This window comes from Ambystoma mexicanum, chromosome 9 (assembly GCF_040938575.1).
Source record: "Ambystoma mexicanum isolate Mex_15411 chromosome 9, UKY_AmexF1_1, whole genome shotgun sequence".
Classification (NCBI taxonomy): domain Eukaryota; kingdom Metazoa; phylum Chordata; class Amphibia; order Caudata; family Ambystomatidae; genus Ambystoma; species Ambystoma mexicanum.
In genome coordinates this window covers 1,535,262,558-1,535,334,646 of record NC_090931.1, presented here as the reverse complement: position 1 = coordinate 1,535,334,646, position 72,089 = coordinate 1,535,262,558, and the positions used below count along the sequence as shown (strand labels likewise).

Genomic DNA, 72,089 nt, shown 5'->3' with positions numbered 1-72,089 from the left:
AAACATGGAATCACAGCACCATGTTTTCCCATGCTGGACGGTGTCGTACTATGTGCGATCCAGGCATTCTCCTGCTGAACGTCAGGCTTACAAATTACAAACACTTGGCAATAACTGGTAATCAAGAAAATATATATTAAGTATGCAGTAAGAGAGCAGTGGGCATGGTACAGCTACACGGGAGGAGCCACGTCACAGAGTATGATAGCTGGCATGGAGGGGTTATAGGGTCTGGGTCATGCAAGAACAAGGGAGGGTGACAGACAAGACCTGTCAAAAGGCGTCTGGGCACCGTGATCACAAACCAGGTAGAAATGGGTTACGGGGGGTAGAGGCCAGGGAAATGCGAGAAAGAAACAAGCATAGAACCTACCAAGCAGCCAAATGAGTATCCGGGCATACCCACACAAGTGCAGTGACAAACCCGGATAATCCAAAAGCACGCCATCACTACGCCGTATTGCAATGTTACACAACGTAATGACATATCCCATTTCAGGTCTCTTACTCTAACACGCCTCGTACACCGTGACTAGAAGAAAACAACTCGCGCGCAATAGCTGTTCAACTACAACAAATTGAATTTTCAAGCAACAACAAGTAATATTGAGAAATACTAATAGAGATTAACAAATATTAATGAAAACGAAGTAACAGTGACCCAAACATATCAATAATAATAATAACGTTAAAATAGACAATAAAAACATAGTACTACAGTACTGGTGAAAATCGTGTTTTTGTTGCTTGTGAAGTCAGGCAAGGGTAATTTCTAAGCCAGGCACATGCCTGTTCAGGAGCCTCTGTAAGTTTCACTTCTTCCGGCAGAAAAAGTTTTAAAACAGCTGGCTTCAGCAATGAAGTTTTAAGTCTGCGTTCCTTAGCCATGCATTTTGCCTCCCAAAATGCTTTTCTTTTAAGGACCACTTCCCTCGGAAAATCAGGATAAATGCTAAATGAGACTCCATCCCAAAATAGAGAAACCTATGTCCTTGCAATACGCAGAATGTCTTCCTTCATGCTGGTCTTCACGAATTTCACAATAATTTGCCTTGGTTTTCCAGTTTCTAGGTTTCCAGCTCCGAAGACCATATCCAAATCCTTCAGCTGCACATCACTTCCCGGTAAACACTTTTTGAAGATATTGGTAACCAAAGTGAATAAATTAGGCTCTGGTTGCTCCTTAATGCCAATCAAGCGCAAGTTGTTATTTCTAGTTTGAATTTCCAAGTTCATGTTTGTCAGTTGGAGCCCTGCCATCCCTTTCTGCAATTCTTGGTAGGCTCTGTAGCTACCCGAGGCTTCCCTTTCCAAACCAGCAGTTCTCACTTCAACATCTTTCATGCATGTTTCCAGACCATTGACTACCCCAGACAAGTCACTTAAAGTTGTTTTCACCTCAATCATATTGTTGGCTACCTGCTTAAGCAAATTAAAAATGTCAGCGCTGCTTGGAGTGTCTTCCTCAAGATCCTCAGCAACCTGTTTAGGCTTCTTCGAAAGGGGATTGTCCACAGGTTCATTTTTCTTCTTTCCAGACATTTTCAGCTAATACCAACAAGTTACAAATAGTTGCTAGGGTGGGGATCAGCTGCTACTCCCTCGGAGGCCATTCTATGTTTGAAAGCTTAACTATCCTGGACCCTAATGAAACATTAATCCATGACAAATTACGGTCTCAATTATCATTACACATCTCCAAACAATGTTCTTTTGACTCTAATGTAAGGCTTCAAGTTTACAATATATTGAGGGGGGCCCATGGTAGAGACCCTCATCCCGAGAATCGATCATTTGAACAATAGGTAGGAATAACATTAAGTCCCTTGAAACTACCCACTCAATGCAGAGAGTTATAATACATTCATTATAGGCAACATATTTAAGAACAATTACCTAATTGCTCTCAATAGGTCTGCCATGTTGGCCATCTTTTCTGAACTTCCAAATGTATCCATCAAAAGCTCCAAGGACAATGACCGTGTTGAATTCCACAAGTTACCTCGCACTAGTGCTGCAACTATATACGTTGGATCCAACTTGGTAGCAGATGTGATCAGATGTATTCACCTAATCTGTGCAGACGTGGTTTTTCCGTTATTGCCCAGGAACCGTTGGAATCAAGTATAGCAAAAATTACCAACTGGGGGAAAGAAATTAAGGTCAGATTTCAGAACAGGTAGTTCTCTACTAACTCAGCAAATAATTCTCATTCACGTGTTACTGGTGGTGGATCTTTGTATTGGGACTTGTCCTGGCTCGCTGGGGCCCTTTCAACAACTGAGTCTTGTATTAAACCCTCAAAAAGGCTTAAGCCACCCCTCTCCTTTTAAAGTATGGTCATGGATTTTGAGAGGACATAGTACAGTACTTTTTTTTATTAACTTGGAACTGAATGAGTTTGTACGTTCCCATGACATTGTTTGCATTCAAGAACACTGGCTCACCACCCCTCCTAGTTTAGATGGTTTCCAAGTTTTTTAACTGCTAAAAAGGGTAACCGGGTCGACCGTCTGGTGGTGTGATGCGTTTAAACAAGGGTGTGGCATTCAAAATGTTAAAATCACTGAAACTTCTAACAGCTTTCTGGCCACTGAGTTTAATATGGTTATAGGGGGGAAAGAAAGGTCCCCTTTATTGGTCAATATTTATTGGCATGTGGGGCATAGTTCTATTGACTCCATAATACACACGATCACGTCTTGCGTGGAGTGATGCAAGGTAATATAAATTGGGTGACATAAATTCTCAATGTCCAAATACAGAGCAAGGGAAATTGGATGAATTGATGAAATTTGCAAATCAGCAGTTGAAGAATAAAAATGGGGTGAGGTGGATGGGAAGTAAGGGGTGATATCTCAGGTAATCCCACATGGGCTAGAGGCAATTGTAGGTCCACACTAGACTACATATTTGTAGATTCATATCTCTTTGAGAAAAGTTGTAATCTGTTTGTTAGTCCAACCTCTCTAAGTGATCACTGCTTTTGTCAGGAATCGGGCTGGCAACGGCGTGGTGTGCTCAAATATGCCTCGTAAGGTGATATAGACTTCCTGGGACTTTCTGATAGTTCTGCACATGCGCGGCCTGCCAGCTGTCTTTAATTAAGTACAGCTTTTAAGCAGGCAACGGCAGGGTGCAGGTGTACCTTATTTTGGATGGTGTTTGGAGGCAGGCGGGTCATGTGTGAAGAGGAGCAATGTCAGCACGAACTCTGAAACTGGACAAGGACGCTGTCTGAAGCCGCAAGGCTCGAGGCTGCTGACAGTCTTATCGTATTCCGCGCATCGTCTGGGAAGTCTCATGGGGCTCCCCAGACCAAAGCCAAGTAATTTGCAATGCATGTTGATTTATGTCTGATGAAGGGTAGCGGGAGTGATTACTGCTGGTCATTTACTATCTGGGAGTTCCGAGGGCTCCCAGACCTAAGTTAAGTGTGGCACAGTCACTGAAGCTTGTGTGTGGGTGTCAAGTTACCCTTACATCCTGCATATTGTTACCTTGTAATTTGGGATAATTCTAGTACTCTGTTGTGCAATCGAAGATCCACGGACAAAACGTAAACATGATATGTCACATTGAGATGTTTGTGAATCTAGTGCAGTTAACTAGTGGGAAAGTATCATTTATGTTGTGTGAGGCTTTCGCCACCCGTAGGGCCATGTGTATTGTCTAAATCATCCAGTGTGTCCTCATCATATTGCTTGCTTATATGTTTTCTGGTAACTTGCAGGGGGTACACGTATTAAGGTGTGCTGCTAGGAGGGGGGTACACGAGTTGTGGCAAAACCAATAGCGCCAAGAGCATTGCTAAGTGCTTACATGTTAGATAGGATAGGGCTATTTCCTGGTGTTTCCCTGTTCCCATCCAATTTAGGAGTTCCATACCCTTTTTCAGTTGTTCATAAAATCCTCTTCCCTGTCCACAAACTCTCCCTAACTCCTCTTCCCCCCATTATCTGCCATGTGGCGTCCTGTTTTCTGTATCAGGCGCCTGTGCCAACCACTTTATATCCTGAAGTTCTGTCAAATAACCTGAAAGGAAATAGACTGACTTGGAACAGAGAGATTAACAGGTAAAATGACAAACCTCTTTCCTACTTACATGAAACATCTTTAGAGCACAAAATGCTAAGTTTTAGAGGTGACAATATTGAATCCACCTTAGATATAAACATTGCTAACCCTCTTAAGGAGGGCCGACCAGTTAGTTTGAAGAACTCTGGTGGCAATAAAAACCATGAATTTGATTCAGCACTAGCAGAAAAACGAAGGAAGTCAGATCTAGCATTAGGGCTATTAAAAAACAAGCCATTCCAAAAATCCAAGAAATGGCGATGGTAGCCTTGATTCGAACAAAGCATACACATTGGACTAGTTGCCAGGGTGCCAGACTTAGACAACAGGACTCAGAGATCATGTTGTCTTTTTTGGAAATTTAAAAAAATTGCTAACTTCTGGAACCTCGTGAACCTGACTAATATCAACCAGGGTTTCTCAAACAAATGCTGTGTCTGAATTTCAGTGGATTACGCACTTTGAACAACTTTATGCAGAGGAACCAGTATCCCACTTTGTTTTTTCGGACGTAAAGCACCTGGAAATTACACAAAATCACCCAATAGAATTTCCACCCCAATCTGTGTATGGCACAACTGCGAAAGCAAGTGATTCTAAAGCCCTGGGACCCAATAACCTCTCTAATAGACTTTTCAAAGGCAACTAGCATGGGCGGGAGGCCACCCTTTCATAAATGATTGGTCACTTTACTTCCACATGGCATTTAACTACATAATCCCGATTTACAAACGATATGTATACAGCGACACTAAGAATTATCACCCAATGTCAATAATAGACGCAGACAGTAAAATCTTTGCTACAATTTAGCTAAAACATCTTGAGTCAAGGACATTTTTTTTTTTTTAAATGGCAAGTGAATTTTAGGAGGAGCCACGCAACATCTTTGAATGGTTTCCTTCTTAGATGCCTCCAGGTCTGTGTGCTGGAAGGCAGCTAAAAAGAAATCTATGCAGCCCCTAAAGTGCCGCTTTTGATCTTGCAAGCTGTCATCGACTGTCATGGAAATGATACAATTGGGCTGTTCCCTCGGGACTCTTAAAACGAATCATCCAACTCCACCAATCTACTCAGGTACAGGTTAGACTGAACAACCCAGGTGCCCTGACGAAAAAGATACCAGGCAAAAAGGCCTAAGGCAGGGCTGTATTTTGGCCCTTGGCCTTTTTGCCCTTTACATCTCAGACATAGGAGAAGAGATTGAAAGTGCAGTGTTGGCTTCTCCGAAGCTTGGGCACTTGAGGCCCTCATGGGCTGCGTACGCTGACGACTTTCTCTTGTTTGACACAACAGTCATGGGCTTACAAAGACTGCTTTCTGCTTTTGAGGGGTAAGCAAGAAAAAATTACTGGACAATCAATGACCAAAAAAGCAACCTATTGACCTTTCGGCAAACAATTTGTGTAGTCAAGGAAAATTGGCAAATACCGGGTGGTGACCAATTAGGGAAAGTTGGAGAGTTAGTTTACCTAAGGTTTTACATCTTATGTGTTTCGAAACAAAAAAAGTATAACTAATTCCCTCAACCGTCGATCTGAACCAGATGAAATTCATTAAATATAAATATTGCAAATATTCATTGATACCACTCTTGAAATATTATATGACTACTGCAATTCCAAAATTAACATACAGCGTTGAGGTCTTCCCAGGATGGGTTTTGCCAATTTTACAGCAAATTGAAAGTAAGATATGGAGAAGGGTACTGGAAATTCCAAATACTGTCCCTATGACCGCAATTGTATTCGATCTTGGATCCATGGTCAGGTGGAAGTGGTTGGCCTTTTTCTATCAATTGTTTCTTTGCTGTGCTAATTCTCTTTATGAGGATCATGAACAAAATTTTGATGACCAAGAAGGTGAATTCAGTCAGGAACTTTGACCTTAAATGTGAGGGTTTTTGGTGAAATTGGCTATACAACGGAAGATTTGAAGTGTACCCTGGGAAAAGTTATGAGCAACCTGTTAAGGTTCGACTGGTGCATTCTGACCAACAGTTTTCATGGTCAGAAGAGCATTAGCCACCTTCGTCATGACACAAGGCTCTAGGGATGTTGCCGCCTACTCGAGGTTATTTTCCTGTCCCAAAGCTAGAAAAGACATAGCGCCTCATTACAAGTGAGGCGGTAAGGGGTTAACAGCGCCGGTAAAGGTGCCGGCACCGTTAACCCCGTACGCCTCATTACGAGGTCCCCTCACGGGACCCGCTCCTCCCTTGAGGGGACCAGCATGCTAACAATGGGCCCATCATTAACAGGCCCATTGTTAGCATGCTCCCCATTTCTATTGAGCCCTACGGGGGCTCAAATGGGAATGGGGATGGTCCGGGTTCCCTGAATGGGGAAATAACGGGCCCTCCAAAGTCGGAATGGCCGGGTATTTCCCCATTCAGGGCCCACGGACCCGAACCAGAGTTTGGAGGCAGCCATCCCCTTATTAAGGGGATGGCTGCCTCCAAACTAGTAATGAGGCCCATAGTAAGATTTAGGTGGAATATCTATAGGACACGTGACATACAGAAGCGTTTCACCCTTGATGATGCCGATTGCATTTCCTGTTTTTGTGGGGAAACCGATTCGATTGAATCATTGGAGCATTTAATTGTCTATTGTGGAAACCTGGATATGGAGCGTCAAAAGTTCTTTTCAAAACATCTAGATAAAATGGAATTTCTGAATTTGGTACAAATTTGGAAGCTTTGCTTGAAAGAGGAGAATAGGTCATTAGGTTTTTTTTTTGAGTAATTAGGTAGCAAAATCGATGTATTGTTCAGTTATTTTTTAAATCTTTTTCTTGTATCATTTTTATTATCTTCTTAGATTACTTTAATGTTAAGGTTGAATAGCTTTTTTTTATAGCATTTTTTAAAAATTATGCTTAGCCAATAAACAATAAAAAAAGAAAGGAAATACCAATTGGGAAGGAGTATAAAAGCCAGGGGAACTCCTGCTCAGTGAAGCAACCCCTCTCCGCACACCAGCCTAATATGGAGGGAAAATTCCGTAGGCTTGGCAGAATCTCTCAGAATACTCCGATCTGTCATCCTTTCGTGCAGACTTGTGTCTCTCCTTCTTCCTCCCCTTGATCTTATCCCAGAGACGGTCCATGAAGAAAAAGGGCCTAGCCTCTCCAGCCGCTCAGCGACCTCCTGAGTTAACAAAAGAAAGGTTGCTGTGGCGTTTGGGGGCGGAAGTGTCCTGGATAGAGGGAAAAGGACAGTGGCACAAAAACCCTCTCTGCATGGAGTTTTCCAGATGAAGAGAGACCAGGTAAGGTGAACAGCAGAGTGGAGAAGCGGTGTAATGGCCAGCAAGATGTCCCTGGGAGGAATCCAGTTAAGAGGAAGTACAAGGCTGTTGACGTGGAGGATCCAGTGGTCCGAAGCGGAGAGAAGCACAGCCAGAGGTTAAGAAGGGAAGATAAGGGGTGAAATAAAGAAAAAAGAAGATAAGCGTTGAAGCGTAGGCCCGAAGAAAGACTGCGCCGGATAAATGAATAGCTAAATAAGCTGCCAGAGGAGCTGGGAGCAGGCCGGCAATGAAATTGATTTTGATTTGATTTTGAGGAATTTGTAGCGCGCTCAAAACAGACGGAACCGTATAAAGGCGCAGGTGATATCCACAGAGACATATTATGAGGATTATAAAGATACCCTATATCCTGTCCTAAAAATTGCTGGGAGGGGGCCGTGGCCTGACAAAAGAGATATGCAGCGTGATGCAGGAGGAGCCCCCAAAGAGGTGCACAAGCACCCTAGAGCTGCGCTGCGGACCCGGTAGACAGAAAATGCCAGGCAAAGAAGGAGGAGAGTGGCGGGAAGAGAAACAACCCGCCGGTGGAAAACAAGAAAAGGGAAAAGAAAAGAATAACAATGCGGTGAGAGCGCCGATCCGAGGCAAAGAAAGCTGCCAAGCGGCCGAGAGCAGAACACTACCTGGAAACGAAGAGTGGCTTAGCGCGAAACCCGTGGGCAAGCAGTAGCAGAGGGCTGCAACACACCTGATGTCAGGACCCTGTTGGCTATAAGCATCCCCTTCTTTCCATTGGCGGTCATCTTAGAAACAACTAGACCGCAGCTGATAGTAACGTGGTGGCACGTTCTAGCATAGCTTGTGAGCACACGAGAAGCTCAGCGCCAGCGGTGCTACACAAACCACTGAATGCGTTGTGACAGATTCATATTGCAGAATGAGAATAATCACTGTTGTGACAGCTGAACATGAACAACAGAGGTAGGCAAACACTGAAAGGTAGGCATTTTAATAAATGAGCAATCTGGCAGTTCGTGAGCCAGCTGGTGTGGCAATTTTCACTTAGAACATACAGCAGAGTTGAGAAGCAGCTCACGAACACCCCATTCTGCAAATCATAAACTTCTGTCAGCCAGGGAGGAGATGGGAAGCGCCAGAGCAGTGATCCACATGCGCATTTGGGCACAGAGGAGTCGGGGCAACAGAAAAAAATGAAAACTGTCCTGTGGAGTCGATTGGGAATGGGTTGAGGCTAGGAATCTTCTGCCCGACAGCAGAATGGTGGCAAACCCTTTTTTAAGCCCACTGGTGAGAATTTCTGGGTCAAATAGGTTGTCAAATTATGGGAATAAGGAGAAGACGCAGCACATAACACAAATGATTAAGAAGAACAAGTTACTCTTACCTGGTAAAGTTCTTTCGATGGGATGGTCCAACGACGTCTTCCGTATCTATGACAGTAATCACCACAGCTATGCTGCTTTGGAAAATCTTCGGTGTCTGGGTCCTGCGTCGATGACGTCGATACGCCGCCCTCGAGGACCTCCTCCGACGGCCAACGCCACTGGATGTTATAAGTAGGACGCACGACGCCCGTAGCCCCAGTTGTAGTTTTTTCCCAGAACGCGTGCCACCAGTCTTCTGCCAGTCTGACACACAAAGACTTGCGGAAAAGTAAGCTGCAATCGCATAAGAAATTCTGTAGCGGGGAAGGTAGGAAGGGAGCGATATGGAATCCTTTGTCGGACCATCCCATCGAAAGAACGTTACCAGGTAAGAGAGTAACTTGTTCTTCGAGGGGATTGGGTCCTCCAACGTATTCCATATCTATGACAGACTCCCAAAGCAGTACCAATGCAAGGAGGTGGGAAAAAGAATTTAGAAAACAGAAATTTAGCATGCCCAATCAAATTGCGGAGTAAAAGACCGCCTTGCCAAAGGCCAGACCCTGCCCCCGGATGGAATCGAGCGAATAGTGACATACAAAAGTATGTACCGAAGCCCAGGTGGCTGCATCACAGATGTTGCGAATAGGAACACCCCTCTGCAGGGCAGTAGAGGCAGCCATACCCCTGGTAGAATGGGCCCATAAGCCGACCGGTGGGTCCTTACCCACCAAGCGGTAACACTCAGAGATAGCCAAAATAATCCAGCGAGACAAAGTCTGTTTCGTCACAGCCTGTCCCAAACACTTTCCAGCGTAACCAATAAAGAGCTGATCTTCCACTCTGACCCGGGACATGCGTGAAACATAAAAGCTTAACGCTCTCCTAGGATCAAGCCTATGGAGCCTCTCCTCTTCCTTACCAGGATGTGGAGGAGGATAAAATGCCGGAAGAACAACCTTCTGGCCCAAATGAAATTCCGACACCACCTTCGGAAGAAAAGAAGGATGAACTCTAAGGACAACCCTGTCCTTATGAAACACAGTGAAGGGTGGTTTAACTTAAAGTGCCTGTAACTCACTCACTCTGCGAGCGGAAGTGACCGCAACTAAAAATACAGTTTTCAGAGTTAACAGTCACAAAGGGCACGAATGCAATGGCTCAAACAGAGCACCTATCAGAAACTTGAGAACAAGGTTCAAATCCCAACCGGGCACCTGGAAAGGTGACGGAGGGAACACATTGGTGAGCCCTTTCAAAAACTGAGAAATTAAAGGAATTTTAAAATAGGAACACTCTTCAGACGAGCGCTTAAATATGGACAGCGCCGGCAGGTAACCTTTAATGGTACCCACTTGAAGGCCCCTGTGGGCCAAAGAAAGCAAAAAAGACAAAACCATGGGAATATCTCATGCAAAAGGATCCACATTCTTAACTCTGCACCAGTCGCAGAACTTACTCCAACGGCAACGGTACAGGAACTTTGTTGCGGGACTACTGGCCGAAAGCAACATCTCCATCACGTCTTCAGGGAGGTCCCGATCCTTATATCTCAACCTTTCAGAAACCAAGCGTGAAGGTTAAGGGACCTGACCTCTGGATGGAGAACTTGACCCCCCTCCCGTAAGAGCAGATCGTCTCAGTAGAGAAGACGACGTGGAGGGCAGATGGACAAGTCGAGAAGGTCCGGGTACCAGGTCCTCCGGGCCCACGCCGGAGCAATGAGGATCATCCGGGAACCGAACCTCCGTAACCTCCGCAGTACTTGAGGGATGACGGGGACTGGAGGAAACGCATACAGCAGTGGGAATGACCACTCCACCACGAACGCGTCTCCTAAGGCTCCGTTTGGAGGAAATTCCCGCGAGCAGAACCTCTCGCACTTCCGGTTGACACTGGAGCAAAGAGATCCACTTGAGGGGTGCCCCAAAGGGCGAAGATCTCCAGGAGAATCTCCTGAGCCAACTGCCACTCGCGAGAGATCGCGCTCTGCCTGCTCAGAGCGTCCGCCATCTCGTTTTCACCTCCTGCCAGATGAAGTGCCGAGATCGAAACTTCCTGCTGGATTGCCCAGAACCAGAGCTGCATCGCCTCCCTGCACAGGGGAAGTGATCTTGCCCCCCCCCCCTTTTTGTTGAGGTAGTGCATGACCACCGTGTTGTCCGTCAGGATCAGGACATTTTTTCCTCGCACAGTCGGCAGAAAAGCCTTCAGGGCTAACCGGACGGCCCTCAGCTCCAACAGATTGATATGGAGTCTGGACTCCGACGGAGACCAACGACCGCTGACTGTCAACTCGTTGGCATGAGCTCCCCATCCCGTGAGGGAGGCATCCGTCACGATCGCCACCTCCGGCCAGGGCAGCCAAAATGGAGCCCCCCTCATCAGATTGCCTTCGTCGGCCCACCACCGAAGGTCCTGGGCGACCGAAGACGGCACCTGAACAGGGTCCGACATCCTGCCGGAGGACTGAGACCACTGGAGCTTGAGTGCCCATTGCAAAGATCCCATCCGCAACCTGGCCTCTGGCACCAGAAGAATGCAGGATGCCATGAGACCGAGCAATCTCAAGAACTCGAACGCTGGGAAAGTCTGGGCAAGTTGAAACTTGTGCACCAACTGCTGAATGTGATGAGCCCTCACCTGGGGAGGAAAACACTGCCCCAGGGACGTGTCTAGCACTGTTCCGATGTATTGGAGCCTCTGAGTAGGTGTCAAATGGGACTTCAAGTTGGGGGAGAAGCCCAGCTTGTGGAGGGAGTGGCAGGTGACCGACAGATGATCCAGGACTTGCTCAGGAGAGCGCGCCCTGATCAATCGTCCAGGTAGGGGTAGACATAAATCCCCCCTTTCCGGAGGTGCGCTGCCACCACTACGATGAGCTTGGTGAAGACCCTCGGGGCGGAGGTCAGTCCGAATGGCAGGACCCGAAACTGAAAGAGCGAGTCGCCAACCGCAAACCTCAGGTACTTCTTGTGCTTCGGATGGATCGGCACATGAAAATAAGCGTCCTTGAGGTCGAGAGACACCAACCAGTCCTGAAGTTGAAGGGCCTGGAGGACTTGAGAAAGAGCAACCATCTTGAACTTGTCCTTCCTGAGGAGTTTGTTCAAACCGTGCAAGTCCATGATGGGTCTCAATCCCCCGTCTTTCTTGGAAATCAAAAAATAAGGGGAATACCATCCCTTGCTCCTCTCCGTTGCAGGCACCAGTTGTATGGCACCTTTCTCCAGCAGGGATTGAATTTCCTGCGCAAGGAGCGGATCCGGACTCCTCAAAGAGAGATTCCCCGCTGGATTGTCTTGAGGCCTCTGCCGGAAAGGAAGACAGTAGCCGTGGGTTATGATTTCCAGAACCCACACATCTGAAGTAATGGCGTGCGTGAAGTAAAAGGCAGAGGTTGTCGAACTGCAGCGCCCAACGACTTTGCTGCAGCTTTTGAGGTCTGCAACCTCTCAAGGCTCTAGTCAGCCTTGCTGCCAAAAAGATGTTCCCCGTCAAAGGGCATGTTGAGGAGCCGGGCCTGCACATCAGGAGCCAACCCCGACTTCCGCAACCACGCAAACCTGTGTATCACGGTGCTCGCCGCCATGGACTGGCTGACGCAATCTGCCATGTCCAAACCCGACTGAGCAGCCTCACACATCGCATCCTTGCCATCCTGAACCATGGCAAGGAAAACATCCCGTTCATCCCCTTCGGGAATATGTTCAGCCGCCAAGGAAACACAGTTCCACAGAGTGTGCGTGAAATGAGACAAGGCACAAATGGAGTTGGCCCACTGAAGCGCCATACCCCCTGCAGAAAAAACTTTCTTCACCGAGCCGTCAAAACGCTTGTCGTCCCTATCAGGAGGGATGGTAGGATACGATGCCTGCTTTGCCGGGGCCGTAGCCGCCTGCACCACCAAACTCTCCAGAGTAGGGTGCTTGGACAAGTAGCAGGGGTTACTACTGGCTGGGTGGTATTTTCGCGGCAAAGACTTGCTCACTGCCGGGAGACTCTCCGGAGCAGTCCAAGCCGCCACCACCATCCTCTGTAGAGCCATATGAAACAGGAGTACCGGGTCAGTTAGTGGACCAATGTCGAGGATATCCATAAGGTCATCCTGAACAAAGTCCCCTGGGGGAGCAGACCATCCTAAGTACTCGGTGAACAGTGACATAAGACGCCGGTACGAAGAATCGGCATGAGTGCCAGGCTCAGGCCTACAAAACTCCACCTCCGGAGAGGTGTCCAGCCCACTAGCATCATGCAGGGACTACCTCAGGTCCTCAAACTGGCTATGGCCCGAGAGAATCTCGTCAGGCACCGTGTCTGACATCATGCCATCATCAGAGCCCTCATCCATCTCTGAAATGAACTCCGGATGGCGGTAAGAAGGCACAGAACTGGAACCAAAGCCATGCTTGACCTTGGCCAGAGCCTTTCTAGGTGGTTCCCCCGAGCCAAGGGGTACCCCCGTCGACACAGCCCAGAAAGGCGTTGAGTGAATCGGCTTTGACAGACGCGGTGCCGACAGCATCGACGGCGTCGACACAGGCCTTGAAGGCGGAGCCCCGAGCATGTTCCTCAACATCCTGGACGCCAAAGGCGTCGACGACATCCTCGGAGGCGGGGCCTTGAGCGAGTCCGTCGACGACCTCGGCACCACAGGTGTCGACTTCTTCCTTGAAGACTTCACAGGTTCACACAGTCTCGAGCGAGTTGAGGACCGGGACCTGGTCCGGGCATGCTGAGAACGATTCCCCTTGTCCGAGCGGGACCTTTCCCGCGAATCGTGACGACCACCCAAGCCCGAAGGCATGCGAGCGGCGTCCCTCGGCTGATCACAACCGACCCCACTCGGAGGCGCGGACGGACCAGTGCCCTGCGATTCAAGAATCGCCAACATTTCTTCCCGAAGGAAGCCCATTCCTCCGGTGTCGCATGCTTGGTGGGGTAAGCGACCCGCCAACGGGCGGAGTCCTCGGATGAGGACAGTGAAGGCGACCGATGACAGCGCTTCCGGGAGTGCCTCGAAGAGGCAGAGGAGTGGCAAGACTGACTCCGGGACTGAGACCCACTGGACTTCCGACGACGACGTGTAGAGTCGCCCCTCGAGTCGTCCGTCGAAAGCCCCGCAGACCTCGACTTCCGGGGCTTGGACACCTTACCTACCGATAACTTCTTGCACTCCCGCAAGGCTTTCGACGTGAGCGATTGGCAGTCGACACAGTCATCCGTGGGATGGGCCTCCCCGAGGCACCAGAGGCAGGCGTTGTGCGAGTCTGTGACCGACATCTTGGACCCACAGTCCCCGCACTTCTTAAAGCCAGGACGCGGTGTGGAAGACGAGGTAGACATCTTCACAAAGAATATTTCACAAACAGGTTCGAAGAACCGAGAAAACAACAGAAACTCCAAAGAGTCGAGGCACGCTGAGATTCCCGAAGCGAACACGTTCGTGGAAAAAACGGAACTGAGGCTACGGGCGTCGTGCGTCCTACTTATAACACCCAGTGATGTTGGCCGTTGCAGTGATGTCGGCCGTCGGAGGAGGTCCTTGAGGGCGGCGTATCGACGTCATCGACGCAGACGATTTTCCGAAGCAGCACAGCTGTGGTGATCACCGTCATAGATATGGAATACGTCAGAGGACCCAATTCCCTCGAAACATGATACACATGGACAGGAGGCATTATTACATGCATGACATAGTCTGTAGCCCAAGGCTATTAGAGGAATGGTACAACCAAACCAAACCTGGAGAGAGAGAGAGAGAGAGAAAGAGAAAGATAGAGAGAGAGAAGGATAATGGCAAAAGGGTGCTAGGAGAGGAGAAGAGGCATTGACTCAATTCTGTGACTCAGTCATTAATGGGAAGACCTTGCCCAAAGCCTTCTATAGCTATGCCCAGATCATGGCCCAAGCCTCCTGGAGAGTCGCATACCTAAACCCTGGAGAAAACACAGAACCAGAAAAAAGGCAAGTACCTGACAACTCAGAGAAGGGAACTGCAAAATCCTAGTATGGCCACTGTAAGGGGTCAAGAGTAAGACTTGGACACAGTAGTCAGTTTGGATACAATTTTGATATTTTATTGATAAGAAAATAAGAATGGTTGGGGAAATCCAATCTAACCCTACATCTAAGAGGGGTTCCCTGCCTCAACAAAACAAATGAACGTCTGTGTCTGGATGTTACATAAAAAAACATCATCCGTCCTGTGTCCAAAATCCTAATCTGACCCTCACACTCTAAACTCAACATAGTGTGTATAGGGATGTTCTGGTAAGCTATATACTTGCAGATTGTTTCAGAAGTTCTCAACATAAAGTTTCAAGGTGCACAGTAAGAAAAAGACATGCACGTTTTGACATAGAAAGGGGTCCTCCCCTATGGTTTCTCTAGTAATTTAGAAATGTATCCAGCACTTATGGATGAAAGTCAATGTTACACACAGATGGAGATGATGGGGGTATGGTTAATTCCCTGCGTATTGCCCTTGCCACAATGTTTCCCTTCACAGTTCAAGGGGTGGGGGACGACTTCTCCCTTGAAGTTCTTCACTACTTACAATTCGCCAGTTTGAGGGAAAATACTTATTTTCCTTTACAAAGTGCACTTTCAGCACCCATAACGCCATTCAACTTAGCACTAGGGGAATTAATCTTCTCTTCGAGTTCCTTTGCTTATTCTTCTTGATCTCATTTCGACTTTACTCCAGGATTATGAATCTTGCCCTGTATTTTTCTTAATCACATAGTTATTTTGTCTGTTCAATTTCTCCCACTCCTTACTCTTTTGACCTCTGGTATACTTTCCTGCCAGGGTATTTCAGACTTTCTCTCTGGTTCTTGAAAGCTGTTTGAATCTTACCTGTTGGGTTCACAACTTCAGGTTTTCCTGCCTCCACACTCCTGCTTTGCTCCCTTGCCAAGATATCACTCAATTTATCTTCTCACTCCTGTTTTATTCCTTTGCCAGGATTTCACTTCATTTCGTACGCCTGGCTTACACCTTTGCCAGGGTATCCCTTTATTTCCCACTCCTGGTTTACCAGGGCATTACCAGGACATCACTTTATTTCTTAGCTTACCTTCTTGTGTAGGAATTTCACTTCTTCCCGATTTACTCCTTTGCCAGGGTACCACTTCACTTCTCACTCCTGGTTTCCTCTTGGGCCAGGTTATTACCTTCTCACTCCTGGTTGCCAGGACTTCACTTCTTACCCCTGGTTTACTCTCTTGCCTGGGAATCACGTCACTTCTCAGCCCTGGTTTACTCTCCTGCCAGGGCAGTACTTCACTTATCTCCCCCTCTTATTAGTCTCAGACTCCTTGTTTGCCTGATGCACTAACCTGCCAGGGCTTTCTCCTTCCTTATTCACTCTTTCTTTCATTCATGTCACAACAGCCTTCCACAGTTGGATCACTAACCCCTTACTGATAAAGTTAATATTTGTTTTGCCTCCCCTTTTCAAGGGTTGGTCTTTGATCCCTTTTCAACACTGTCCGTATGTATAACAGTTCCTCTTTTTAGGTTTTGCGCTTTCATCTCAATTTTAAGAATGTGCACATACACATTACGCCCTCCTTTGGAATAGTGGGTCACAGACCCTTCTTTCACAATATTCTCATTTGCATCAGTTCCTCTACTACTTTTAATGGCTTTCTCTCACATTCTCAAAGCAATGCAGCATTCGCTTTTAGGCGTCCTGGTAACCCATTCTGTCTCCCTGGGCTCATCAGGTGTCTCTGGCAGTCTTTGCTTTTCCTCTTTGGCTTCAAGCTTGGTCCACTCACTTGGTGTGGGTCCTGTCGGCTGGTGCATATTTGCTTTGGTTTCTCTTGCTCTGAGCGGCTCCTGCAGCTCCCAGTAAGCAGGCAGCTTTCCGTTTTAGTCTCTGCGTTGCGGATCACAATCTTCTGATTTCTGGCGTTTTTGTTGTCGTTCACACAGGTTGCCGACCGCATTGGCCACTCACTTCCCTTGCTATCAGTTTTATTAGTTTTTAACTTGCCGGCATAAGTCAAAAATGTCCAAAGACTAGAAGGCGGTGCTCGCTTACCGCTTCTACTCATCTTTATTTCTCCACCTCTCGTCCTCGTAGTAATTAGATGGGGTTAGGAGGACAAACAGGGTATTTGGTTGGAAAAACCTGGGATTTCTTCCGCTATGTTACAATAAGCCATACAGGTATGTTTTACAGGTTTATGGATTCATGTGGAATTAAGATTGTCAAGTTACTTTGCTATATGGGTTTCCTACCTCTCTGGAGCTGGTCTCTCCCTCCCCGCACCCCGTGTGGTCCTCCCACAGAGATCCACCCCCAGAATCAGGTAGCTTCTGCCATTCTCTGGCCACATAAGGGAAGCTTCCCTCCAGAGAATCAGTGTTGATATTGTTAGATTCGTCACACCACATGTCCGGGGGGTGGGGGAGGAAGACCCTTGCCTGGAGGAATTGGGTAAAAGTGGCTGCAACTTGTTAAGCACTCAGACAGGGAGAAATTCTTTTTGAAGGTTTTATATTCAAGAAGCCTAAGAAGCTAACCTGAACCCATAGGGTTAAAAAATGTTTGCCAAGAGTCAAGAAGAAACCAATCGTGCTTAGATGCTTCGAACCCCACTCCCCTCAGAGACTTCAGTGGTTTTGGGAATGTGTAGAGTGTTAAAAAAAAAGGAAAGGGTTCCCTAGTTGGGGAACTTGCGTCCCCTGCACAGTATCATTGTCCCAAATAAATGGGTTTTAGATCCGTTTATGGCTTCTTTATAGTTTTCCTGCAATTTGTTGTGTTTCTTAGTCCTTAGTAAGCCTTTTTTCAATATTTCAATAACTTCCAATATGAAATAATACCAATTTCCAATTCTATTACTTTTTTCATTTATATTGTTTAATGTACCAAACACGTTTCGAGATTAGTATCTCTTCTTCAGTGGTTATTTTTTCTGCAAAAACATGTTCATAAAACATTTAATCATAATCAGAATACATTCTTTATGTTGATCATATAACTTTTGGCGATCACATTGTGTTAGCTTGTTCATTTCATCATAGTAATACTCCAGTGTCTGCGTATACATTGTGAATTCAATGATTCTTGTAGTAAATACAGACATTTCTCATATTTTATTTCCCTGTCTAATGTACCTAAGTTATTTCCCATAGTACCCCATTCTCATTATCTTGATTGATGTGCTTGAATAATCAAAAAATATAAAAAATCCTTTCATTTTTTTCTCAATCTTAGCATCATAGTTATGCTTATCTCTTTTTCCATTGTTATGTATTTTTGGGGTTTCAAGGTTTTATTTTTCTTCCTCTCTCTTCAATGATACCGTCAATATGCACACTAATTAATTTCTTCTTGCCTATGATCTGCAAAGTAATAATTTATCAAAGTGTATGGATTCCATTTTATAAACATTATTATTTTTACAGTAACTGAGATTCACTTACACTTCATCTTTGTTTTCCTTATGTGCACAGTGTTTTAGGGAATTAGAGCCTCCTTTGGTCTTTGGATACCAATTTTATTTCCTTAAATATATATATGTATATATATATATATAGAAAAAAAAATCATGGATAAATGATTTACTATATTTGTATTCTTCATCTTTTTAGCTGGTTGATTTCATGCAGTTAGTATCTCATTAGTCATTATTTGCACCTCCTAGTTCCCAAAGTTCTATCAAATTTTCACTCTGTCACAATCCCACATAGTCCCATCATTAATTCTTACATCAATATAATAAAAAAAATAAAAACATGTTTTTAATTCTTGTCTGATGGTAAATTGTTACATAATTCAATACGTTACAAGTCTCTCCATGTAATCATCATTGGTCCTTAATTCGTGTGTCCATAATGTTTCTATTCTTGTCTGATGGTCCATTATTAGCAGTCTCTCCATTTGTTTATCATTGGTCCATGATATAGATTTATCTACTGTCTGGATCTCAAATCTTTCGTCAATTTCAGAGATATGCTCCCAAGTAGTAATCTTCGTTCATACCAGATGGTGATAAGGAGTCAAGTTTATTAAACTACCGTGATTTTTCCCGACTGCTAAAATCGGTAGCTAAAAATCGGGTCAGCCATGTTTTTCAATATGGCGCCCCAGACCGGTCTGTAAAAACAGACTCCGGTCATCTTTTTTCGCCATTTCTTTTAGGAAGAGTCCTTCTTGTGTTTGCGCGCCAAACCAGGTTTGGTCACTTTGTTTGTTGGCCTTTGGCGGGCTTCAGTGCTGAAGCCCTCTTCTGGCGCCTGAGTGTCTGGGGTGGACAGGATGTGGCGGAGGTGCCCGAAACTCCCTGTGCTTAGCCTCCTATGAGACCTGTATGCACTCTGGCGTGATTACCGGGTGGCTGTCCGGCAAGGACAGCCAGCCTGCTGTGTGAGTGACAGCGAGGCTGGAATGAATGGGGGAAAACTGTTTAAAAGCAGGTCTCTGGGACTTGGAAAGCAGAGTCAACCACTGGAACGGAAGAACCGAAGACAAACTGAAGGAAGAGGACTGCGGCAACTCCTGGATGACCGGTGAAGCCCTGCTGCAGGTCCGAATTGCCTGGAACTCCATCGACAGAGAAGCCCTTCAAGGTTAACTTCTTCCCTTGAGTTTGGTGGGAAAAACCAACTCGCAAGTCACCTGGACACTGTACCCATGTGGTCGGATTTTCATCAGAGTGCTGTTGAAAACCGGATACCCAGAGGGAAGGAAACCAGCTTGTGGAATTTAAGGCACTCACACCTTAAACCGACGTCTTGCTATAGCTTTTGGCCTCATCCCTGGGCAGTGCAGGAACCTCCCGGCGACCATGTCCCCACGACGGAAGATCAGGAACAGCGAGATCTGCTCGAACTACCAGAAACAACTGCCTCAGCTACAGCTCTTCTTCATTAACAAGGTACTGTGCAAACACGGTCCGGAAATCTTTTCGGCCATCGAGAAAGTGCGTGAACCTTTCCTCAACTGCGAAGGCTTGTCCTTCCTTAAACATTCGTCAAACTTTTCGCCTAGCCAAATTCTTCTAAACTCTGTGGCAAAGACTTAACCGTTATCTACCAGAACTGTGCCATCCTATACAAAGATTCTGAAGAATTGACTTTGGCCCAGGCCTATGAGAAGAATTGCTGGTTGCAGTTAACTGAAAACCTTTGCCCTGCCTATGAATGTATTTGGGCTGTCTATTCTTATAACCTTGTCTTTTTACCCCTTTATGAAGTATATCAAGTGCCATTTTTCTCCCACTTCAGGGGAGCTAAACTTGTTCATTTATTTACCGGTTGTATTTTTGTGGTTTATTAGTGTTTGATATTGAGCTGCTTATGCTAGTGTATTGTTTTCTAATGGACTGAGTAAATAAATGTATATTATTTTACCAAGAAACCTTGAGTAAGTGTTTGTTTGAATCACTGTATTAGTTGGTCCTTGCTATTGAACGTGTAGAGTGTTGCTGCCCTGAACTGCATCTGTTTAAATTATGCTACTGGAAACATTTCCTTGTTTGTTATGCCATACCTTAATCCAGGGTGATGCATTGAGATATCAGTATGCAGGAAAACCTATATATTTGAAGGATTTGGTTATATGCAACTCTACAAAAGCTATTTATGGACACATATACCCTTGTGGCCAACATTATGTTGGAATGGCCACTTGAAGGGATAATAATCAATGGGCGGAACATAAATCCAACATCAAAATTCACACGTTAAAATCAGCAGTAGCTACACACTTCTGCAAACATCAACACACTAAAGCCAGCGTGTTACCCCTGAAGTTGTTACTATTCCATCACAAGGAAGAAATATACAAATAATTATATTACATAGGAGTGCTTTTGGATCAAATAATTATCATCATGATCTCCTAAAGGGATGAATATAGAATTTGACTTGGGGCGTTACAGGTAAACGTTACAATGTTATATTTGATATAACCACATCTCCATTTTAACTATAACCCTTGCATGTAAACTTGACTGTTTATTATGCAGACGTTTTTCACATTTTATTTAGTGAAGGATTTTATTCCATTCGTGACAGCCAGCAGTCTATAAAAAAAGGAATCAATGTACGGTGAGCCCTTGAGCACTGGCGGAGAGGAGGTGGAGCAGCACAGGAGACATGTCAGCAGCCAAGTTTAGTTTAGGAATGGCAGTGGCAGGGACCCGTGAGGGGGACTCTCAGTATCCAACAGCTTGCTTATAATGCAGTATTCCAACTGCGTTCCAAGCAACAGGAGTGGCTGCTCCCCTAATCCCAGGAGTCAATTGATGATGAAAAAGTGAATATGAATCTGCATTCTCCTTTGCAGGGCCCACCATCCTGCGCTGTTAGGATCAACTTGATCTCTAGGTTCCAGATCCCCTTTCTGTTGCCATTCATGTGTTGATTCCTGATCAGAAGCCGCTTCAGTGCTAGTTGATCTTACGGTCCACAACACTTGTGCTGCTTCTTGCTGTCCATTTCCTAAATTGATTTCGCGGCTTCTGTTGCTTCTTGCTCCTTGTGTCTTTCCTCTTATAATCAGTGCCTCCTGCTTTGGTAAATGTGTACAAACAGCGGGTGATGTAAGGAACCCGAGCCAGGGCTGGCAAAGAGAATGTTCTTTACTAGAAGTTGGAACATCTCACTTTCTTTTAACCTTCTGGGGCCAGTGCACAGCTCCCGATTCTGCAGCTTCTAAGACAGTGCAAGTTATTCCGACCCCTCTGCTGGCCAGCTATACAGTGAACTAACAACACAGCAAGTAGGTTATCCATGTATGAAGTTTAAGCACTGTTGCAACCACCTCAGAACCAACACCTCAGGTGGACCTCTGATGTCCTCTCGGGTTTGATGCCAGGTGAAATAGCTCGCCACACTCGCTGCACTTCTGGGGCACTCACTGCACTTCTCGGGCACTCGCGGCACTTCTCAGGCTTTTCCCCAGACAAGGTCTTCCGATAGCTACAGAGATGTCAACTTTGAATGACGTGTCCCCCACTCTACATTTGTTCAATCTTTCTCCTGTGGGTTCTCTCATGCTGAATTAATGCAGTTACCACATTCTGTGCACCCATAGGGGTTCTGCCCTGTATGGATGCTATGAAGCCAGTTCAGAGTTGATGGGACACAGATATGTTTCTTGCACACTGAGCATTCATAGGGCTTCTCTATAGTATGGGTCTTGCAATGGCTGATCCAGAACAAAGCTTTTCTTGCACCCAGTGGATTAATGGGGCTTGTCACTAGTATGGATCCTGCAATCGCTGCTCAGGGGGAGATCCAGGGCATCTTTTCTTTCACTCTGTGGATTAATAGGGCTTCTCTCTAGTATGGATCATGCAATGGCTGCTCAGAGGGAGATCCGGGGCATCTTTCCTTGCACTCTGTGGATTCATAGGGCTTCTCTCTAGTATGGACCCTGCAATGGCTGCTCCGGGGGAGATCAGGGCATCTTTTCTTGCACTCTGTGGATTAATAGGTCCTCTCTCTAGCATGGACCCTGCAATGGCTGCTCAGTCTGATCCGGCGTGAATCCTTTCTTTCTCTCTGTGCATTAATAGGGCTTCTCTCTAGTCTGGACCCTGCAATGGCTGCTCAGGGGGAGATCCATGGCATCTTCTCTTGCACTCTATGGATTAAAAGGGGTTCTCTCTAGTAAGGACCCTGCAAGGGCTGCTCAGTCTGATCCGGCGTGAATCCTTTCTTTCTCTCTGTGCATTAATAGGGCTTCTCTCTAGTCTGGATCCTGCAATGGCTGCTCAGGGGTAGATCCATGGCATCTTTTCTTTCACTCTGTGGATTAATAGGGCTTCTCTCGAGTATGGACCCCAAAGGATACTCTTACAGTCATAGGGGTTTATTCTCTGTGAAACTTCTGATGGCTGTACATATGTGAACTCTGATCGAAGTTTTCCCCACACGCTCTACATTGGTACAAGTTTTCCCGTGTGAGATATTTTATGTTTTCTGAGGTTCGATTGGCGAGTAAAGTGCTTACCACATTCTGTGCACCCATAGGGCTTCTCCGCAGTATGAGTCCTTTGATGCCTGCTCCTGGCTGAAGGGTCACTGAAGCTTTTCTTGCACTCTGTGCAATGATAGGGTTTCTCCCCAGTATGGATCCTCTGATGCTGGTACAGACCCGACTTCCGACTGAAGCTTTTCTTGCACTCCGTGCACTGATATGGTCTCTCCCCAGTATGGACCATCTGATGCTGGCACAGATGTGAGATAGAAGTGAAGCTTTTCTCGCACTCTGTACATGGGTATGGTCGTTCCCCTGCATGGATCCTCTGATGCCTGGTGAGGTCTGAGCTATCAGTGAAGGTTTTCTCACACTCTGTACACGTGTACCGTTCCGCCCCTGTATGGATCATCTGATGCCTGGTGAGGTCCGAGCTATCAGTGTAGGTTTCCCCACACTCTGTGCACATGTACAGTTGCTCCCCTGTATGGATCCTCTGATGTTCTAACAGATTGGACTTCCAAGGAAAGCTTTTCTCACACACTGCGCACTGGTACGGTCGCTCCCTGGTATGGGTCCTCTGATGGGTGTACAGATGAACCCTCTGACTGAAGCTTTTCTCACACTCCGTGCACTGGTATGGTCGCTCCCCAGTATGGACTCTCTGATGCTGGTACAATTGGGAGGTACAAGTGAAGCTTTTCTCACACTCTGTGCACGGGTGTGGTCGTTCGCCAGTATGGATCTTCTGATGTTTGTACAGATCCGAATTCCAAGTGAAGCTTTTTTCGCACTCTGTACATGGGTATGGTCGTACCCCCGTATGGATCCTCTGATGCTGGTACAGACTTGCCTTCCGAGTGAAGGTTCTCTCACACTCTGTACACAGGTATGTTAGTTCCCCTGTATGGATCCTCTGATGTCTGGTGAGGTCTGAGCTATCAGTGAAGGTTTTCTCACACACTGTGCACTGGTACGGTCGCTTCTTGGTATGGATCCTCTGATGGGTGTAAAGATGAATCCTCTGAGTGAAGCTTTTCTCACACTCTGTGCACTCGTAAGGTCTCTCCCCAGTATGTATCCTCTGATGCTGCTGCAGATCTGAGAGACGAGCAAAGCTTTTCTCACACTCTGTACACTGGTATGGTCGTCCCCCAGTATGGATCCTCTGATGCTTGTATAGATTTGAGCCTGTATTGAAGCTTTTATTACACTCTGTGCACTTGTAAAGTCTGTAGCCTATGTGGGATTTCTTGTGCATATTTAGACTGGTCCTGTTAGTGAAGCATTTCCAACAGACTCTGCAGGTAAGCACTTTCTTCTTCGCATTGCCCCTTATATGTGTCAGGAATTGGGACTGTTGGTCGCAGCTCATGGCTCCATTTTCTATTAAAAGAAGCAGAGAGTTATTTTCGGTCGTGTCATGGAATGACCCAAGAATGCACTAAACACGAGACAAGTTGTTCAGAATATCCATAGGGCCTTATTCTGAGTTTGGCAGAGTGGTAAACAAAAGTGGGGATTCTGTTACACCCTTTTTTTGGTGGTAACGGAACTTCAGCTATTTTTACTGCTCCACCAAATCCTGCGTTTGGTGTTGAAGTGGAGGATTTACCTCCAGCAAAATGCTGGAAGTAAATCATCCACTTTAAGGACAAATATCTGTGGAATTACCCCCCATGGAGTCTTATGGACTCCATAAATGGGCACCAACACTGCCCTACTACCACTTGCAATCACGTGGTAAACCTATGGAACCAAGTTGTGATATCAATAACCAATTCTGCCGGTAATTCATCAGAATTACAACCAAATTACTGCCAAACTCGGAATGAGGCCCAAAGTGCTTTAATAGAAAAACAAATAATCATGTTGTTGAACATAGGTGAGCATGTGTTCAGTAGAGTCCATGTTCACTTGGACGTTCACTACCAGCCAGAGAGGACAATTCAATTGAGAGGAGGTGATGGCACTCAAAAAATAGAACAAAATTGGCAAAACATACATCTCACTCACTACTTCAAAAAGTACACATCAGAATGTGAAATCAGAAATGGTAAATACGCCAAGAGAATGCCTGTCACTAGGGTGCTGGTTAGGGCCCACTGTGGCCCTGCCACATTGTCCAGTGGAGCACCCTGATCTGTGTCTTCAGGTTCCAAAACAATGTCTGTCACAGGGGTGCTGGTTAGGGCCCAATGTGGCCCTGCCACACTGTCCAGTGGAGCACCCTGATCTGTGTCTTCAGGGTCCAAGAGAATGTCTGTCACAAGGGTGATGGTTAGGGCCACCAGCCCTGCTACACTGTCCTGTGGAGCACCCTGATTTTTGTCTTCGGGTTTCAAGTTTCCAAGTGTCCCTAATCCGCTTCTTTAGAGCCTGTGGTACGGGCTTTCCGAGGCCAACAAATCATGGGCTTGGCAAAGTGTTGCACTATCTTATGAGACATAGATTAATCTCTCTCAACACTGATCCATTCTCCCAATATTTCCGGGCCATGCTTAGGGGTCTGCCGTCACCGGATCACCACCCTGTTCTAGGGTCCAGATCCCCTGTCTTAACCTCCAAGTTCTTCAATTCGATTGTACAATCTCGTACCCCGAATCAGCTCTGATGTGTTCGATGGACTGAGCTGGTCTTCTGGAACCTTCCTGATCTCTCCGGCTAGTATGGATATCTTACCTCCCCACACCTTCTCAGACTTCGCAACTCTCCCTCCATCCTCCACCCTAAATGGTAGCGATTCTTTTCTCCCTCACCCTCCTTGATGATTCCTCTTCGGATAACCCTCCCCTCAACCCACTCTCTCTCCAAATGATAACAGCCCCAATCCAATTTCTTCCATACTCTCTCACTAGATGGTAACACATTTTAGATTTTCCTCAACAATTCTCTTTCCAGATTGTAACAATTTTACTTTCATCTTCCTTGATATTCTCCCTCCAGACCTTAACAAATCTGACCTCAGACCTCCTCAGTACCCCCCCCCCCCCCCCAACTCCTCGATATTCTCCCTCCGCATGTTAGTAATCTTCTTTGCCCATCTTAATAATTCCATACTCAGATGGTAAACCTTCTCCTTCCAACCGCCTCAATACTCTGCCCGCAGATAGTGATCAGTCTCTTTCTCCACTGTAAACTCCTCCAGCTCTCCTCTCAAAATCACTCTAACTTATCAATCTCCCCCAAACACCTTCCTTCTGCTTCTTCTCTAAAAGGGCATTGTTTTTGAATAAGCCAGATATTTTTACAGTCTGTCTTTCCTCGTCGTCGGTGGTACTTAGGGTTATGAATTGCACCTGTTCTGTGAATGGATCTCTTCGGTTATAGAGCAACTGCAATTCTGTAATCTCTGTGATGTTAGCCGGAGTGGGAGAACAGTGTTTCTTTTTGTCTATTACATGAGGAACAACACGCATATGCTTCATTTAATTCTTTACATGTGTCAAGCACAACATTATATATGCAGGGATCCCTGCCATATCCCCACATGGACCAGCAGCCACAAGCTCAGGCAACCAGCCCTTCTCACCTTTGACCACCCCACTGCCAGTCACCAAAGGTAAGGCAGGGGACTTCATCACACAAGGTACAACAAATATTACTAGCACCGAGTTCCGAATTAGAGCTCCTGTTGCCCAGTAACAAACTGTGTGATCCTGGGAGTATACATCAACAGCTAAGCTCTCGACTCCCCAGCTCTTCTCCCCTCCCAATCATCCTTTCAGCAACTCTCTTCCAAGGGCTCACAATCTTGGTTTGTCTTTGAGAACAAACTACATCTCCAGCAATGTGTTACTCCCACTGCAACAGCTTGCAGGGTAACCCCTATGAAAAGTCACAAAATGCACCATCTCCTCACGTACCGTTCCACTAGAACCTTCATCTCTATGTTGTCTTCACCTGCCTTGGCTACTGCTCGAGCCTCCCCCTGAACCTTCCTCTGTACCCCTTTAATCCTACTCAATAACATTCTCAACTGGCAATTCACACAATCTACAACCTCCCATGGCCCTCTCCCACATCTACCCACTATGCATGGAAGGGACCTAGCCCCTGGCCAAACCTATCTCCCTGTATTCCCCTCCCCAAACCCTCAGATCTAAAGCTCAATTTAAATCAGGCAGTCCCCTTTCTTCACTGCCTTCAGCTTCTGTCCCCTCTCTTTCCTGCAGCCATACTGCCAAACATAACCTCTCCCATGGGCCTGGAAACTGCCCAGCAATGCTGCTCCTATCCAGGGAAGAGGCACCAGACACCTACAGTCAGGTCCTCCCCCCCTCCTACCACCCACCATCCCCTGTATTGAAGCCATATGCATAGCGCTGCACTCAATGTGAAGAATAGAGTTGTGTGATGAAACAAATTCTGCTATGCAGGACAACAGGGATGAGTAGTGAGGAATGTGCCAAAATACAACTAAACCAGCAACAATCCCGATCACAAGGCACAACATAAATGGTCTCTCATCTTCGGCTCTTCTGGTAACGTGAGACGAGGGCAGGCTATACTCCTAAGTAGGGTGTGAGCCGGCACAGTAGCAACTCAAACAATAGCACTGCAAAACCGAAATAAGATGAACGACCATTCAAGCATATATAGAAATAGATTTTATTTAAATTCAATAAATGCAAAACTAATATAAACACTACTAACCCACGGCAGCAGGCAAGAATGTCAGCAGTAAATGCTCAAGCTTGATGAAGAATGTCTCAAAAAGGTTGAGAGTCGCATCACTTTAAGCCAGGCTAGGGTGAAAGGACAACCTCAAATACTTTGCCTTGGGGCATGGCAGCAGCAAGCCAGGTTTCTAGGTGTTTTACGGTAGTTTGAGACGGTGTTGATAAAGTCTTTCCAATGGCTAGTTGACATTGAGACCATTCGAGACAAGGGCTCCCAGTGCATCCAGTTGGCATTCAAGACAGGGCAAGACGATTGCCTCCTGCGGGGTCCAATCAGCATTCAAGACTAGTTGAGACATTGCTTTCACTGGACTGAATCAGTGGTCAAGATGAAGTGAGTGAGCTGCTTCTACGGATCGAATTATAATTGTTCTTTTATAACCTGCTTAATACCGGAGACCAGTTTCTAAGTGTGAGCCTAGGATCCAAAACGGTGTTGCTATGCATTGCATTGCTGCCAGGACAAAGGTGTTGCCCCTGAGCTATCCTCCCGGCCAAATGGGTGGTGGAGTCAAGATGATTAGCGTCAGAGGGTTGAGTTAGCATTGAGCCTGCTCAAAAATACAGATAAGCAAATCAAAGTGCCAATGCATCACAACAGTTCCTGTATCAACTGAAAGTGAGTCGAGCATTGTTCAGCCGACCCAAAAAGCCTACTGGAGGTGGGAGACAGGACTCTAGGCTGCTCATGGATTTCCGTGTCACTGGGAGACCCCAGTCCATGCTCTCCAGGGACAAGGAGAGGTCTTCGCTGTAGGGAGGTTGCCTCAGAGCAACCGAAGGGGTCCTTTACCTACAGGGAACATGATACTGGTTCCAGTGTTCAGGCAGCAGATAGGCCTTGGTCCACAGCAGCATCATGCCAAATGTTCCTCTGGAATGGTTGAGGGACAGAGCTTGCTTCCTTCTTTGAAGTCTTTGGTCTTCAGCACTCTGGCCAAGGAGTTTGGAGCAGACTATAAACCACAGCCCAAGAGAATCCTAATTCAAGATTTCAAAGATGTATCAACTAAGGGTAGGGATCTCCTCCCTTAAATTATTTTATTGTTTAAAGGGACTTAGCTCAAGAGCAGCACTGTCAGAGTATGGGTAGCCATTGTTTGGGCTGGTATCTTAGTAGCGCAGCACTGAGAGTTGCCGTTTGTGTATCCATTGCGATTCGTTTTTGGTCAGGTGTTGTTGGAAAAACAACGTTTTGAGAGAATTGCGGAATTGGAAAATTGTGTGGGCATTCCGAGCGGAGTACCGGGTCGAGTTCCAGAGGGTGGGTGAGTGACAAGGGAAGGAATGCTTATGGGTATGGGCGGTGTAAGAAACTCAGGGTGGCAACAGTAAAGGCAGACACAACTGATCACAGTTCAAGGGTGTTTATTAAACTGTAAATGCAGGGTGGAAAAACACCCATTTTAAACCTAAATCTAAGATGGGAGTAAGTCTTGACCATCAAATGAAAAATAACGCAGTCCTTGCGGCGTTGTGTCAAAATAAAAGGGCCAATACTAAAGAAAAACCTATTGCCAATTCCTTACAAGCATTTACAGAAAGTGTGGGATAGGGTTTCAATAAAGAAAGAAGTGTTCCCAATAAGACAAGATGTGTTTGCCAGGGGTCTCCCTTCCACACGTTTTCCGCATGGGACAAGGTGGAACCTTGAAGCACAGCACACGCTCAAGCTTTCCCAGCACGAGCCGACAGTTCCGTTCCAGCTATCAGGTTCTTCGATGGTTACGTTGATTTTCAATAAATGTCTCTTGCTTCAAGGGCCTGATGTATTCAGCAAACAATAAAAAAGTTATTTTGCGCATACACATTGGGTGATGGCTTCATCCCTGGGTCCCCCTCTTCTAGGCCCGGACCCCTCACGAATCGTATTCAACAAATCAATTGAACAGTTCCTTTCTCAATGGACTTGGGTTTTGAGTTTTCACCCACTTGACAACAGGGACAATTCACTTCCCCTGGTCTTCCAGTACTTCTTACTTTCACAAGTCTTTGGTGTCTTTTTTTTTTTTTAAACAGTTCTTCCGGCTTTGTCCCCGATTGTCGGCTTCCCTCTACCGGGTTCACTCTCACCAACCTTTACAGACACTTCACTGTGAATACCCCTTGGTAAGGTTCACTTCGCTCAACACATTATTCTGGTTGTCGGCTTCCCTCTGCTGAGTTCACATTCGCCAACTTCTACAAACTGTTCACTGTACTTCAGGACTTTGCCCCTTTTGTTAGCATCCCTGCGCCGGGTTCACTCTTGCCAACTTTTACGAAACACACTGTTCATATACTGATTTCACCATGCAGGATTTGTTTTCCTCAGCTTCACAATCATCTGTCGGTCAAAGACATTCGATGGTACAGAACATTTCACTAGACCCCTGTATGACCACTTTGACCTTTCTTCGCCTCTTCCCAAGGCCTTCTGGTTACGGTACACCCATGTGGTGCCGGACGCCTCTTTTGCTGTGGTTTTCCCCATCTTTCATCAATTGTTTATATCTTTCAATGTTCAAATTAGCAGCCTGCTACTTTTTGTTCAACAGAGTTCGGTTTCTTATGGACTCTCCCCTCGACTCACCGGCTGTGATGAATCGATTGGCTTTCTTCTCCTTCGAGTCAAGGCTGGTACCACGTAGACAGGTTTCTTTAGGTTTCTCTCCCCAGCTTGGTTAATCAGCAGAGGAGGGTCTTGTGTACCATTGACATCTGCTGCAACATACGCTGGCCTTTGTCCGCGGTTTTATGTTTTCGTCTGCAGAGTTTTCACAGGACTTGATTGGAAAGGGCAAGGTCACTTCTCTCCTTGTCACCCTCTCAGTATTCGCCATCTTTCGCCTCCTCTTGAACTGCCGTACTGAGTTAGCTCTCATGTCGTGCGGTCCGCCTTGCTCGTCTTGTGCTCCACCTTTTATCCCAGTGGTGAAGGGAAAGGGCCGTCAGGTGTGTGTGATTCTGGTCCATTGCCTGACCTTTAGGTTGGGACATGTCAAGTGAACAGCTCTGGAATTAGTCAGTTGTCTTTTGTGTTGTGCGAAGGTGTTCGTGGCAGAAAGGGGGGTTAGAGTGTTCGGGTATCCTAAGGGGTATAGAGATGGAGGTGTTGTAGAGGATTATGGTTCTTGTCCTAGGGGTTTGGACAATTTCGGAATAAAGAGATTGGTAGGGTTTGTGAAGAAAACGGGAGGGATTGGGATTATTATCATGAAATAAAAAAGTGGTTTCGTGGGAACGGTAATGTTTTGTCTGAGCAGGTTGGGAATGCAGGAAATGATCATCAGAGGGATGGGAAAGAATAACTAGGAGTATTCGGGTAGAACAAGGAAAAGCAGGAATTCTGAGAGAGGTGGTTTCTGGATTTAACTGGGTTCGGGATTCTAGGGGATTTTGACGACAGGAAGGGGGTGTATGTATTACAGCCTACAAAGGTCTTAGGTATCTCGTCCTCCCCTCCTTCTTCAGTACTATACCGCATCTCACCTGGGGTATTTCCCCAAACATACCCCTGACATCCCCTACCCAGGTGACACTCCCTCGCTCATCCAACCCCAGGGTTGGGATCTGAGAGTGGCAGCCCTTCTCTGGCCACCTGAATAAGGGATTTCCAAGGTCTACCTGGGAGAATATCCTCAGGTTTCTCACAGCAGATAAGATGCGATTCAAGCAGGCTGGCCGATTGCTGCACAAAGAGCATGTGGCACTTGATATATGGAGCTCAACCGCCAGATACGCTGGCGTGCTACCCGTGACTGAGTTGTAGATGATACATGCAGTCTTGAATAGGATCCTGCCATGGAGAGGAAGCCATTGTAGTTCACGTAGGATGTGGGTAATCCTTTCACATTTCCACACACTCCTAATAAGACGTGCTGCATCGTTGTGAGCAGCTAGAAGTTCCGTCAGAAGAGCATTTCCCCCATCCATGTGTGACACCAAAAGGACCTGCACTACAGCCAAAAAGTCCTCTGGTTGGATGAAGGGTTTGATTTTGCAAAGGGTGGTGATTAGGAGTTACGCCGTTTGGGTCTTTTAGGCTGTGTGTTTCTGGAGGGACAGGCTGCTGTCAATGGTGAAGCATAAGGATTACGCTGAATCCGAGAATTGTGGACCAAATCCTTCTGGGTGCATATCATTGAACTATTGTTGGACAAGTTTTTGTTTAACAGGAGGACAAATTCAGTCTAGGATGGGTTAAGTTTAAGGTAGGCAGGTGACATCCAGGACTGAAAGGTGGCTATGTAAGGGCAGAGACGATTGATGTCCTGTGAGCCTTTTACTCATGTACAACGGAGCATCGCCTGTGTTTTGGTGGATGGCTATATCAGGATTTTTGAGGAGTGTGCCCAGAGGCTCTATATGTAAAGGTTAAAAAGGACTGGTGAGAGAATGGATTCTTGGGGGACATAACAGGAGACTGAGTTAGTTAGAGCACAATGGGCCTCATTCTAGGTTTGCCGGTCCAGAAACAACAGTGCCGATAAGCTTACCGGCACAGTTGTTTCCAGAATGGAAAACTACAGGTTTGCCTGTCGCAGCCGCTGTGCCCAACAGGTATGACCCTGCTGGGCACAGAAGTCACAGCAGGCAAAGCTGTCATGGAAGCACCAGCACCGTTAACAATGGCGGCAGTGCTTCCGTGTCCCTATTTCACATCCTATGGGACTCTCTGGGAATGGGGATTAATGAATTCGCCAGGGCCCGTTTTCCCGGCCGCTGGACTTGGAATAGCCCAGTGGCACCGGGAAGTCAGGCGCTGGATATTTTTTACAGGTCTGGCAGCAACCCGCCGGTGGCACCGGCATGGTTACCGCCAGACCCATAATGAGGCCCAATGTGTTAATCTGCGTGGCCTGGTGTCTGCCCGCGAGGTAGGAGGTAAACAAATTCAGGATCGTGCTACAGAATTGCATCCTGTTGGCAAGGAGGGAGAGGAGGATTCAGTAGTTGACCATGTCAAATGCAGCTGCGAGATCAAGGGGACAAGGAGGCATGAGTCGCCCGTATCCATGATTTGGAGGTCATCGTCCACCAACTGGATGATGGCAGCCTCAATGCTATATTGGGGCAGAACCCGACAATTAGGAGGTGAGGTTGAGCGATTCTGGTGAGTAGTTGTATAGAGTCTACGTATTCCAAGGGCTTTTACATAGGCAAAAAAAACACAGCCGAGTTGTTCTCTTCTAGCCTTCTGTGGGGGCTCTATTCTAGGCAGCTGTGTGCAGATTCCTTTGCCTTCTGATGCGACGAGAGCTCTGTCGGAAGGAATTGGGAAGGGGCAGGAGGTTTGGGAGCCATAGCAATATCCTCTGGTACTCCTCTGAACTGTAGTTCTCGCCTGTACCATTTTAATTCCACCCCCTTTCTGTGCCTACATGAAATAGTCTCCACTAATCAGCATCCTGATGAGAGGGCCCCATTGTATCGACAGGGCTGCCTTTGAAGCACTGGTTCTCATGTAACCGCCAGGGGAGAGTTCCTGTGCCCTGTAGATGACATGTCTTCTTGGAGGGACTAAAGAGGGTTTTTCTTGGGTTGGACGCATATAGCGGTTTTGGGTGAACCAGCCCAAACAACTAAATACACGCCACTGCCACCAGGCCGTGCCTTGATTGGGTCACATCCTTTTCTTGTGGCTGCCTAATTGTGCAATCCTATCAGACACCAACAGACCTGGATTATATTTATCATTTACAATCTAAAACCAGAGTTCTGAGAACACGCAATTATATAATTTTTAATCAATGTCACTCAGTTAAAAGCAACCGTCCATCAGCACTTACTTGGTGTTTACCAAAACAGCAGCTACTCACAGACATGCACATCTGACCATGACCCCGTCATGTGTTGGTTTCCATGTGATAATGTCACCTTGAAATTCTCACCATATTCTGACCCCTAAATTACTTTCCACAAATATTTAGGTGGGGTATCATTTTATATTATAAACTCCAATCCTAGAATATGTGAGTAAAGCGTTTGATTTTTATTGAGGGTGCATTTTCTGGGAAATGTAACCCCTCACGGCCATTTCCCATGCGACTATCACTGGACACCTCATGTTGCCGCTACTGCCGAGTGTTTCAGACCCGCATAGTTACACGTGTGCACCATGCTTTTTGGCATCAAGCATTATGTGCATGAGGTCTTGTTAGCAGATCTCACTTTCAGAAGCTGAACCACCAGCATCATTTTATAATTAAAAATCACCTACTCATTTTGTTAAGCCCCTGCAAGGGTTTTGTCCACTCATTTTCAATCTCATGTACAGCGTCAACCCATCAGAAGTACGAACAAACAAAACATTCTTGCTGGGACATTTTTACAATTATTTATGAATATCATTATGACCCATAACCCCATCCAATGTGTACAGTCCCTGCTCTGCACTGCATTGCATTGCATTGCGGGATGAACAGGAGTTACCTGCGTATGACTCCTGATTTCATTATTTGTTTTGGTTGTCTTCATAACAGAACATTCAATGCTGAATTTTTTTTAATGAAATGCTAAAGTTACACTTCTGTCAAAAGGTATGTTTCTTTAGGAAGGTGGAGTCTTATACTGGTCTTCCCTCGTTTCTGCGCTCAATTGTATCTAGGTTGCAATAATATAGAAATAACAAGTAGCGCTTGACTCGGTTAGAAAAGCCTGAAACCAAGCCATTGCATGGTCAGAGACACCCACCACTGTGGTGAGTCTAGACAGAAACGATATCGAAATACTGCGTACCAAAGGCTGCAGCAGAGAGGTCCAAGGTGATTCATAGAGTCAGTGCTCCTTCATCAGGACTTTTTCAGAACATCGTCCCATAATGCAAGCACTGCAGTCTCAGTTCCATGTACGGGACGGAACCCAGATGGTCTAAGTTACTTACCTGTAACTATTGTTCTCCTGCACGGGCTCATGAATAGTCCCTGTTGTCAGGCTGGGAAACCTCAGTAAAAGAAAATACAGTTTCACTTTCACTCTAAAACTGTATTTCTCCTCTAAACCAATCACTGTCCTCTGGGTCATACTGCCCCATCCAATGACAGTCCTCTTCCTAAACCCCTTCCCTGGCAGCTATCTTCAGATTTGGTAAGCACGTAAAGTGGCAGTATGACCAAGAAGAGCCGCAGAGGGGTAGGTGGGAGGGAATACTTGCCAGACCCATGCTGGAGAACAATAGTTACAGGTTAAGTAACTTAAACCTTCTCCAGCATGGGGTCTGGCATGGATTCACATGCTCATGAATAACGAATACACAGCAGTACAACATTACATAACCTTAGGAGGTGGCAAAGCTCAACAGAAACAATTAACTCTTACCTCTGGAACAGACTCACTTCAAGAAAACGGGTTGCGTAGCACTGCTTGGCCGACTCTGGACTCCTCTCTGGAAACTCTGTTGGCGCAGTAGAATCTCGTGAAGGTGTGCATGGACCCCCATGTAGCAGCCCTGCAGATGTCCAGCAGGTGCACACCAGAAAGGAACGCTGTCATCGCAGCGATAGCTCTGGTGGAGTGGGATCTCTGACGGCCGGGAAGCAGTCGGTTCGCCAACCGATGACAGTGCGTGATGCAGCCGGAGAGCCACCTTGAAATGGAAGCCTTGGAAAAGGCCTTCCCATGGTTCACAGGACCAAAGTTCGCAAACAGTTGTGAAGTCTTACGAAAACTCTTCGTGCGTGTCACGGATAACTTCAGGGAACGAGCAATGCCCACCGAGTGTAAGGCCCTTTCTGCCGGCCTTTGAAGGTTTCGTGCAGAAAACAGGTAACACCAATACCTCGTTGAGGTGGAATTTCGACGGAACCTTCGGCATGAAAGAGCGGTGCGAACACAGTACCACCCCTGTATTTTAAAAAAGGTAGCATGCGCTCCTCTCCAGAAAGAACATGGCATGATAACCTGTTCTGAGATGAAAGTGTGCAGCACACGCTTTTTGCTCACTGTACCTTTCACAGATGGGAAATATCCATTTGCATATCAGTCTTTGTCCCGCACACATGGGCAGTCCAGCACCGAAATGCTATGGCAATTCCTCTCTGAATATGAGTACCAACAGCAACCCCATACACATGTTTCAGCCTTGTTGGGCCTCATCAGTGAGTGAGGTGAAGCTGTGCCTCTCTGAGCACAGTGAGCAGGGAGTCCACGTCTGGTTGCCCCCAGGTAACTCAGGGTGACCAACCCCAAGTGCCTTGCAAATATTTCAAAAAAGGTAGCTGGCGCTCCTCTCCAGAAAGAACATGACATGAAAACCTGTTCTGAGATGAGTTTGCAGCACATGCTTTTTGCTCACTGTACCTTTCACAGATGGGAAATATCCATTTGCACATCATGCTTTTTCGAGGGCTGACATTTAGAAACACTTGAAACTTCTTGGAGTCCCACGAAAAGGTTGAACAGGATGAAACTAGGGAGCACAACGCTAGTAGATTACTTAATGGCACCGGAATGGGCCGACTCGTATTTAGATCCCGCGTTAACCACTAGATCTACAGAAATGGTAGCCAGCACTACTCCAATAGCACAAACAGCCATTATGACAACCCAGGCACAAGTGCATTCCCAAGACCCCACAAGTACTCAAGGAGGGAGGGAAGTAGCCAAAGAGATGCAATTAGCATCATTACATCATTGGAGAAGGGGCTTGGAATATACACTAACCACCAAAGATTTCAGAAAAGAATTAAAGCCCATTTCTGTAAAAAGAGAAACAAAAGCCTAAATGACATGGAAAATGACACAAAAATAAACGAGGTTAGTCTCCACACTAACGAAGGAACCCTTTCTGCCATGAATTTTGTGCTGGGTTCTCTGCCTTTGAGCTTCTCAAGGCGGAGTTCCACGCACAAGCTGGAAAACTCCTTGAGCTAACTAATGAAATGACTAACTGTGACATAGCAGTGGTGTGGATAATCAATGTCATTAACTTAGAAGTAGCAAAACAATGCATGGGCATTGCATCAATCCAAGCTGTTGTGTCCTCAACTAGAAAAGAAGAAGAAACCGTTTCCATCTGTTACATGGGCTCTCACAACAGCTAGAGTACCGGCCCGTAGCCACTGAGGGAGAAAAGAAGATGGAATGAACCAGCCTTTTGACGATTCCCCACTATCAGACTCTACCCTAGAAGAGTTTAGGCGCCTGGCTAATGTTGTCGAAGGGACAGTGGAGACAAACAACGATCCCTCCTTGATCCAAACCAGGGAATCAATACAGAACACAGAAAAGACACGGGAGGAATGGACCCCTGCGAGTCACCAGAACTAGAGAGGAAGAAGAAAGACAAAAAAAAAGAGAAACAAGGGGAAAAAGAACAAATACCTCCTCTGGGAGATGTTAAAAAAAAAAAATGTTTAAATGTTTTTAAAAAAATCAAAAAAATAAGAAAAATATGGGAACAAAAACCTCAGGGGTAAATCTTTATCAAAAACATTTTGCTCCCCACTAGCAATGATATAATAGAGAAGAGTCAAGAAAATAGTGGAGAAGAGATAGTTGTGGACTTCAGTCCAGCTCGACTTTCAACAACTGCCGAATCCGTTCAAACAAGAACATTTAAAAAATCAAGCACAGAAAAGTCAGAAAGATCAACTAGAAGAAGCCCCAGAGATTATAAATGTAAATGTGGGCCTTCAGACAGACCTCTATGTGAAATCATCAAATGGTCCAGGTGAAGCGGACAACCAGACCGTAAAGACTTCCTCAAAAGAGCCAGATACGGTTCAACAAGGAGATGTAAAAGCACAGCCCCAAAAAGGAAAGGGAATAGGGAGCATTCCATGGGACCCAATATTTCTACAGAAAAGTCAGTCTGCCCTAAAGATGAACAACTGTGAGGATGCATCTCAAGGTGCCACTGTGAAAAAAGATCTCAAATTGGCACCTATATTCATAAAGCAACCGCAAAAAACACCTTTGCCATTATATTGCCTGTGATATCGACCGAACCATTCAGACCAGCTGAGCACGGGCATCCAAACTGCTCACACAGACACCGAAGGAACTGGAGCGTCGCCGCCTCTGCAGGCGCAGCGTGCCATCGCGAAGCGAAGCAGGAGCTTCCCGCACATCTCAAGGTAGGCCCCCTGGGCTTGTTAGATCCTTCTTTAAGCTCTCGCATTTCCGCACAAACTACACACCAACTCTGCTTTTTATTCCTGACCCCGACTTCTACCACAATCCGCCTGAAAGTGCCATTTCTCGGCAAAATCCAGCCAGAATCCAGCAAGCTCCTTTATTGTCCACTGAGGCTGCCTCTCTTAAAGTACTCAGTGTTGTGCCTTATGGTCGCTTTCAGACCTCATTTGAACTGTGTTTTGCCTTACGGTCGCTTTCAGACCTCATTTGAACTGTGTTTTGCCTTATGGTCGCTTTCAGACCTCATTTGAACTGTGTTTTGCCTTACGGTCGCTTTCAGACCTCATTTGAACTGTGTTTTGCCTTATGGTCGCTTTCAGACCTCATTTGAACTGTGTTTTGCCTTATGGTCGCTTTCAGACCTCATTTGAACTGTGTTTTGCCTTATGGTCGCTTTCAGACCTCATTGAATTGTGTTGTGTTGTGCCTTATGGTCGCTTTCAGACCTCATTTGAATTGTGTTGTGCCTTATGGTCGCTTTCAGACCTCATTTGAATTGTGTTGTGCCTTATGGTCGCTTTCAGACCTCATTCGAATAGTGTTGTGCCTTATGGTCGCTTCCAGACCTCATTCGAATTGTGTTGTGCCTTATGGTCGCCTTCAGACCTCCTTTGAATTGTGGTGTGCCTTATGGTTACTTTCAGACCTCATTTGAATTGTGTTGTGCCTTATAGTCGCTCATTTGCAATCCGGCCAGTGCCTCCTGCTGCACATAGCCACACTGTTACCTCCTAGGACCTAGGATGCTTTTCAGCCCACTCTGAACTGATACCCAGACTAGGTCCACCCAATCTGACTGTGTCCTCCTCCACACACAGCCCCGCCCACCTTACAATCATGCCCATAGCGTCCTGCAAGCTCACCGCTGCCACCACCACGCTACTCACGCTACTCACTCTCCTCACCACACTCACCGCTTTCAAACACTATACTCGCATCCACCCCCTCAGACCCACACCTCTAAGCCCACTCGCCCACCATAAGCTTCTCGCTACCCCAGATACCACACTAACCATGCCACACCGCACACCCGGTGTTGTAACTATGCATAGACTAGAAAGACTTAGAGCTCGCACTCAGACCACAGAACTTAGCACACTACCCCTTCCCACAGAATACAGGAACTATAGACTGAGTTCCCGCTCCATCTCCAAACGCTGCACCCACATGGGATACCCACTCTCACAGCCCACCACCCACCAACCTCGCCACACCCCCCTACACCACCTCACTCAACTTATCAGATACGACCACCTCTCGCACTTCCACAAATAAACCACACACACCGCACATTAAATGTGCCCTCCTCAATGTCCGATCACTCCCAGCTCATGCATCTGATATTCATGACCTCATAACTAACAATAACATTGACCTATTGGCCATCACTGAGACATGGTTTCATGACGCATCAGGCCCCGCCGTTGCACTTGCACTACCACCAGGCTTCACCATACTCAGACAAGACAGACCTGAACGAACAGGAGGCGGAGTAGCCCTCATCTACAAAGAGAACCTCCAGCTCCGACCTGTCAGTCACCCCTCGACCAACAACTCCGACCTCTTATCGGCCAAACTCACACTGTCACCCAACAGCACCATCAACATTCACCTACTATACCGCCCCCCAGGCAACACTCCAGACTCCCAGGAAAACATCATTCACATCCTCAGCAATAATATCAAAAGCTCCACCAAAACCCTTCTACTAGGAGACCTCAATCTCGGCTTCAATGATACCAAGGTCAAATCCGCAGCCACTCTCACCAAGGAACTCAATGACCTGGGCTTCACCCAAAAAGTCCTACTCACACCAAAGGACGCATTCTTGACTGGACTGTAACTGCCTCTCCACTATCACCTCTAACACCACAATGCCCTGGACTGACCACAACTGCATAGAATTCTCTTCCTATCACCAAAAACCACAAAACTCTGACCCCTGCTAGCGCCACACAAGTCAGAAGCTCTAAAAAACTCATAGAAGATAACCTGCGCCCATACCTCAATACCCCCGAGCTAGCTCCCCCATTCGCTAATGACCCCAATATCCCAGCAGACATCTACAAAGAGGTCATCACCAAAGCTATCAATGAAATAGCACCACTCGAATGGAAAAAAGAAAAAAAATCCCTACACACCAACTCATGGTTTACTGAAGAAGGAACAAGTTACTTACCTGTAACTGTTGTTCTCCAGCATGGGTCTGGCATAGATTCACATGCTCATGAATATTCCCTGTCGTCAGGCCGGGAATCCTCGGTAAAGAAAAAATCAGTATCAGTTTTGTTTCTGATCTGTCTTTCTTAGTAGTAACCAATCACTGATCTCTGGGTCATACTGCCCCCAGCCAATGACTGCCCCCTACCTAAGCCCCTCCCCTGGCAGCCATCCTCAGATTTGGTAGCACGTAAAGTGGCAGTATGACCAAGTGAAGAACCGCAGAGGGGAAGGAGTTAGGGTTTGCATGTGAATCCATGCCAGACCCATGCTGGAGAACAACAGTTACAGGTAAGTAACTTGTTCCTTCTCCAGCATGGGGTCTGGCATGGATTCAGATGCTCATGAATATAAGAATACATAGCAGTATACACATACACAACCACGGGAGGTGGCAACAGGCTCAACATTAAGCAATACAACAACTCAACATTAAGCATCTCTTACCTCCTCACCAGGCTCACTTTAAGCGAACAGGTTGTGCAGCACTGCTTGGCCGACCCTGGACTCCTCCCTGGAGTCCCGATCGACAGAGTAGAATCGTGTGAAGGTGTGCGTCGACCTCCACGTAGCAGCCCTGCAGATGTCCAGCAGGGCCACACCAGACAGGAACGCCGTGGTAGCAGCGATCGCTCTGGTCGAATGCGCTCTCGGACGGCCGGGCAGCGGTCGGTTTGCCAACCGGTGACAGTGCATGATGCAGCCGGAGAGCCATCTGGAAATGGAAGCCTTTGGGAGAGCCTTCCCTTGATTCACAGTTCCAAAGTTCACAAACAGCTGTGATGTCTTCCAAAAACTCTTTGTGCGGTCCACATCCAGCGAGTGCAAAGTCCTCTCGGCCGGAGACGAAGGCAACGGGAAGAAAACTGGTAACACCAAGGGCTCGTTGAGGTGGAAGTCTGACGGCACCTTGGGCATAAAGGAGGGGTGCATCCTCAGCACCACCCTTGTGTCGTGAAAAGTCAAGTATGGAGGCTTGCAAGATAGGGCCTGGATCTATCCCACTCGTCGTGCGGAGGTGATGGCCACAAGGAATGCTGTCTTCCACGACAGGAACTTCAACAGCGCCGAATGCATAGGCTCGAATGGGGCCCCCCCCCATGAGCCTGGTCAGCACCACGTTGAGCTCCCAGGCCGGGGCAGGGGCCTTCACCGGCGGGAACGATCGGAATAATCCCTTCATAAATTCCTTCACCAGGCAATGAGACCACAAGGACGACCCGTCCTGTAGTTCTGGTGTATCGGGAAATGGCAGCCAGATGTATCTTGATGGAGGTGTGAGCCAGTCCAGCTTTGGCCAGCGACAATAGGTACGGCAATACTTGAGGGGCCGTAATCCGTAGAGGGTTAATCTTCTGTGCACGGCACCAGACAGAGAACCTCTTCCACTTATGTCCATAGCATTTGAGAGTTGAGGACGCCTTGGCTTTTGCAAGAACCTCTCTGCAGTCAGCCAGGATATTGTATCCTCCAAACTCTAGTGCTGCAGGAGCCAAGCCTGCAAGTTCAGCAACTCCGGGTCCTGATGGAGAATGGCGTCTCCTTCTCTGGAGAAAAGATCTGCGTCCGTCGCCAGCTTGATAGGTGGGGGACGCTGACAAGTCCAGAAGGTCCGGGAACCAGATCTGTCTCGGCCACGCCGGTGCGACGAGGATCATCCTGCACCTGGACCTCTTGAGCTGGTTGATGAGACGGAGCAGCAACGGCTGCTGAGGGAACGCGTACAGGAACAGGCCGTCCCAAGAGAACGAGAAAGCATCGCCCAGGCTCCTCGGTTGTGCGAACCTGCTGGCGAACCTCTGGCACTTGGAGATCGTCGCCGTCGCGAACAGGTCGATCTGGGGTTTGCCCCACCATTGAAAGAGCCGATCCACCTGGTCCTGGCGTAGTTCCCACTCGTGGCACGAGCGGAGCGCCCTGCTGAGTGAGTCAGCAATGGTGTTTTTTATTCCTGCCAGGTGGAAGGGAACCAGAAACATCCCCTGGGCGATGGCCCAGTGCCACAGATCCTGGGCCTCCTTGGATAGGGCTGGGGATCTGGTGCCTCCCTGCTTCCGGATGTAGAACATCATGGTGGTGTTGTCGGTGAAGATCCTCGCCACTTTGTCCTTGAGGGACGGAAGGAACGATTTGAGCGCCCAGAACACGGCTCGTAGCTCCAGGATGTTGATGTGAAGAGACCTCTCCTCTGGGAGCCAGAGGCCTCTTGCGTGGAGATCTCCGGTGTGGGCCCCCCCATCCCTCCAGGGAGGCGTCAGTCGTTACTGTCTCCTGATACGCCGGGGCCTGAAAGTCCATGCCTGCCGCGAGGTGCGCCCGGGCACTCCACCATAGAATACGGAACTCCTCATCGAGCGGAATCCTGTCTTCGAAGCTGCCCGCCGCTTGAATCCAGCGGGCGTCGAGGCACTCTTGTAGCGGACGCATCCGAAGTCTGCAAAGGGGCACAAGGTAGATGCATGAGGACATCATCCCGAGGAGGGACTGGATGGACCTCACTCTGGCCACATCCGTGGCTAACAGGCGCTGCACCTTGCCCAAAACGGCCTTCGTCCTTTCTTCCGACGGAGATACCAGCCGCTTCACTGTATCGAGCTTTGCTCCCAGAAACAGTGCCACCTGCGACAGGACCAGATAGGATTTGGGGTAGTTGATGGCGAATCCCAGCTCCGTGAGCAGGTGGACGGTCCTCGATGTGTGTTGGACGGCGAGTTCTCTTGACCTTACATGGATTAGCCAGTCGTCCAGGTAGGGGTAGACGTGGATCCCTTGCAGGCGCAGCCGCACCACCACAGGTGACCACCCTGGGTGCCGACTTTAATCCGAACGGCAGGGCTCTGAATTGGTAGTGATGCCCCTGGACTACGAATATGAGGAACTTTGTGTCCTTTTAGAATGGGGATGTGGAAGTAAGCATCCTCCAGGTCCAGTGACGATAGAAGTCGCCCTCCTCCAGCTGTCCCAGCACGTGCTGGAGGGTGACCATCCTGAATTTCTGTGCCTTGATGTACCTGTTCAACCGACGCAGGTCCAGGATGGGGCGTCAACCGCCTATCTTTCTGACGAGGAAGTATCTTGAGTATACTCCGGAGCCCCGGAGCCTCTTGGGGACGAGCTTGATGGCACCCTTCTTGAGCATCGCCCTTACCTCCAACAGCAGTTGAGGGACATGATTCTCCTTCCTGGCCACAGGAGGAATGCAAGGACACTTCCTTTGACATTCCAGCGAGTGTCCACGGGCCAGGGTGTCCAGCACCCAACGGTCGGTGGAGATGACTCCCACACGCTGACGAACTTCGTCAGCCGGCCTCCCACCGGGGTGCTTCTGTGGGGGCCCGATGCTACGGCCGGTTCAGTCCTGCTTGGAAGAGGCCTTGCCGCCTTGGCCTCCTTGCCGACGGCGGCAAGACCCTCCTTGCTTGCCGCGGCCTCTATAGGCCTCCTGGGACGAGGAGCGGGCCGCCTGGCGGTAAGTAGAAGAGCCGCCGCTGGATCCCTTGGAGGCTCCCTGTCTGCCTCCAGAGTTCCGAAAGGGCTGCCGTTGCTGAAGGACTCCTAGGGCACAGGCTGTTTCTGTGTCTGTTTTGATAGGCTGGAGGGACTCATCCACCGTCTTTCCAAACAGGTTGTTGCTGTCGAACGGCATGTCCAACACTCTGGTCTGGACGTCCTGGCGAAAGTCCGTCGCCTTGAGCCATCCTCGTCGTCTGAGGCAAACCCTGTTGCCCAGTTGGCAAAATCCGGTATCAGCAATGTCCGTTGCCACCGTTAAGGCGTGATCCGACGCCACCTCCCCTTCCTGCAGAATCTGTAGGGCCTCTGCCCTCTTGTCGTCTGGTAGGAAGTCTAGCAGAGGAGCTATCTTAAGCTCCCTGTCGTAACGGGCCACAATCGCTAAGGCACTGGCCGCCTTAATTGTCGTCGCCGCCGACGAGATGACTCGTCCCATGGAGTCCAACTTCTTGCCCTCGCTGTCCGGCGGGGAAGTGGAAGTTGAAGCCGCCGCACCCGCTGCTTTCTTCTTGGCCGCTGCCGAGACAACAGAGTCCGGCGTGGGCTGGGCCCTGAGGCACAAGGGGGCGGCATCGGGGACCCGGTACTACTTCTTGTACCTGTCCCTCTTCGCGGGTGTCGTGGAAGGGTTCTTGAGGATAGCCAGCCCCTCGTCCCAGATGTCGAGCAACGGCACCGCAAGGACCGTTTTTCTCTTGGCCTCTCGACGTTGGTAAAGAAAACCTTCCTTTTTCTGTTCCTCAGGGCAGAGCTGGAAGAGCTCGGATGCCCTGGCTATCATGGCGTGAAAAGAGCCAATTTCGTCAGGCGGAGAGGCCCGAGGGGGGGGCGGTGATGACGGGATGTCCATTGTGTCATCCCCGCCGTCGTCGTCCGTCCCCGTATCCGTCGCCGTATCCTCCCAAGGGTCCGGCGAGGGGGATGAGGGGTCCACAGGCCTCGCGGGCACGAAAGGCGGAGCGCGGTGGACTCTCCTCCGCTTGTTCGGAGGGCTTCCCGATGGGCCTGGTTCTGGATCCTCCGTCGGGGTCCATGGTAACCTCTTCCTTATCTCAGTACATAAGTATTGGATCGCCAACAAAATGGCCGCCGAGCTATCCTGGGGCTCGGGTAATGGCTGCGACGGACGGGGTGGCTGCTCCACTGGGCCCTCGTCGTCGCTATCTTCAATCACATCAGCGGGAACCATCCCCTAGGATCGAACCTTCTTGAACCTCTCGTTGAGGCCTATGAACCTCACGTTGAGGGCTTTCACGGCTTCCACCGAATCCTCCTCGGAGGCTGAATCCGAGTCCGTAATGGCCACCGCCCCCCCTCTTTTTCCGCCGGGGTCTTCACGGGGGTCTTAACGATGGTCTGGAAAGAGGATTCCCTCCGCGGAGGCAGGGAAACTCTGGGCCCCGAGGCCGCCTCCACTGGCGTAGCCTCTGCCTGTTTCTCCAGGGCCGCTGCAACAACCTCGATAGAGGCCTTTGCCGGGTGGATCAAGGCCCTCACCACCTTAGGTTCGTCCTGGTCCTTCGCTTTGGGGGGAGGGTCATCGCCTCGCTCCCCCTCGGCTCCCTTCGAGATCGACCGGGGCATCGCCAGAAACTTACCCGGGTCCTCGGACTTCCTCTTCCCCGAACCAGAGCGCTGGCTCGTGGTTGATCGTGCCGGGGAAGTCGTGCCCTGCCTGCCACCCGAGGAGCCCGACCTTTCAGCGCTCCCGGTGCCCGCGGTGCTTGGCCTTCTGTTGGGCACCCGTCGCCGGGGCACCCTCACAGGACTTAGAAGACCGCTCAGACTTTTTCTTCGCCTTCTCACCTGCTGTGCCCTTCTCCAGCCAGGCGGCGAGGCGGGAACGACGATCTTGCTTGGTCCGTTCCGACAGGTTCTTGCAGAACGCACAGTCCTTCTCCATGTGCCTCTTGTCCTCATGAAGGCAGTGGAGACATCTCGAATGCTCGTCCTCCTTGAAAACATTTTGCAATCCGCATCCTGGGCAGCTCCTGAACAGCTTGGATTTGGGCGTCGAGCTTCCCTTGTCCTGGGCCATGTCCGTTGAGGTAGGCCACAGATCTTCGGGAATCCTCCAAGAAGCGTACCTCGATGAAAACTTCACCCTTGAGGGGCGTAGAAGAATTCCGAAATGGGTCCCCGTTATCGGAAGTAGAAACGGTGGAGCTTGATGCTCGATTAACCGAAAAATCTCCTGAAAAAGCGCGAAAACGCAGTAAAAGCTCGAGAGCTAAAACACGAGGACTCCCAACACTTGAACATGCGGTAAAAATCTGAGGTTGGCTGCCAGGGGATTGGCTTAGGTAGAGGGCAGTCATTGACTGGGGTCAGTATGACCCAGAGATCAGTGATTGGTTACTACTAAGAAAGACAGATCAGAAACGAAACTGATACTGATTTTTTCTTTACCGAGTATTCCCGGCCTGACGACGGGCAATATTCATGAGCATGTGAATCCATGCCAGACCCCATGCCGGAGAACTGCACTCAATGCGATCCCACAAAAGAGCAGCACTAAAAAATTGTCAATCTGACCCCTGTACCAGTACCAAAAACAAATTCAATTTAAGCTCCCACCGATACAAGATGGCTATCACCAATGCCAAAGCCAACGCCTTCAACACACGAATCTCCAATGCCAAATCTCACTCCAAGGAGATCTTTGCCATTTTTAATGAGCTCATCTCCCCCCCCTAATACACCGGACGAAATAATCAAAGACGAAGCCTGGTGTACCAGCATTCAAGCTGCCATGCAACACAAAATTGACCTTCTACAACTGAAAATCAAAGACCACTGCAAAGCACTACCTAAACAGACAGGAACTAAACCTACCAACACCCCACCCACCTCGTCCAAGCCCACCATACCTAACTTCTCCTTCAGAGACGTCACTGAATCAGACGTTATTAACATACTAAAAAATCTCAAACCCTCCCCCTGTAAAGGCGATATTTGCCCACCAAAACTTGTCAAAGACTGCGCAGACTGCTTTGCGCCGCTCTTCACAGCATTCATTAATGCGTCCTTTAAAACGGGCATCCTCCCAACCAACCTCAAAGTGGCTTGGGTCCGGCCTCTCCTAAAAAAACCTACTCTCGACCCCCTACAACCCAACAACTACAGACCAATAACCGCAGTGCCATTCCTGCTGAAACTACTGGACAAAGCCGCACACTGCCAAAACCAACACTTTCTGGAAACTCACTCCATCCTCGGAACTAGGCAGTCAGGCTTCCGGAAAGGACATGGCACAGAAACAGCCCTAGTAGATCTGAAGAGTCATATCTCCCAAATCATGGACAAAGGCAAGCCTGCTCTCCTGCTCCTTTTAGATCTCTCAGCCGCCTTCGATCTGGTTGATCACAAGACTCTCACTTCACATCTCACACACTCAGCCAACTTCTCCAAAGAAGCAGCCCTCTGGATCACTTCCTTCCTAGAGGGTAGAGCCATGAAAGTCTTCTCAGACATCGCCAACGCCACACCCACGACAATCCACTGCGGGGTCCCTCAAGGATCCTGCACTGCACCCACACTCTAACTTGTTCACCAAGCCCCTCTTTGACAAACTTGACTCATACGGCATCACATACACGAACTACGCGGATGACACAAAAGTACTCCTACCACTCGCAGGATCATACAACGAAGATGCCAAGGCACTCCACACAATCTACTCCGTCATCAAGGCATGGATGGCAGTTAATGGCCTCTGCCTCAATGGTGACAAGACTGAAATTGTGATATTAGGTCAGCAGAACACCCTAGACAAACTTGACAAACTGTAAGCCAACTTCTCCATTGACAACTCCATCATCCCCATATCCACAGCCGTAAAGACACTGGGAGTATACGTTGACTCTTCACTATCTATGACTAGACAAGTCAGCGCTATCACTTCCGCATCTGCACACACCACCAAACTCATAAACGCCATCAAACCCTACCTCTCTAAACCCAACTGCCTCTCTATAGCGAGGGCAACCATTGGAGCCAAGTTGGACTACTGCAATGCACTCCTAGCAGGCACATCAGCCAAAAACAAACAGACTACAAGTCACGCAGAACAATGCTCTCCGGGCCACTCTTAGCATCCCAAGAAGAGAGCATATCACCCAAGCCAGGCACTCAGCACAATGGCTCCCGGTCAAAGAACAGATCACTCTCAAAATCCTCACCCTCACTCACAAATGCCTGCCTCTCTCTGCCCCGTCCTATCTATCTGAAACCATCCTGAAACCCTCCTCCTCCTGTCCCACCTTGACACAATACTCCAACCTAATCTGCATCCCACGCATCAGAAAAGCCAAAGCCGGAGGTTTAAGTTTCCCCTACATTGCAGCCAAGACATGGAACGCTCTCCCTGCAGACAGAGCGGAAAACTCGCTCCCTATTTTTCGCAGGAAACTGAAAACCTCGGTCCTTGCAAAATAAGTAGGAAACTTTCAGGAATCCTGTAAATATACTGCGTCACTAATGTATACATGTCCATTGTAAATTCTGTATTGTATGTAATTACTGTATCCTATGTAACCAAGATATTGTCTGTAACAAGCGCCACGATGCCCCCAGGCTGGCGTGCACTCTACAAATCTGAATAAATAATAATAATATATTAGCGCAAGTTCCATCTAGGGCACTGGTGGAGCAAGACTCAACTCAAGGGAAACCCTGCGACAGTCCAAAAATTTGGAATGGAGTTGGGAACTCAATGGAGTTAAAGGAAGTACCTGAGAAAAAGAGCACTGCCGACCCAGTCCAGGAGTGAATCCTGAGCACTGAAATAAATGCTAAGGAGGCTACTTCGGACTTTGCAATCCTGAAGGTTTGGCTGTATTTACTGGTCAACACTGCCAACCATAAATCACTCATTCGAAATGTGATCCTGACACAGCTCAAAAAAAGTGCCAAGCCTTTATCTTCTAGCATCAGAAGATATCGAGGTTGTGACATTTCCACACGCCTGCAATTACTTCCTGGCAGAAGTTTGTCTTGCATCAAGGAAAGCGATGGTTGGCATCTTCAATGCATCAAGAAATCTGGAGAAATATGGACAGAAAGTCTTTGCTGACATCCCAGCGGAGGTGAAAGAAAGCAAGTCTCAAAATCGGGAATGTCAAAAGAACCCTGCGCATGGGAAAGATCAAACTTGGAGAGAATTGGTCCAGATACCAGGAAGTCGGCTATTGGAGGATCTGCACAGGAAAATGTTTTGGCACTTCTTCCAGATCTACTTTCCCAAGTTTTGCAGAAACTGGGGGTGGGAGTACAGTCACTTTAGTCAGGACACCATTAGAGTAGTATGTTGGAACACGCAGGGTCCCAGCATTTTTAAATCTAGAACCATGAGCGAGAGAGCGTGTTTACTCTAAATTATATAATTTTGCTCCAGGAAATGTGGCTGGTAAATCATGTTGAAATAGAGGGATATACATCTCACTGCCTTTCTGCATCACACCAAGCATTGGGCAGACCATCAGGGGGCCTTTGACGGCTTATAAAAACCTCTCATTTAAAACTATAGTCCCTATCTTTAACAACGCATTAGGAATCCAGGCATGTAAAGTCCATCTAAATTGTCTCATGCCAGACCCCATTCTAATTACTATCAGTATCTACTGGAACCCCGCCTGTTCCTAACTTCAGGCCTTTCTGGCAACTCTGTCTTCATTACTGGAGACAAGTAAGCTGGATCATGCTGGTGCCAACATAATTCTTGCAAGAGATTTCTTGATTTCCAGGACCCTTTGGGGCTGAAAATGCTGAATATGTCAACAGAGGGAGATCTAGATGCCATGCCGAAAATCCATATTAGATTACATCTTTGTCTCGCCTTGCCTCCTCTCAGGCGGTCCTCTCTTGTTATTAAACAGGACGATGGAACGTAGAAGTCACCACCCACGTTTAGAGCTACTCTTTCCTGATTTGTCAGTGTTAGCTACAGATCTTCTTCCTCAAGAAATAATAGGCACTAAACTCAGGCAAAATGCATCTGGTTAATTATAGGCAAGAAGGAAAAAAACTAAATAATAGGTTAAAAGAAATACCAGAATCCACCCTATTAGACTACTGCCTTCCGGCCAATTTTGTTAAATCAATATGGTCAGTCCTCCCCCCCCCCCCCCCCCCCCCAAGTAAACCAGAGACAGGTAAACAATGTACTCATGCTGTTCGCACCTTCATCTTGTATAAAATCTTGTAAAATAAAAAAAAAAAAATAAAAAAAAAAAAAAATCCTGGCTTGCAACATTATGGGCCTCATTACGCGTCAGGCGGTCCGGAATTAACAGTGGCGGTAAACCCGCCGCCACTGTTAATTCCGGACCGCCCGATCCCGAGTCCTGCAGGCAGGATGTGATCTTCCCGCCAGGTCTGACCTGGCGGGTTGAACACCTCCCACCTGCAGGCGGACGTGGAAACACCAGCACCATCACGAGATGGTGCCTGTGTTTCCACTTCCCCATTCCCATTGAGCCCTATGGGACTCAATGGGAATGGGGATTTACACCATTCTGCCTCCGTGACTCCTTGGACACCTGGGCTGTAATGCCCTGGTAATTCCGTGAGCCACGGAGGCGGAATGGTAATATGAGTCCGGCGGTAACCAGGCGGTTTTACCGCCGCAGTTACTGCTGGACTCGTAATGAGGCCCTATGTGTTACTACTGACTTCTGCATTTGTATTCACTCTCCCCTCTTGCTTCTCCACTCTTGACTGCTAACTCTCTGTTCTCTCCTCCTTTCCTTTCTCTCTTTTCCTATCTCCTCCCCTTACTTTCTTCTATGCACTTACTCTATCAGAATTGTCCCTGGACCTAGTATGAGAGCAACCTCATCGGTCTCCTCCTTACTGGTTTTTTCCTCCCCACCCCCCCTCCAGCACTATCTGAAATGTCGTCAGGCCTAGTATGTTAGTCGCTTGTTTTGTTCCTCCCCTATCTTTCTGCACCCCTCTCTCTCACCTCTTGTTTTTCTCCGGCTCTACCAGAAATGTCACCAGGCCTAGTACGATAGTCGCCTGTCTGTTTTAATTTCCTTCCCACTCTCCGCCTCCCTTCCTTATCTATGTCTTAGCTCTTGCACTATCTGAAATGTCGTCAGGCTGAGTACGATAGTTAATTTCACATCCTTACTGTACTGTACGAATGTAATTGTATTTTCCCTTGTTCCCTCCCCTGCCTTGAAGCACTTTGAAACACATTGTGTATAGGCGCTATATAAATAAACTATCATATCATATCATGTACATTGTTTTGACGAAGCAACTCGGGAAAGGAAGAGGGCCCTTAGATCTGAACCCTAAAAACATTGTATTGTAGCATATATCAATATAGTTCGGAAGTTAAAAAAGCACGGCAAGCCTATACAAACTGGTCTAAAAACCAAAGAATGATTCGGATGCATCAAGACGGATGTTAGGCAGAAACCTGTGCAGTTCCCTTGGGGAACACTGCAAAAGATTTAAGACTACAGGTAGAGCAGTAAACCCCTTTGGTAGCAGTCTGTACCACCCAGATTTACCTGGTAGCTGTGGCTGAGCAGTCAGACTTCCCTCAAGAAGAGTTAGGCAGTATGCAAAGTATACACAATATGTACCAAAACACAATAGCACAAGCAACCACTGACCAGAGCTTGGTTTCAAAAGTATATAGTTATTTATTTAAAATACACATAAGTTAAAAACACTCTAGCAAAAATATAGTAAAAGCACTTCAACACAGTTATAATGAAAGTAGATTCAATCCTTTCTCCTATCTAGACAACTCTAGGTAAACACCACTTAATTAAAACAGAGGTGAGTGCTTAACGTTAGATGACACTCTAGTAGTTTCCAAGAAAGGGAGAGAAAAAGCAGAAATAGGTTAGACACACCACTCTAAGGTCCAGAACACTTGCAATAGGCTTAAAGAAGAATAAAGTCACAGGTGAGCAAAAGTCACTAGGCAGGGCCCACTCTTAGAGTAGCCGGAGCGAAAATGTGCCCAAGATCACACTGTTAGTTAGAGATTCAAAGTCTTGCAAAGAGTCAAAAAGAGTTTAGAGTGGCTCAGAAAGTTTAGCCAAAGTGTCCCAGGCACTCCCAGGTTCGAAAGCCGGGGACTAAATCTACCCCGTACAGTCGGTAGCAAGGGAAGCCAGGCGGAACACAGTACCTTAAGCGGAAAGGATCCTCCAGCGGTGGCAGTTGTTCCAGGCAGTGGCAGCAGGGCTCGACGTCGGTCAGAGGAGAAGAAGTTCTCGCTGAAGAGCAGAAGAAGAGGGTCGTTGCACTGCCCGGGAAGAAACCAGCCGCGGAGTCCTCCGGTTAAAGGGTTGGTACCGACTTTCGCGGTATGGGGGTAAAGTGTGGTATTCCGGTTGCCGGGGTGCTTGGCACAGGCAAGGCGGCCACGAGATACCTCAAAGAACGGAAAGAAGGCGAAAACTGGTTGTCCCCACCAGTCAAGGGAAGGAGCCACTCCGTTAAGAGTTCTCCTCGGTCGTCGGGAAAAAGTGGTGAGACGGTTCAGCAGGGCTCCACCGGGTGGTGTCGTCGAAGCAGGTCGGCTCAGCTCTTCCCTCGTCGGATTCTTGGTCCTGTGGCGACTTCTGAAGTCCCAGTCCCCAAAGCCCTGCTTTTATGCAGCAAACCCCCATTCACCCAGCCTAGCTGTCACTCAAACATGCTAAGTGGTGAGCCGGGCGGCTCACCACTTGGGCCAATCAGGACGGAGTGCGACTTGAGTTACCAAGGTAACGCAGTCCAGGGTGCCTAAATCCCCCTCCACCCCTCCTAAGTACCCCAGACAGAGTGGCACCACTTTGGAGGGCTTCTGTGGAGAAGCCCGCCAAAAGTGGAACAAAGGGCTCCACTTTGGGTCAGAGTTACAGAGGCGAACACCAACGCCATTTTAGAATCAAGTTTTGGCAAAAAGTCCCAACCGGAGTTATAAAAATAAATATATAAACCGGCGGTATGTTTAAGGCTACCGTAAATAAATAATTAAATGTGTTAGCCTAAAACAATGGGAAATCCCATAGGGAAATATTCGCGGTCGAATATAAAAAGTAGTTTCCACTGCCACCAGCCAAAACTCGATCAGGGGGGACGGAGACGTGCCCCCTCGACTAACAGACCCTGGGGCAATCGAATTGCCCCAGCCAGTACGTCCACAATATGATGGTTTGTACTGGTTCTGTTCAGGATTCAAGACTAGCAAAGTCTTTGGTGACTTTACATGCCCTGGGAGACAGTAGTCAGTCCCAGGGTATGGAGTCTATGTTGGGGAGTCCCTAGGACACCCCTGGGTCACGGCACAGAGGGTGCTGTGTGACCCACATCACAAAAATACATGAGGCCCTATGGAGTAAAAGACCCCATAGCCCATTCAACACAAGGTTTAACCAAGAAAACACACTTCAACATGTCCAAGAGTGAGGGTAAAAGAGTCTCACTCTTGGCAGGAGAAAAAAAATTAAACCCCAGAAATCCAGCAAAGCTGCTGGGGGACTCACTAGGTAGGGAAATTCAGCCTAAACAGAGAATTCTCCCTAACACTCGCCCCCCCCAGACTAAGGGACAGGAGGATTTAATCCACTCCTGGATGAACCTCATACCTCTAGTCGATGATATACATCCTAGAGAGTCCATCAGCATTTTGATGGTGACACCCTGACCTGTGCTCAATGGTGAAATCAAACCCTTGCAGGCAGATTGACCATCTCAATAGTTTTGGATTTTCCCCTTTCATTTGCATTAACCATCTCAAGGGTTGGTGGTCAGTCTGAATAACAAAAGTAGAACCATACAAGTATGGCCTAAACTTCTTCAGTGCCCACACAATAGCAAAGCATTCTCTTTCGATAGTTGCCCACCTTGTCTCAGGATCCTTCAGTTTCCTACTGATGAAGCAAATGGGGTGCTCCCTACCCTTCTCATCCAGTTGGCTTAGAACTGCACCTATACCTACATTGGAAGCATCAGTTTGTACAATGAAAGGTTGGTGGTAGTCAGGAGCTCTCAATACTGGAGCCTGGCAAAGAGCTCTCTTCAGTTTTTCAAAGGCCTGATTGCACTCCTCATTCCATTTTACCTTTTTAGGGAATTTGGGCGAGGAGATTACATTCAGTGGAGAAGCTATGGTCCCATAGTTCTCAATGAAATTCCTGTAATACCCAGTGAGGCCTAGAAAAGCTCTCACTTGGGTTTGAGTAGTTGGTGTTGTCCAATTTTGCACAGCTTCAATCTTGCTGGGCAAAGGCCTTATTTCTCCACCTCCTACCTCATGTCCAAGGTAGACCACTTTACTTTGACCAATCTGGCACTTACTGGCTTTGATTGTCAAATGGGCCTGTTTCAGAGCCTGCAACACATGTCCTAGGTGGTTCACATGTTCTTCCCAGGAGTGGCTGAAGACTGCAATGTCATCCAAGTATGCCATGCAGAAATCTTCCATCCCAGCCAGAACTTGGTTCACCATCCTTTGGAATGTGGCAGGTGCATTTTTCAGTCCAAAAGGCATGACCTTAAACTGGTACAAGCCAACTGGGGTTGAAAATGCAGTTTTCTCCTTGGCATGGTCTGTCAGGGCTATTTGCCAATAGCCTGACGTCAGGTCAAATGTGCTGAGGTACTTGGCTGCACCAAGTTTATCCACCAACTCATCTGTCCTGGGCAAAGGGTGGGCATCAGTCTTGGTGACTGCATTTAGAGCTCTATAGTCCACACAGAATCTCAAGTCTTTGGATCCTGCCTTTGGTACTAACACAACTGGGCTAGACCATGGACTAGTAGAGGGTTCTATTACCCCGAGATCAAGCATCTTCTTGACCTCTCCTTTGATGTGGGCTCTGATATGTTCTGACATTCTGTATCCTCTGCTTTTGACTGGCAGACAGTCACCAGTGAGTATCTCATGCTGGCCCCAAGGGGTCAAGCCTGGTGACAGTGAGAACAGGGAGGCAAACTGATTTAACATAGATTTGCACTCCTCTTGTTGCTCAGGTGTCAGGTCTGAAGAGAGATTGACTCCTTCAACTTTTTCATCTAAAGGTACACCTCTGAGGAGATCAGGGAGAGATTCACTCTCTTCCTCCTCTGCAGCTGAAGCTAGGAGCAAGGCTCCTACATCAGGTCTGGAGATGTAGGCTTTTAGTCGGTTGGTGTGGAAGACTCTAGGAGCTTCCCTGGGTCTGCCCAGATCCACCAGATAGTTGACCTCTCCAAGTTTTCCCACAACCTTGAAGGGTCCCATCCATTTGTCTTGCAAGGCCCTCTGCCTTGTTGGGAGCATAACTAGAACTAGCTGGTCTTGAGTAAACTCAACCATGTTAGCCTTCTGGTCGTGCCAATGTTTGACCAGGGCTTGACCAGCTTTCAAGTTGTCACTTGCTTCTGCCATCATGTGTGACATTCTCCTCCGGAGACCTATCACATAGTCAGTCACTCTGACTGGCTTGAGGGGAGGAGCACCTTCCAACCCCTCCTTAATCAGGGCCAATGGACCTCTGACTGGATGGCCATAGAGAAGCTCAAAGGGAGAATAACCTACTCCCTCCTGAGGGACTTCTCTATAAGCAAAGAGAAGGCATGGCAGTAGAAGGTCCCACTTTTTCTTAAGGGGTTCTTCCAAAGCACCTATCATGCTCTTCATGGTTCTGTTAAACCTTTCAACCAACCCGTTTGTCTGAGGGTGGTAGGCGGTTGAGAACTTGTAGGTAACTCCACAGGTTTTCCACATGGCCTTCATGTAGTGGGACATAAAGTTTGACCCCCTGTCAGAGATTACCTCCTTAGGAAACCCAACCCTGGTAAAAATACCAAGGAGGGCCTTAGCCACAGCCGGAGCTGTAACAGTCCTCATAGGAATGGCCTCAGGGTACCTAGTAGCATGGTCTACTACAACAAGGATAAACCTGTTGCCTGAGGAGGTTGGAGGATCAAGGGGACCAACAATGTCAATCCCTACCCTCTCAAATGGGACTCCCACAACTGGGAGAGGCACTAAAGGTGCCACATTCTTGGAACCAACCTTACCAGAAGTCTGGCAGGTATGGCAGCTCTTACAATATCTATCTACTTCGGCCCCCATCTTTGGCCAATAAAAGTAGAGTGAGAGCCTTTCCTTGGTCTTCTTGAAACTCAAGTGGCCAGCCAAAGGTATCTCATGGGCTAGTTGTAAGAACTGTTGTCTGTTTTCTTGTGGGACTACAAGGCGTTTGTAGTCTCCAGGTTCAGACTCAGTGGGTTCACTGTAGAAGAGGCCATCTTCCCAGTGCAACCTATACTTCCCAGGCTCTTGCCCATCAGCTTGAGAAGCTGCCTGGTGGCGGAGACCCTCCAGAGTTGGACATTCTCTTTGCCCCTTACGAAAAGCTGCCCTGCTAGGCCCACCTTCTGCCAGTAAAGACTGCAGCTCAGGATGGTCCTCAGGGTCCAAATCTCCAATAAGGTTGGGGCCTCCTTCTAGCTCTTCCTCAGAGTCTAGCTCAACCACACAGGGTTGTACCTCCCTCTCAGCCTCAGCTGGAGGTGGAGTTACAGGTGTAACTTTGGACAACCTAGGGGAAGTCCTTGTTGGAAGCACTGGAGTGCTTGCTGCTGGCTTTTTCCTAGGAGTCTTGGGTTGCCCCTTTGCCCCTGATCTGGTAGTTACTGCAGTAAGTTGCTCCAGTGGTAGAGGAGTGATTTCTGTCATCATCTCCTGAGATAACCCTCTCAGGGTTTTCTCCCTTGCAGGTTTTGTGAGTTCCTGAAACCTTTTGCTAGGAGGTCTGGGGGTATGAGATACAACTCCAAGAGCTTTGAGGTCATTACCCAACAGAACCCTACCTGGCACTTCACATTGTACACTGACAGGTATTTTTACAGCCATATCATTACATTGGATGAGAACTGGTAACTGGGGACACATCTGCACAGGCCCACCAGCTAACTTGGTGAGGCATTTGGGTGCCTTAGCAACATCCTCTGCCTTGAAAAATGATTCATCCACCACAGTTATGCTGGCTCCAGTGTCCCTAATGGCAGGAGTCTCCTGACCATTCACCTGGACACTGTCCTTATAATACTCTTTAGTATTATCTGGGATAGAGTTATAGACATCTAAATTCTGTTGCTCCCACAACCCCAGAGAGACTAAAGAAACACTAGCTGAGACTCCAGTGGGTTCATCAGCTAGTAATAGAAAGTTTCCACTTGCCATAGGTACTTCCTCTTCTGGAGCGAAGGCTAAGGAGGCAAGCTGGACCCCTGAAGGTTTACCCTTACATCTGGGATCTCCTTTCACATGGTCAGTAGCCTTACAAACAAAGCATGAGCCAAAGGCTCGCTGGAATGGAGGCTTGTTCTGACCTCCTTCTGGTCTGGGACCAGAAGGTACACTAGCCTGATTTGGTTTCCCTTGTGGCTTACCCTTATAGTTTTGTTTGGGGCCCTCTTTGGAATTTGTAGTATTAGAATTCTCTTTGGAGTCCTTCTTAGACTGTTTTTCCCCATCCTTCTTCTGAGTTACCCCAGAATCCTTGTGAGTGGCCCTGTTGGCAACCCACAAGTCAGCAGCCTTAGCTAGCTTCCGGGAATCTAATTCCCTGGAATCAGCCAAGTGTTGTCTGAGCTCAGGAGAGCAGGCATCATAAATAGTCTCCAACATAAACAAATTCTTCATACCTTCATAAGTGTTCACCTTGTAACCCTTAATCCATCCCTCTAAGTTTTTCAAACATTCATTCACCCAGGTAGCCCAAGGGGTACCATCATGCTTTTTGAGGCTCCTAAACCTCTTAAGATACTGGGAAGGGGTCTTCCCAAACCTAGCTATCAAAGCTAGTTTCACACATTCATAGTCCTTTCTATCCTCCTCCCCCATCTCCATTACCACATCAGTTGCAACAGGGGGAAGCCTAGAGAACAACCAGGTGAGTAAGTCATTTCCTGTGATGTTCTGGAGCCCATGATTATATTCAAACAGAGACAACCAATCCAACACATCCAACTTAGGCTCATACATACCAACCAATTCTTTAGGCATCCGGGGTCTTTTAGGACTGGAACTTCTAGAGGAGCCAGAGAGAGAAACATTCTCAACCGATAATTTCTTCATTTCTAAGTCATACTTGAGCTCCATTTCCCTTAGCCTTAGTTCTTTGTCAGTTTGAGCATTAAGTTTCTTATACTCCAATTCTAGCTTCATTTTCTCTAGTTCAAAGTACTGAGGACTAAATGTGGGACCTGGTAAAGGTCCAGTAGGCACAGCAGGTAGAGCAGGCAGAGGCCTAGGGGGGACAGTTACAACAGCCTCACCCTCCTCTTCTGACTCTTCCTCAGAAACATCAACATTTTGCTCCATGTTAACTTCAACACTGTCATCTACAGTTGCTGGAGTGGTAGGTTCCTCTGAACCATCACCCAGACTTTGGTTAGCTAACAATCTTTCAATCAGCTCCATTTTCTTGCCCTTAGTCAGGAGATCCTTATGTTTACAGAGCACTCTTAAACAATCAGCAGTTTTGGCTGCAAGGGACTCTTGACTATAGCTTTCTATAACTGACATGTTAGAGGTTTTACTTTTTCAGTGCTAAGCTTTGTGGTTAGTTGCACTAAGGTATCTAAAGCACAATAAAATGTATACTCAATACAAATCCCACCGCTGTACACCAGTGTTAGGCAGAAACCTGTGCAGTTCCCTTGGGGAACACTGCAAAAGATTTAAGACTACAGGTAGAGCAGTAAACCCCTTTGGTAGCAGTCTGTACCACCCAGATTTACCTGGTAGCTGTGGCTGAGCAGTCAGACTTCCCTCAAGAAGAGTTAGGCAGTATGCAAAGTATACACAATATGTACCAAAACACAATAGCACAAGCAACCACTGACCAGAGCTTGGTTTCAAAAGTATATAGTTATTTATTTAAAATACACATAAGTTAAAAACACTCTAGCAAAAATATAGTAAAAGCACTTCAACACAGTTATAATGAAAGTAGATTCAATCCTTTCTCCTATCTAGACAACTCTAGGTAAACACCACTTAATTAAAACAGAGGTGAGTGCTTAACGTTAGATGACACTCTAGTAGTTTCCAAGAAAGGGAGAGAAAAAGCAGAAATAGGTTAGACACACCACTCTAAGGTCCAGAACACTTGCAATAGGCTTAAAGAAGAATAAAGTCACAGGTGAGCAAAAGTCACTAGGCAGGGCCCACTCTTAGAGTAGCCGGAGCGAAAATGTGCCCAAGATCACACTGTTAGTTAGAGATTCAAAGTCTTGCAAAGAGTCAAAAAGAGTTTAGAGTGGCTCAGAAAGTTTAGCCAAAGTGTCCCAGGCACTCCCAGGTTCGAAAGCCGGGGACTAAATCTACCCCGTACAGTCGGTAGCAAGGGAAGCCAGGCGGAACACAGTACCTTAAGCGGAAAGGATCCTCCAGCGGTGGCAGTTGTTCCAGGCAGTGGCAGCAGGGCTCGACGTCGGTCAGAGGAGAAGAAGTTCTCGCTGAAGAGCAGAAGAAGAGGGTCGTTGCACTGCCCGGGAAGAAACCAGCCGCGGAGTCCTCCGGTTAAAGGGTTGGTACCGACTTTCGCGGTATGGGGGTAAAGTGTGGTATTCCGGTTGCCGGGGTGCTTGGCACAGGCAAGGCGGCCACGAGATACCTCAAAGAACGGAAAGAAGGCGAAAACTGGTTGTCCCCACCAGTCAAGGGAAGGAGCCACTCCGTTAAGAGTTCTCCTCGGTCGTCGGGAAAAAGTGGTGAGACGGTTCAGCAGGGCTCCACCGGGTGGTGTCGTCGAAGCAGGTCGGCTCAGCTCTTCCCTCGTCGGATTCTTGGTCCTGTGGCGACTTCTGAAGTCCCAGTCCCCAAAGCCCTGCTTTTATGCAGCAAACCCCCATTCACCCAGCCTAGCTGTCACTCAAACATGCTAAGTGGTGAGCCGGGCGGCTCACCACTTGGGCCAATCAGGACGGAGTGCGACTTGAGTTACCAAGGTAACGCAGTCCAGGGTGCCTAAATCCCCCTCCACCCCTCCTAAGTACCCCAGACAGAGTGGCACCACTTTGGAGGGCTTCTGTGGAGAAGCCCGCCAAAAGTGGAACAAAGGGCTCCACTTTGGGTCAGAGTTACAGAGGCGAACACCAACGCCATTTTAGAATCAAGTTTTGGCAAAAAGTCCCAACCGGAGTTATAAAAATAAATATATAAACCGGCGGTATGTTTAAGGCTACCGTAAATAAATAATTAAATGTGTTAGCCTAAAACAATGGGAAATCCCATAGGGAAATATTCGCGGTCGAATATAAAAAGTAGTTTCCACTGCCACCAGCCAAAACTCGATCAGGGGGGACGGAGACGTGCCCCCTCGACTAACAGACCCTGGGGCAATCGAATTGCCCCAGCCAGTACGTCCACAATATGATGGTTTGTACTGGTTCTGTTCAGGATTCAAGACTAGCAAAGTCTTTGGTGACTTTACATGCCCTGGGAGACAGTAGTCAGTCCCAGGGTATGGAGTCTATGTTGGGGAGTCCCTAGGACACCCCTGGGTCACGGCACAGAGGGTGCTGTGTGACCCACATCACAAAAATACATGAGGCCCTATGGAGTAAAAGACCCCATAGCCCATTCAACACAAGGTTTAACCAAGAAAACACACTTCAACATGTCCAAGAGTGAGGGTAAAAGAGTCTCACTCTTGGCAGGAGAAAAAAAATTAAACCCCAGAAATCCAGCAAAGCTGCTGGGGGACTCACTAGGTAGGGAAATTCAGCCTAAACAGAGAATTCTCCCTAACAACGGAGTACACGGCTGGTAAGTGAAAGTAACACTAGAAACGTTTGGTCTGTGATTGGCCAGCTGGAGACCAACCGCAGTAGTACTCTCTGTAATCTAGTCCCTGAACCTAAATGGGTGGACTATTTATCCAAAATATTTAAGAATCCAGGACCACTGCCGGTTACTGTCCAACCAAACGTGCCATGGAACCTACCGTTCGAGGAATATGACATTATGGACATCATATCCAAGTCCCTAGCCTGCAGGGCGGCAGACCCGAATGGCCTGACATACCAGGTACTCAAAAACAAACCAGTACTATGGTCCAGACTTTTGTACCATCTCTTTAAGGAAATCGGCAGCTTCAACTTCCTCCCTCATGGAAGACTGCAATAGTCATAGCTTTTTTCAAGGAGGGCGATAGACTATACCCGTCGAACTATCGCACCATCGCCCTCCTAGATATAGACAGTAAAATGTTCATGAAATTGTTACTGAGGGAACTTACTAAATGGGTAGACACTGCACACATTCTCTCACCTTAAATCTGGTGAGTGAGCGAACAATGGTCAAGGGAGAATTGCCACTCTTATGGCGCCTTGGTAGATCTGTCGAAAGCTTTCGACCAAGTCGACAGAGCGCACTTGTGGAGAAAACAGAAGAGATGGGGGATCTCGGAGTCGCTCCAGGCAATGTTAATTGAGTTTTACGGAGATACCTCGTTGAGAGTGCGCCTAGATGAACAAGGGCAACTCTCGGCTCCAACTAAAGTGGAGAGAGGAGTTTGGCAGGGGTGTCTGGGTGCATCTACTTTTTAAAATCTGTTTTTGGCAGACATGGTGACTCCCTGGAACCGGCTGCGTTGGCCAGCCCTGTGATGAATGGAAGGAAGATCCACTGGCTGGCCTACGCAAACGATATAGTCCTGCTGGATAGACTATATGCTTCCCAAGCAATTCACAAGAGGAAGACTCTCCAACTCATCCCCCAGATGAAGAAGATTTATACCAAATAATGTAGGTTTTCAATTCTGCCCCTAATTAGGTATTTTAGGGCAAAGGTGATACCAATCATCCTCTATGGCTTAGAGCCATAGAGCTTAAAGCCGTTGCTTTGAAATACAAACTGAGATAAGTTGTAATCACTTGTCTGGAAAACAGTTTTGGTCTGGAAACGAGCACACCATCCTGGATTTTGAGATTCGAATTAGGCCTGAACTCTCTAGACTCCTTAGCAAGTTGGAAGTTAGTCTCACTCTGTCGCCAGATAATCACAGCAGAACGTAACTCACTGTATGGGGATGTTAAAGGTCATCTGGAATGCTAGAGATCAGAACATTTAAGTCGTTTGGAAACAAAAGTCAAAGACTTCTTGTTAGAACATGACATAAAGCTTCAGACTTTGATCAACAACCCCCAGAATATCAAAACTTTTGGTGAGAGAGCACTGAATTAAAACAATTGCAAAGGTTCTAAATGCGAGCAGGCCTAACGCCTTCTAATCTGTGGATCAAAATCTGTTCCTAGCAAAATACCTGATCAAATTTCCAGTCAAGACAGGAGAGAAACAACTTCCTTAGGATAAGGCTAAACCTACTACCTGTTGGGGAAGTGTTTGTACAGAGAAGACAAGAGGAAGACTCACAGAAACTATGCGAAGTATGTGAGAATCCCTCAAATCAAACACTGAGGCACCTGCTAATGGATTGTGAAGGTACATGGAAGCCGAGACGGTCTCTTTTCAGGAAATTTCTAAGAAATAATGAACGGTTGATCTCTGAATTTTTCTGGAACAGAATCATTTCCGGTCACGAAACTCTCCCGACTTTCTCTGTGGTTGAATTTCTAAAATGTGGATTTATTCACTAGACCTTAAAATCTTTCTGATTATGGCCCTTGAAAAGAAGATCATGAGTGAGGACCAGAAAGATAGCATATTTAGTAACCAAAATACCATAAGGTATGATTAAGGTCTACCGAAATGTTTATAGATAAATTGACCACAGATATTGCTATGCTGTTGGTGTATAGGACAGCATAAGTGGTTTAATGTTATGATTGAACTTCATGTTTTCAACTTTTCGTGTTTTGGTAAATGTTTTGTAAAACCAACACAAAAAAAAAATAATAAATAAGGCACAGGAAGCGTCTATCAAAAAGGAGGAAGTTGGGCCGAGGGCCTTGGACCAAGACAGTGCCGGTTAGGGAAACATTATAATGGTCTTGGAAGAGCGGAAGGGGCCAGGAGTGAAGAGGAAAAAGGAGAAAGGACAGAGACCATAGGGGGAGGGGCCCATAGGCATGGAGAGGGAAGTCAGTTGTCAGTGGAATCAAATAGTAAAGAATGGACACAGCAGGGATGTCGGCAAAGCAATGTAAGCAACAAACAAGAGAAACAAAAACGCTGAAATAGAACAGATCAATCAACCAGGTAACCTAGAAAAAAGAATGAATGATGTAAGCAAGAAACCATGGATAGTAAACAACAAAGGCAGAACAACTACCAAGGGAACCTAGAGGAAAAGAATGCAACATCCATGGAGAACACAATCGGAGAGGTACATAATAGGACAGGTGAAGGGGTTGGGAAGGGGGGGGGAGGAGGGGCCCACAGGGGATGCAGAGGGCGTGCAGCTGAGTGGTGAAGGAGGCCTAGTGTTGCGAGGGATTGCACGCAATCAAGATTGTGAGGGAACACACGCAGCCCAGGACGCGTGGGAGCGCACAGGATTTAAAGGGCTCGCGGCCGAGTGGAGAAGAATGCTGAGAGTTGCAAGGGAGCACACGCAATCTAGGAAAGCGAGGGAACGCACGCAGGCTAAGACATGAGGGAGCACAAGCAATCACACAATCTAAGATTGCAAGGGAACGTACACGGCCTAATATGAGGGGCAGCACACGCAGCCTGGGTTGCAAGTGGGCACAAACACTTGCAAGGGGTTTGCAGGGTGTAAAGTGAGCAGGGGCGGAGAGGGGTGGGGAAGAGGGTAGGTCAGGGAGGCAACAACAATGCGAGTGCAAGAGTGAGAAGGAGATCCAGGTTAGGGGGGTCACGTGGAGTAAAACAGGCTAAACTCTCACTGCAACTTCTTACCTGGCGGCCGCAGACAGGAGGGTGAGTCGTCTGCACTCACTGTCTACGCCACATCCCCTTCGCCACCAAATACCTGCGTCGCTCAACACCACGTCCTTGTCCTATATTATTTCGTCATGTCAAACAGAATGTAGAAGCCACCAATGTGGTGACCTGTATGGTGGTGTGGATACGGAATCTCTTGATACCTCCTCTGGAACTGGATTGGGTTCACAGAGTCCGACCTAGAGAGGACACTAAACTTACTAGCTCCAGACTGTTGTTAATATGCAGTGCGATGATTCTCTAGGTGTCGTCACTTCTGCGCACAGGGAGCCCTCTCCTTTGAGGCTATGGAGGTGAGGCTGCTACCGTTAGTCCTCCCAAGGGATGGTAACATGTGGGAGGACTTCATATGAGGGAACTCCTCTCCTGGGGACAAGGATGTCCACCTAGGTCACAGCCTCCACCAACCAGTCACACCCAGGAAATCCCTTGCCCCATTTCCCCTTCCTAACAATACTTGCGACAACATACGTATGTATTATGCCAATACCTTAACTGTATCTGAAGGTGATAGTACTGCGATGAAGATCTTCAGGAACATGAAGAGTATCTCAGGTACAAGTTCAAGGATCAGGTGGCACAGAGGAGACACAACAATCAAGCCTCAGAAAGGAACAAAGGGCAATGACAATTCATCCAGGGAGGGACTGGCAACTTTGTATAAAAAGCGACGATGGACTTCTCAAACTGTCAAGCCCAGCCACAAGAGTCAACAGGTGTGGAAACCATCCAGAGCTGGAGTTTCAAATCCTGTTGGCAGACCAGAGTCGCTGAGGGAGTTCTCTGTGGGCTCAGCTGGAGCGAACACAAGGCTGAGGGAGAGGGCCAAGCAGCATGATCGAACGCTTCATAGCTGCAAAAGCAGAGGAGAGACCGACCCCAGTCCCAGGAAGTCGCAGTGGCATACCGAGAGCCCAATGAAGGTAACGGGAGGAACGAGAGACCTGGAGGGGACACAGGGGTGGAAGAGACAGGCTCAAGTGACTCTCTATTGGCCTCACCGCAGTGGTAGCAATAAGCCCACTGACCACCAGAGAAAAGTCAGGGACCCCCACCAAATCGAAGCAAGCATCAGAGAACGTCCTTGTTACAGCAATAAGCTCACTGACTACCACAGATGGGTCTGGGATCCTAGTCAAATCTAAGGAAGCATCCAAGGAGGACTTCCTTGCTGCAGTGCCAGCAATAAGCCCATTGACTACAAGAGTAGGGGGGGACCCCAACAGAATCAAAGCAAACACAGAGGAGAATATCTTTAATCACAGTGGCAACCATAAACTCGCTTACCACAAGAGGATGGTTGAGCACTCTCACAGAATCGAGCCAAGCATCCGAGGAAAACTTCATTGTTGCAGTGGCAGTCATAGGGCCACTGATCTAAGTTCCAAGAACTATACCCAGGGAGCCACCTCCCCCCCCACCGAGAAAATATCCAAAAGCAGGTCAAACCAAGAAAGGCCTAGCTCTTCGTGAAGAGGGGCAAACCAGGAGAAGGGGGACATTTTCCTGTTGAAAAGACTTGGTTTTTTGTTTTGAACTTTCTGAGTTTGCCAGAAGGGAGGCATTCTGCTGGAGGAACAACTTTACTTAATTTAGCATTCTTAGGTTTGACTGTAAGGGATAGAAGTGGGGATTTTGGACAATGACGGACATTATTTTACAGACATTATGACAGTTCCTTAGGTACCGAGGTCGGGGCAGGGAAACCACTCAGAGATGGTGACAGTTAGGTGTTTATGGTTTTGAGTAAAAGTCTATAAACCAAAACAGGACGCCTCCTCATTAGACTCCCTTCTACAGCTTTACAGCACCGTTGGAAATCAACATGCAAGTCCCCTTTTACAGAAAAATAAGAGAAAAGCTCCACTTCTATATCAAGGTCGAAGAATTTACATCTCAGCTGATTTTATTCATAGAAACAATGCTTACGAGGAAAGCTTTCCTGGAATTCAGACATGAGCTCTGAAAGGGCCTAGATTGGACTAATAGAGCCATCTACAATGTTTGTAACACACGCTGATGGAACAACCAGAGGAAGAACTGGCATCCCTACCATATGAGACAATATATGCTTTAGATCCAATACTGCAGGATAATACTCCATCATGCATAGCTTGCCTAAAAACGATCACGACAGCAGATTCCGCAATCATAGAATCAACTCCTGTGGAACACTAAGGGAAGGATCTATAAGACAACCCGAGATTCTACACAAGCTACTGCAGTGAGAGGGAAGTCTGGAATGTAACACCCATCATTGGTCTCCGGAACTCATTGTTAGGGAATATTTCTCTAAAGGCAACTTTCCCCTCTATATTTGTGGACCCCCCCAAACTTTTGGCTTTTGTTACAGCATCCTGATCTGACTTTTGACAGTGGAAAACTGCCCACAGCTGCACTCCCCCGGGCTTTCGCTCATTGTTACGGGGAAACTGACACGTCCTTCAGGCTGTCAGTACTGAGAAACTTTGTTTCTCTTAGTCTTTCGACTTTGTTGCCACTTTGATAACATTTTATCATTGCGCAAACTACATAACTCTACTGCGCAATAGGGCCCTTGTATTTTTTGGCCCTAGTTATCCACTAAGGATTATTTGGTGATTGTGCGATGTGCCTAGGAGTGAACAGGTGGCAGCAGAAGCTTTTTCATGTAATGTTATAACATTTTACCAAGCCATACCGCGCTTACTGCAATTGACTCATGAATGTGGCTAGCATCCGTCATGGCTGTTGCCCGAGGTCTTTGTCTGTTCCTTTGTCCATCTGGTCCTTTGGCCTTCCTGGTGCAGGAATTCCTTATTTGGGCATGCAGTTGCCCGCGAAAGGTCACGTGTGTGGGTACCCAGGAAGTCGGTTGGGACTGTCTGGTCCCAATTAACACGGCTGGTGTCAGAATGTCAAGTTGGACGATGACACGAAAGCAGCAGTGGTCACCGATTGGACCACTAATGGCGTGCATCGGTGGGCAGATCTTCTCATTGGCCGGCCGGGTGAGAGCACTCACCAGACCTGTGGAGATGAGATGGGGTCCTGCATGCAGACACGCAGATCGACAACAGGTCTGAATCGACCGGTGGACGGAGCCAAGTATCCTGAAGAGCCGAGCAGAACAAATGACTATCCAGAGACACGCTGAAGAAGGTTGGCACCCTGGGCCCGCTGTTATCCCGGTAGAGCCCTGCTTTGCGCGCAATATAAGACGACCTGCAAAAGGTGCTTCAAACCTTTGGAGTGGTTGGAATAATCACCATCGACGCCTTCTGGATGCCCTGCCAAAGAGCATTTTTCGATAGTGTTCCTGGGCCAGCCAGTAGACTGTCCAGCTCAAACCTTGGTACCCGTGCAGGAGCGTCGCTGCATCGAGTTTTGCCTCTAAACATTGGGGTATCCTAATTTGCACTGGACAGCACCTTTCCATCGAATGCCGGCATCCCAGTCATTTAGGGCTGCCATAGAGAAGGTTGCGTCAGATTGCAAGAGTTGGGTGCCCCTGCGTCCCTGTGCGACAGTGACGGTCGCTGAAGGCAGTTTTCCTGCATTCCTTCTTGTGTCCCGAGACCAGTTACATCAGTGTTTTCTTTCTTCATCAACCGAATCGAGAGATACAGCTCCTGTTGCAAACCGGAATCCGCATCTGTACCCGCAGCGCCGAACCGAGGGCAGGAAGCCGAACCTCCGACAACCCCTCCAGGACTGCCAAGTTTGGACCAAAACCGAGTTAAGGTCGGCGAGTACTGAAACCACTTACCAATGGCCCCTTGTTCATCCATTACATTTTACGCAGAGGGGATTCCTAGTGGTCCTCTCCATGGCTTGGGTAGCTTCAGCTTCCTAAAGTCCTCCAAAGTTGGGAATAGCTTTGTTTATCGCAGCAGATCGTCCCCTCACTCATGGAACTTGTTTTCACCCTTCAGAATCCTGTCCCTAATTTTGCCAACATCTTAGAAAGGAACTTTGTGGCTTTTACGCACAAGCGAGTGCTTTTACGTGTGCATTGAACATTCACACACACACAAGGCTCCATTCATCGTAGAGTTGGACTTATAAAGCTAGGGTTTTCCATTTCTGAAGCTTGTCAATGCTCTTACGATTGTCTGCTCTTTTCCTTACAGGTATTGGTTGAGTTTCTAACATTATCACATTGACTCCAGTGACTATTTTACATATAGTGTGTTGCTTGTGTGGTATTTTGCTAATTATTTTCATTATTCATTTGCGTTTATTCTTGGACCTAATAAATTGTATATGTTTGTGGTAATTCACGGTGTTTCACTGTGTGCGCTCATTAAAGACCTCTGACCACCCCCACTCTTCCTGTGACTTAGCCTTGACTGCTCTCCAGGCTACCGTGAATTGGTCTGGCTATCTTCCGTGAAGTGTCCCCTGGTCATCTAACAAGGGTGGCCTCCTAAACATCAGTTAACCAGAGCAGAGTTTAGAAATCCATTCCAACACTCATATACCATAATAATTTTACACCTTGCTGATGCTACGGCCCTTTGATAAATCATATATTTGTGAAGAGACGTTACTTTACATGCACGCTCTTAGGTGTTCCTTCTCTCCTGGGACTCTGATTATAACAATGAACAAGTTACTTACCAATGGTAACGTTCTTTTGACTGGATGGTCCTACCACGTATTCCTTATCTTTGATATTTCCATATCCAGCTTGCTGCTTCTGAATTTTATTTTCAGTAGAGGGTGTTGCGCTTCGATGGCTGTCGAGTCGATGTCCCTCGAAGGCCTCTGTCTCGATGTCGACATCATCAGTGGTATAAATCATCAGGCGCAGCGTCCGTTGCTCAGTTACGTTTTGAAGATTTAGGTATTGTGTAAGATGAGACAGCTGCTACCCTTGAGGGAGCGCAGACTGCAATTACAAGGGAAGTTTTACTGCGGGGAAGGATGGGAGGGACAATAAGGAATACGTGGGAGGAACATCCAGTCGACAGAACATTACCATGGGTAAGTAACTTATAAAGTATAAAGGTCGGGGGGGGGCGAGTCCATTTTTTAAGTATGCACAGAATGCAATACTGCCTTTCGAAATTTAGTTTCCTGGCTAGTGGAGGAATCCAAACTATAGAATCTCAAAGGTGTGTGCAGACGACCATGTGGCAGCTGCACAAATGTCTTTTACTGGAAATCCCCTTTGGAGAGCTGACAAAGCTGCTATACCCCTGGTTGAATGAGCCCTCACATGGTCTGGAGGATCTTTTCCTGCCAATTTGTAACATCCCATAATAGTTAGAATGATCCACTTTGAAATTGTTTGCTTGGTGATGGCTAGGCCTAGCTTGTGACTTGTATATCCCACAAATAATTGGTCAGTTTGTCTTAACTTTGCCAGTGTGCTAATATAGAAAACTCTAAGCATGCTTTGGGTCAAGTCTGTGTAGCCTTTCTTCCTCTTTCCCCGGATGAGGAGGAGGGTAAAATGAAGGCAAGGTTATTTTCTGAGTAATATGAAACTCCGACACAACCTTTGGGAGGAAATTAGGCTTTACTTGCAGAACAACTTTATCTTTATGAAAGACAGCATAAGGGGGCTTGCAGGATAAAGCATGTAACTCGCTCACCCTCTGTGCAGAAGTTATTGCTAGCAGAAAGACAGTTTTGAAGGTAAGGAATCTCAATGGGCACGAATGAAGGGGTTTGAAAGGAATAGCCATTAGAAATGTTAAGACTAAATATAGGTCCCACAGGGGAACTTGAAAAGAAGTTGGGGGCTGGGGAGTAAACATTGGTCAACCCCCTTCATAAATTGAATAACCAAGGGCATTTTGAAATATGAGGGTTCCTCAGCAGTGCGTTTGAAAATGGACAGCGCTGCTAGGTAACCATTGACTGTGCCGATCTGGAGTCCTAAATTTGCTAGGTATAAAAGGAAAGGGAACACTGTTGGTGTATTGCATGAAAAAAGGTCAACATTGTTATCTACACACCAGCTGCAGAACTTGTTCCAGCGGCAGCGGTATAGTGATATGGTTGCTGGCCTTCTGGCCGAAAGCAACACCTCCATTACGTCGTCCGGGAGGTCCCAATCCTTGTACCTCAGCCTTTCAGAAACCATGCATGAAGGCTGAGAGTCCCGATATCCGGATGGAGAACCTGACCCTTCTCTCGCGAGAGAAGATAGGACAGATGAACATGTCTGGAAGGTACGGGTACCACGTTCTCCTGGCCCAATACGGGGCAATTAGGATCATGGTTTTCCTGAACCTTCTCAACCTCCTTATTACATGAGGAATGATGGGGACTGGAGGAAATGCGTAAAGGAGTGGATATTCCCAGTCCACCACAAACGCGTCCCCTAGAGCTCCTCTCGGGGGAAATTCCCTGGAGCAGTACAGCTTGCACTTCCTGTTGGCACTCATTGCGGACAGATCCACTTGAGGGGTTCCCCAAAGGGCGAAGATCTCTTGAAGGACTTCCTGAGCTAGTGGACTGCCGACAGAGATTCCTTCTTGTGTTGCCCAAAGCCAGAGCTGCATTTCCTCTCTGCACAATGGTAGTGACCCTACACCCCCTCTTTTGTTGAGGTAGTACATGGCCAGTGTGTCGTCCATCATTATCAGGAAATTCTTTCCCCGTACAGAGTGCAAAAAGGCCTTGAGCGTTAATCTGATTGCCCTCAGCTGTAAAAGGTTGATGTGCAGTTTGGACTCCGATGGAGACCAACGACCACTGATGGTCAAATCGTTGGTATGGGCTCCCCACCCCGTGAGTGAGGCATCCGTCACTACCGTTATCTCCGGCCATGGTTGCCAAAAGGGATCTCCCTTCAAGATGTTTTCTCAAGAAGCCCACCATTGAAGGTCCAGAGCAACTCTGTTCGATATTTGAAGGAGATCTGAAATTTTTCCTGAGAATTGTGACCACTGGGTCCTGAGAGCCCACTGGAGGGATCTCATTCTCAGGCGGGTCTGAGGCACTAAAAAGATGCAGGATGACATCAGGCCAAGCAACCTCAGAAAATCGAAGGCTGGAAGATATTGGGCATTTTGGAACTTTGTCACCATCTGTAAAATGTCTTTGAGCCCTCACTTCTGGCGGCAAGGCTTTTCCCAGGGATGTGTCCAGGATTACTCCAATAAACTGGAGTTTCTGAGATGGTATCATATGGGACTTCTTGAAGTTGAGGGAGAAGCCCAGCCTGTGGAGGGAGGGGCAAACAATATCTAGATGATTCTGAGCTTGTTATGGGGAACTTGCTCTGATTAACCAATCATCCAGGTAGGGGTACACGTGAATCCCCCCCTCCCCTGAGACTCGCTGCCACAACCGCCATTGGCTTGGTGAAGACCCTCAGGGGGAGGTTAGCCCAAATGGCAGAACCTAAAACTGATAGTGAGAGCTGCCAATGGTGAACCTCAGGTACTTTCTGTGCTTGGGATGGATTGGCACATGAAAGTAAGCATCCTGAAGGTCCAGAGATACCAACCAATCCTGGAGTTGGAGGGCCTGAGGGATCTGAGAAAGTGTAACCATCTTGAACTTGTCTTTCCTTAGGAACTTGTTCAATTCTCTCAAGTCCAAGATGGGTCTCATTCCTCGGTCCTTTTTCGGAATTAGAAAATATGGCGAGTACCAACCCTTGTTCCTCTCCGTCACAGGTACCAGTTCTATAGCACTTTTCTCTAGCAGGTCCAAAATGTTCTGCATAAGGAGCGGGTCTGGAAACAAAGAGTTGTTCCCCGGAGGATGACTCTGAGGTGTGTGTAGGAAACGCAAGCAGTAACCTTGGGCAACCGTTTCCAATGCCCAAGCATCTGAAGTAATAGCCTGCCATTCGGTCAGATGTTGAGTTAACCAGCCTCCTACTGATGCAAGACCTCAGAGGGGTTTTGGGGCGGCTGAAGCAGATACTGAGGGTAAAGCAGCACCTGCAGATGCAGACTTCGACCCTTGCCCCGTCCACCACAGGTTAATCATTTCTGGCTGTCCTCTGCCTTTTCCGAATGTGGAGTAATAGTGAAAGGACCTACCCCTCTATGGCGTACCTGTGGGGCGGTTTGGAGTTTGTCTAATTGCAGACCCAAGGGATTTGGCTGCTGCTTTAGAAGTTTGCAACTTCTCCAAACTGTCATCAGCTTTTTTACCAAATAGAGGAATGACGTTAAAGGGCATATTCGGAAGCCTGGACTGTACAATTGGGGCAAATCTCGACTTCCGCAACCACGCAAATCTGCAGATTGTTGTACTAGCCGCCATGGCTCTGCTGATGCTGTCAACAGAGTCGAGACCAGTTTGGAGGGATTCACACATCGCATCCTTCCCGTCCTTGATAATATTCAAGAAACTGTCTCATTCCTCCCCTTCTGGGAGACGGTCAGCCGCCATTGAAGCACATTCCCAAACGGTGTGGCTGAATCTTGCCAGCGTGCATGTGGCGTTTGCAGATTTTAGCGCCATGCTGCATGCCGAGAAAACTTTCTTGTCCATGGCGTCAACCTTTTTATCATCACGATCCTGCAGGATTGTAGGATATGCAGTTTGTCTTCCTGACCAAGTTGCAGCTTGAACAACCAAGCTTTCTGGGGATGGATGGTTAGACAAGTGTGGAGGGTCTGCAGATAAAGCTCTATATTTTGTTGACAGTTTCTCACTGACTGCAGGATTAACCTCTGGCATTTCCCAATTGCTGGACACTTTTTTCTGCAAAGCCTTGTGAAAGGGTAGCATAGGATCTTCTTGTGGTCCTCTATCAAGAATGTCCATGAGGTCATCTTGTTCATATACGGGTGCAGGCCTAGACCACCCCATATATTCCATAACTCTGTCCATGAGTGGCCTATAGTTACTCTCAGCATGTTCCCCGGGTTCAGACTTGAGGGTTTTTCACATGCTCAAGGAGTATGTCTTGCCGAGGTCGATGACTTACAGCTTTTGTTTCTACCAGGTTTTTCTCCCGGGGTATCGCCTCTGGGTGTCTCCGAGGGGGGCAAGGCCACGGTCTCGAACACCACCATCATTTTTTTACGGAATTCCTCCCACTGAGCCGGG

General features: G+C 47.6%; 1 protein-coding gene across 1 annotated transcript; it reads right to left on the bottom strand.

The window, feature by feature from the left end:
- Positions 1 to 21,129: 21,129 nt before the first annotated feature.
- On the bottom strand, positions 21,130 to 67,866 carry LOC138487574 (zinc finger protein 271-like). Its single transcript, XM_069614048.1, has 3 exons — positions 67,683 to 67,866; positions 22,698 to 24,050; positions 21,130 to 21,302 (listed from the first exon to the last, which is right to left on the bottom strand). The coding sequence occupies exons 1-3, from the start codon at positions 67,864 to 67,866 to the stop codon at positions 21,130 to 21,132; spliced, it is 1,710 nt and encodes a 569-aa protein (XP_069470149.1).
- Between the last annotated feature and the right edge of the window lie 4,223 nt (positions 67,867 to 72,089).

Coding starts and splice junctions, on each gene's coding strand:
- LOC138487574 (XM_069614048.1), bottom strand. CDS start 67,866: ATGATTTATACCACTGATGATGTCGACATCGAGACAGAGGCCTTCGAG. Junction 24,051..67,682: donor TCAAAAGAACGTTACCATTG/GTAAGTAACTTG, acceptor TTCTTTTAATAG/AAAATGGAGCCATGAGCTGC. Junction 21,303..22,697: donor CTATGGGTGCACAGAATGTG/GTAAGCACTTTA, acceptor TCTCTTTGCCAG/CCCTGGCTCGGGTTCCTTAC.